Consider the following 72,089-nt stretch of genomic DNA (forward strand, 5'->3'; position numbering starts at 1 on the left):
AGCTTCTAATTCCTCCTACAACATGTGCCATATTTGGGAGTGGGAAAATAAATAAAATAAAAATAATGTCTTTTGAATTATATTCTCCAAGTGTGTGTGTGTGTCCATTTTTATTCTTTTGTAACATTTATTCAATCATTTTTAAAAGCTTAACCCAAAAAAATACAATAGAATTGCATCAAATAAAAAAGTGTTAAAGGAGGGTTGTGACAAGGATCTCATTCAATGGTTCCAAAAGCAGATTATTGATATCTTTTGGATTAATGTTGTTCCAAATCATATGCTTCATCAAAATGCTCTCAATTCTGTCTGACTCGACCGAGGTCAGCCATTTCACACCAATCTTCTAAATTCCATCTGTACTGACAACCAACTTTAACAGATTAGACTCATCATCTGAGTCTCCAACTTCCTGCTCATTCACTTCTGAAACTCCTCTAGCTGCAGGAGATTCCAGATCCTCAATTATCACAACATTTTCTACCTTGCTTCTCTTAGGTTCTAAAACACCAACATGAATAGTTTGTCTCCTTTTCTTCTTTCCGAAAGATGAATCTCCAGAACTGAAAGAGAAAGAAATAGAAACCGGGCCAACTCTCCGCATATCCACAAATGACTAAGGGTAAAAAACACAAAACTGTCACGTTTAAGGCCAAATTATCAGCACAAGTGAATTTAAGTAATTCTAACTAAAAATTAATTTTAGTCAAACATATGGTCTATATAGATTCATTATAGCTAAGTTATCTATGGGCCGCAACTTTTCCAATTGGAAATGTTTACTAAATGTATATTTTATACAATGACCCATATTGGAAAGCATAATTTTTCTTTTTTGTCATCTTGATATTTTCCAACAACAATTCTTTCAGTAATTCATACAAGTCAAATGATTTGTTCTCCATCACAAACATATATGCCACATACACTGCAATTGTCAAGGTGGCTCCTTCCGTATTTCTGAAATAGACTTTGTAAGAGATGCCATAGGCAACATACATCACTGCAGGGTTGATGATCCTATTGATGACTAGAGCTCGCTAATCACCCTTTACACCGGTTAGGGCGTCCACTTCCCTGTTTAAAAATCAATTTCTTTGCTGGAACTTCTCTATTGTCGCACAAGTCAGTGGCCATATAAATGATTTCCTTCGTCATTGGATAAGGTTTATCCAACACGATGCAGTTATCTTGCACACGGCTAAGAATTACTCTGATTACCTCTGCATTGTCGAATTAAGTGAATTCGGTCCACAGATTTAGACCTTTTCCTTCTAATTCTTTGACCTTTTGTAATTTATCATCCTTCAATCTTGCTTCAACAACTCGGGTTTTCTCCTGGCTAAACTCATCCAGGAGCACTTTGTCCACAATCTAAAATTTTTCGCTGCTAGATCCTTCGACGATCATTTTTCCTTCCATGATTCCTCCTATTGCTCACTTTATTGCTGCTCTACTATTCATAATGATCTCAAGCAAATGTAACTGATATGAAAGAAATGAACTCAACAACTCATACTAATCTTACTAAAGATGCTTCATTAGGGTTTTGCTATCAAGAACTGTCTTTTCGCTAATGTCATCATGATTCCTCTGATTACCGGATACCGCTCAAGCACTGTCATACCAGATTAGTGACATGATCTATTCAGATGGGGAGGCTAGAAGATTTTTCTTTTAGATCAAAACTCCCCCTGACTCGAAGCTCTAGACTTATTTTATGGAGGAAGGGGCGCCTACACCGGATTCCAGTACTTCAGGCTCACTTCCTTTGTTCTCATTCTTCTTTGTCCAGACCAAGTTTTCTTTCTTCTTTGATTCCTCATTCTTTATTGCACTCTTCTCAATAGATTTTTCTTCATTTTCTTTCCTTCTTTGGTTAGCATAATGTCTGAGCTGATTGCACTTGAAACAACTAGCAATTTTATTCTCAAATCTTACCAGATGAGATCTGTATCTACATTGACTGGCCTTGTGTCCATACTTATTGCAATTGTAATAGTGTCCTTGAAAGTTATAACTCTTCTTGTTTGCAACAAACAGGTTATTATTTTCATTCACAACATGATTCCTATAAATACTTTCTTTATGTCCAAACATCTTGCAACCATAACATTGAATGCTTCTACAGTTCACTGTCTTGTGTCCAAATTTATTACATTTTAAACAATAGCCATTAAAAGATGGTTACCTTTGTGCATTGGGCTGTCAGATCGGTGGTCTTCTTGCATTTGATTTCTGATTCTAGGACTCTTCTCATCTTTTGACTTCTTCTCTATATCAACTTTGACTTCCTTATTTTCTTCTTTAACATTCTAATCTGGGCACACACCGGTTTGGAAACCAAGTCCGGTTTTGTCTAACCTAACTTGTTGCATGCTGATCAAATCTTCCAGGAGCTTGCTGTTGTCAAGGGTCTTGTTCTTTGCCTTTAGATTCTTCACTTCTTGTTCAAGCTTTTCACATTCTTCAGATTTCAACTTTAATGTCTCTTTCAAGAACTACCATGTCTTATCCTTTTTCTCTATCTTCTGCATCAGGTCTTTGATGGTCTCATTCACTTGTTTTAACTGATTGTTAACATCCTTCTATCTCAACTTGAATTTCCATATTTTCTCTCTCATGTTCTATACACATTCATTTTCTATCTTCACATTCTCCTACAATTTTTCATTCTCTGATTCAACGTTTTCCAATTCTTCAAGGGCTGTCTTCAATTCTTCATCCAAGTATATAGGTGCCATGACTCAACCAACATGGATCCCTCAAGATGTTAAGCTTTCCAAGCAAGGGACCAAAGCTTTGATACCAATTGTTGATCAGGTTGAAAGCACCAAAATACTAAGAGAGGGGGGGGGGGGTGAATCAATATTCCCACTTATTTAAAACAATACAAATTTTACCAAATGAATCTGTCCTTCAAAATATCAAACAGACTTGAACGAAGTAAAACAGATAATGCATAATAAACAAGAACACAACCACAAGATAAACACCACAATTTTGTACATGGAAAACCCAAATGGGAAGAAACATGAAGCTCGTGTTAATTCTTAGGAAAATATAACTAGTTATAGTTGTGTTTACAAACAAGTGGCTCATTGCCAGATTACGAAAATGGCTCATTGCCAAACTGCTCACTATAGATATAAAAGAAATGACTAACTACCAGAATGCTCACTGCAATTGAAAAGGTTGAGCTAAGAAGGTTTGCATCTCCAAATGCATGATATCAGTTTCAAGTTTAAGCTCAAATTACAAATCTCAGACTTTATAGAAAATTCGGTTAGAGATCTTTGCACCACTGTTCCGCAGCAGGTTTGGTAAAGGACTAATGTACTACTGTGACATTGATTACCTTCGCTATCTGCAACTCTCACATACTCTACTTCTTTCACTGCCAACTATCTTCCACACATCTGACACTCTCTCTCTTGATCGATGTATCTAATTCACCACTCATGTACATGTATATATACCAAAGGGTACAATTATAGAATAGTGCACTAACACATTTGGACACATTTTCTGACGAACGATCGTTGAATTTATGACAGTATTGTGTCGATGGTTCGACAAAACGGCGGTGAGATTTTCATCGATGGAATTTCATCGGAGCCTCCGATGCAGAATATTTCATCGAAAAACCGATGAACATTCCGTCGAAAACCTGTTTTACCTCGGACAGAACCATGCAACAATTGTTGTCAGATTTTCGACGGAAACCGTGCTGGATGCGACAGAGTTTTTCGTCACACTTACAACATTCTCGTCGAAACCATGTTGTACGTGCGACGAATTTCGATGACAACAATCGTTGGAATTCCGACGGAAGTGTTTCAACTGCCACTATGCTCCGACGAGAATGTTGTACCTGCGAGGAAAAATTTCATCGCAAGTTCAACATTCTCATCAGAGCCTTTTAGGGACTTTCATTGGAATTTCGACGAACATTTAGTATTTAAAAAAAAAAATGTCAATGTTGTCGAAACGATTGGCATTGGCACATCATGGTGCCTAGGTTCAATGGTGACGATGTTTAAGAAATGCATTGCATGGTTCAATAGTAGATTTAAAATGCTAAATGAAGATTATAATTGGCAACTGTTGATAGTTGTTAGTCAGATTTTAGTATTAGAAGGTGTTCTTTCTATGAGGTTATGGATAAATAAATTAATTATGAGACAATCATATGTTGTCATATGGGCTCTCAAGCATCTAGATCTTACCTTGTCTCATATTTCCATTTTGTATAACAAAACTTACCATTGGCTTAAAATGACCGGATTAAAGTGTGTGTCCATAATTACTAACACTCCGAATAGATAGCATTGCATGATTCAATAGTAGATGTAAAATGCTAAATGAAGATTAGAATTGCCAATCATTGATAGTTGTTAGTCAGATTTTAGTATTAGAAGGTTCTCTTTCTATGAGGTTTTTATTATTAAATAGAGACAAGGGTTTCTGAGTATCAAGAGGTGATAGAAGATAAGGTGAAAGAAATTCCAAGAATATGATAACAAAACCCTTGAGATCAATCACTCACCAAGAAGTGATAGTAATGAGAGGTTTTAGATTAGAGAGACACTGTCAAAGGAAGACTCGAAGCAACCGAGTTACTGTTATGTAATTTTCGGTAATGTTTTAATTACAAAATTATTAGTTCAATGATTGCAAGTTTTGTTTAGAAGATGCTCTAAAATGTTGAAATGTAAAATTTATGACTGTTTATGGGAAGCCTTAGATATGAGGGGATATGTTTTTGTCTTATTTAAGTCCTCAGCTTGACTGAGCTCAAAATATCCATATGTATTTGATAGTGACAAACGCTAATGATTGCATTGATAAGATGCTACTATTCTCAAGAAAAAAGCAATCCATTTGCAAAGCTTCAAGAAAATTAAAGAGAGGAAAGAAAACTTGAAAAATATATAGATTTATACCTTCCCACATAGGTTGTATTGATTCGTCTTAAAGAAAATATGAACATCAATGGATTAAGCCCTTGGTAACAAAATGGAATAGCAATGGTGAGTTATTTCCATGTAAACCATAGTCAAAGACATCCATCAATGAGTCTTTGAAGGGTAAGCATACCTGAACTGTTCCTCGCCTAATCTGCAACCAACATTTATCAACAATTACGTACGTGTTATCTTATGTGGTAGAAAGTGAAAAATTTAACCAAACAAATTACAAGAATATAAACTTAATTTAGTCAAATTACCTAGCTTGAAATATAGCCACACCACTCACAGATACCTTGTTCTCACAATTATGTTGAAGACAAAATACTGAAGTTCTCAACCAATCTGATGATGTCAAGAATTTCTCTTAGTCTAAAAGATCGGGACTTGAAGCATCGGATGCCCCAAAGACATGAAGAAAGAAAATATGAATAGACTAACAAGTCTATACTATGAAGCATTAATTGGGTGCCCCAAAGACATGAACACATCCAATGTTTCATAGTATAGACTCGTTAGTCTACTCATCTTTTCTTTTAAGGTTTAATGTTCATGGGAATCTATAACTCTACGTGTAAGAAGCCTATCTATATTATAAAATGAAATTAAATTAGTATATAGAATTAGTATATCTAACCCTATCTCCAAACAATCATGTTATCCTACCCATGGAAAAGTATCCAACAATATGACATCAAGGGGTTATAATAGCTCTTGAAAATTAAAGAGAGGAAAGAAAACTGAAAAAATATATAGATTTATACCTTTCCGCACAGGTTGTATTGATCCGTCTTAAAGCAAATATGAACATCAATGGATTTAGCCCCTGGTAACAAAATGAAATAGCAATGGTGAGTTATTTCCATGTAAACCATAGTCAAAGTCAGCCATCAATGAGTCTTTGAAGGGTAAGCATACCTGGACTGTTCCTCGCCTAATCTGTAACCAACATTTATCAACAATTACGTACGTGTTAGCTTATGTGGTAAAAAGTGAAAAATTTAACCAAAAAAATTACAAGAATATGAACTTAATTTAGCCAATAATTTAGGTAATTTAGTCAAATTACCTGGCTTGAAATATAGCCACGCCACTCATAGATACCTTGTTCTTGCAATTATGTTGAAGACAAATACAGAAGTTCTCAACCGATCTGATGATGTCAAGTATTCCTCTTAGTTTGAAAGATCGGGACTTGAAGCATCAGATGCCCGAAAGATAGGAAGAAAGAAAATATGAATAGACTAACAAGTTTATACTATGAAGCATTGGATGCCCCAAAGACACGAACACATCCAATGCTTCATATTATAGACTCGTTAGTCTACTCATCTTTTCTTTTAAGGTTTGATGTTCATGGGAATCTATAACTCTACGTGTAAGAAGCCGATCTATAATTATGGTTCATGATTATAAAATGAAAATACATCAGTATATAGAGAGTATATCTAACCCTATCTCAAAACAATCATGTTATCCTACCCATGGACAAGTATCCAACAATATGACATTAGGAGGTTATAATAGCTCTTGAAAATTAAAGAGAGGAAAGAAAACTTGAAAAATATATAGATTTATACCTTCCCACATAGGTTGTATTGATCAGTCTTAAAGCAAATATGAACATCAATGGATTCAACCCTTGGTAACAAAATGAAATAGCAATGGTGAGTTATTTCCATGTAAACCATAGTCAAAGTCAGCCATCAATGAGTCTTTGAAGGGTAAGCATACCTGAATTGTTCCTCGCCTAATCTGTAACCAACATTTATCAACAATTACGTACGTGTTATCTTATGTGGTAGAAACTGAAAAATTTAACCAAACAAATTACAAGAATATAAACTTAATTTAGTCAATAATTTAGGTAATTTAGTCAAATTACCTGGCTTGAAATATAGCCACACCGCTCACAGATACCTTGTTCTCGCAATTATGTTGAAGACAAAATACTGGAGTTCTCAACCAATCTGATGATGCCAAGTATTTCTCTTAGTCTGAAAGATCAAGACTTGAAGCATCAGATGCCCCAAAGACATGAAGATAGAGAGAGAGGTTGATTCCCATGAATGACAAACCTTAAAAGAAAAGATGAATATACTAAAAATTCTATACTATGTAGCATTGGATGCCCCAAAGACATGAACACATCCAATGCTTCATAGTATAGACTCGTTAGTGTACTCATCTTTTCTCTCATCTTTTCCTTTAAGGTTTGATGTTCATGGGAATCTATAACTCCACGTTTAAGAAGTCGATCCAAGCAACTTGTGGTGTTGTTGTTCGTGTTGGCTCCGTTGGACCCTGCAATTAAGATTCAATACATATTATTCAATAAGATTAATAGTGGAGCATAATGAAATATTGAAAAGTGTGTTACCTTATTGAGCTTCTCTTTGCTTCAAGAATAGTTTAATATTCTCTACTTAAAAGGGCCAACCATGTGAAGGTGGAAGCTCATTTGGCCCCTCCCCCCCTAACATCACTCTAAATTCCTCGTTAACATATAACATTCATTCATTCTTTCATCCATTAATAAAATATAACATTCATTCATCATCTCATAAAATTCATTAACACGTAACATTCATTAACACATAACATTCATTAACACATCAAATTCATTCATTAACACATAGTATGATTACAATCATTTCTTTTTTCTTTTCTTTTTTGTAGCTAAGTAAAGACTAAGTGGAGCATCGTTTTCTTTGTCATTTTCCCCCTCTTTAGATGTTGTGCCCTTTTCTCGTGATCTTAATGTATGCCTAGTCCTGTACTCACGACATGGATGCCTATGCAAAGGGGGGTCCACTGCAATAACAAAGAAATGGGTTAAATTGATAGGTTTTTTGTTATTGTTTCAAGTATTTCATTAATTAAAAGAACATTACAGGTGTGCTCTTTATCTGATGGGGCCACACCATCTTCTTGATCATTTCATTTAGCCTCATCCTCAACATGTTGAACACCCTCTAAATCTTCTGGAGTTGAAACACAAAAGGTTACATTAAACAATACACCAATTGCAATTAAATTTGTTTAAAAGAATAACAATGGTTCTCTTTACCTAATGGGGGCACATCACGTTCCTAATGTTGTCTAGCTTGATCATGCTCAACTTGTTCATCACGCTCTACATGCTCTAAAGTAAAATAAAAAAGGTTACATTAATTACTACACCAATTGCAATTAAAGATGTTTAATTGTATTAATAATTATATATAAAAAAATTGTATAGCACATGAATACCTCCAGTAGCGGGATGCACACCATGACCTTCATCATGTGCAAGTTGTGCTCCACCCTTAGTAGGTTGCATTCTAATGTCATGTGCATTGTTATTAATGCTTGCTTATTTAAAACAAATATAGTCACTTTATGGTGGAAATTAATATCGAATATATTATTGCTCAAGTATTCAATTTTAAATAATCTTCATTTAGGTTATTTACTTGCGTGATGGATGCACTAGAAGCTTGTGTTTGCCCACTCAATACTCTTAGGTGTTTAGCCACAACTCCATAGCCTTGCTGGAAGGCAATCTTCATGTCATCTTTGGTGGGCACTGTATTGAATTCAGAACCCTGCATTTTTACATAATATCATGAATTTTTCTTCTATTGTATGATTAAAAAAAAAGTGTTTACAATTTATTATTTCGATGTGATATTTGATTTATTGATACTTACAATTCGTGTGACAAATTTCATGTAACCACCAGAGCCAAGTTTGTGCTACCCGTGTTTTTCTAGTCTTGCCTTTGTTGCCTTCGATGTGTTGGACAACCTATGGAAAGTTTGAAATATGTTAGATTATGTAAAAATAAAGAGTAATGGGTACATAATTACATTGTTTATAGTATCACATACCTTCCTACGCTTGGTGGTGTATGTCATTTTCTCTTTTAAGCTTTCTCCTTTCCATCTGAAACTAGGTCCTTCCACTCCCTCTCTGGAATCATGGGGGGATGCTCGTACTTTCTGTTCTTCTCTAAATGTGTTCTATATTGGTCCCTAACATACTTTAGATATGTGCCAGCTTTCTGAAGGACCTTGGTTTTGTTGAATGTGTCATTTCCGAACAACACAACTAAATGGTTTATGAGTTCATCTTTTAATTGTTGATTTTGGGCATTCCACCGTGTATGTATGGTGGGCCCAAAGAGTTCCAATGTAATTTCATTTATATTTTTTATAAAAAACATCATTGCCTACAAAAAAAATAATGGGATTATTAGTCCAAAAAGAGTGACCAATAAGTAAATTACAATTGGACTATATATAATAATAATTTTAAAGTACCAGGAACCTTCTCTATCTTTATGGGAACGAAATCATCGGTCACCACAAATGTGACCGACAACGTTCCCATAATAATAATATGGAAAGATCTAGGAAATGTTGCTAAAATATCACCACTAGTGGCCTCTGCATCCCCAGGTACAAGTCCTATTGCACCTTCTGCCCTGTGCTCGACGCAGCTAGAGGTCGGTGCACTACTCGATGCCTACATGTTGCGTGTTGCCAACATTGCAGCCAACAATATAGGCACATATGATGGGGTTGGATGGGGTGGTGTATGCACAGGAACATAGACAACACCTGAAGTACCTCAAATAATACATTAATTATATGAGCAATAACATATTAATGGAAGGACAAGAACATGTAAAAATATGAGGTGGTGTATGCACAGGAACATGGACAACACCTGAACTACTTGAAGTACCCTGATCATGGCCAGCAACATCATGAGGATGCAAAAAATCCTATAAAAAGAACATGTACATATTTTAGTTCATGACATAAAAGAGTATAAATTATAAACCATGAATGAACTTATGTTATAATTAAAGATTTCATGACAACTTACTTCCAAGTTTTGTAATCTCTTAGTCAAAATTTTCACCATCTCTTTTACCTCATCAGTTTAAAGGACTATGAATAACAATTTAAGGATTTTATTATTATTATTATTTTGCATCTTTTTTATCATTTCAGCAGGGTTTGTGGAATATGCAACGTCATCATCGCATAACAGTGAGTCCACCTCTATATCGATGTTGTCAGGTACTGCAAATTTCTTTCCCCAAACATCCAATTGTACAAGAATATTAGTAACATTATAAAAAATAATCCAAAACCATAAATAATATAACATAATAATATAACATTTTGCTCGTATCTAATTTTTACAATTACAATGAGGTTTACCTGTTGGGTAGAAGTGCTTGGAGATGCATCCTGATCTGTGCTATGGATCAGATCCTCCTCCCTATGATCAATGTTGTGTTGTGACAAAAATTAAATACAAAAAAACATTAGTGAAATGAAACCAATAGACTTATGAAAAAAACTTAATAATAAAATGGTATATTGGAGTCATTAATTGGAGGTTGGTTTAAATGGTATATAGTATGTACCACCCCAATGGTAGTAACTTTATTTATATCTATGTGATTCAAATTTTAATCGATTAGAAGCTCTTCCCTACACTTATTGATTTTATCGCACATACGATTACATGGTTTTGCTCGCGTGCCTCGAATATGCAATTGGGTTGCCTATTAGTTGACCCAAGTCGTGTACTATTTATATACCCTACAATATTCCCTGTTTCTTTTGGCCCTCTGTCAATGTACATAGCCACTCTTTTACTTTGATCATTATCTTTTAGATGTATATAATTTGTTGACAGTGCGTACCTACCCATACTTTGTGTATATTGAACCAGCTGCATCCAATCTTTGTAAATGTAACGGGGTTCGACATACTCCATCAATTCAACAACTTTGTTGTAACATACCTATATGTCGTCCATGGAAAATAGGCCCAAACCATGTAATGATGATGGTGCTATGCGATATATCCTCTCATTAACACAAAAATTAGTGTTTATTGGAGGAAGTTCCTTCGGTTCCCATTGTTTCTGTAGATGTTTGTACCTCAAGGGCACCTCGATGTCACATATGCTCTCATCATCATAAGAAAATGAACCCCCTTCAACAAGAAAAAATTCTATGCATTGATGGATTTTTCTTCTAATCTTTTGACCTTTAGTTGATCTCCCTTTTTTAGACCTACTACATGTGTTGCTTTCCTCTTCTCTTCCCGAATTTCCCTCGCTTGAGGAAGACACATCTGACAAATACCTATTTGGTGGTACCTACACTCCATCAAATGAGAGAGATAGTTGGTAGAGGGTTGATTGTTAGTGTGAGAGGAAATAAATTTTAGGATTCCATGGAGAGAGACTACAAGAAGTTGTAATAGATGGTCCACCATATCTTGTTGATTTTTTGCAAATGTTACAAATAGATTTGAGGGTGGGTTGTCAAACGTCCATTGCATAGATTGATAAGAATGGCTCATTATTTTTCCCCAAATTCATCATTGAGGGTAATGTTGATGAAGAAGTTGCCCCTAAAGTTGAGGTTGAGATTGAAATTTGAATAAGCCCAACTCAGGTCTCAAGTGCTGATAATTGTAATAGAGTTGCTGCTAATGTGGAGGTTTCAAAAACTGAGCAAGTTTGTTTTCCTGGTAATTTTGGAGTTTCAAAAACTCAGAAAAATAGTCTTCCTGGACACTTAAAGTATATAGGAGGGTCGAGAAAGTGGAATGAGCTATACCATGTTGATGTCAAGGTGGTTTAGGTGAGAAAAAAATCAAGGTTTGACAAAATATATTTTCTAAAACCTGGCTTATTATTAACCCACTCCGAGATGGGTGTAAAGAGAAAGCAAGCAAATAATGAAGGGTTTCTATAGGGTGTATTGACTTATACCCGCCGATCAATGAGAAGAATCCTCGCCTTGCCTTTATGTAGACTGTGAAGGATCCTCGCCAAAGGGGTTCTGGGTCCTGCATACGTAATTCATTTATCTTATGTTAGCTTACATCTTATATGAAGGTCAATCATAATCAGATTTACAGAAGTCACATGATACATATGCTAAAGATAACATAGTAGACAACATGAATAGATTTATTTCTTGTTACAATTTGTAGTCATCATAGTTTATACAAATACTGAAATGAATGGTAAAGAGTATTCTTTGGGACTGTAAAAAATCAATCATTTCATCACGGTACACAATACACAATTAAGGTTGGGTAAAAGTAACTTATTTACTTATTAGAAAAAGGTACATACAACTAAATACATGTTTGTACTAAGCATTTTATCAAACGGTTCACTACCTTGCTACTAATGGTAAAAGCCTAAAATAGGTGCTTTTGAACAAGCTATGGATGCTTGGAAAAAATCTATCAAAGCATAGTAACAAGCAATAGCATAGACAAGGCAACAAACTGTTTGAAAAAATGCCTCAAAGAAATGCGGTCTCATGGTGATGGAATGCCATGACAATCCATAGTAATTTGATTGTCATGGCATTCCATCACCATCATGGTATTCCATCACCATCATTGCATTCCATCACCATGAGACCGTATTTCTTTAAGACATTTTTTCTGACAATTCACTGCCTTGTCTATGCTACCACATTTTTCATGCATTGCTTATATTAGTGAAATATTGCAAAAAATATATTCAACATAGCTTGGCAATGTTCATTCGGATCACAAATTCTCTAACATGGCATGAAAGTAATGAAACTTACTAATATACCTTCCAAACACTTGAAATCTATGAAAACATAATGATAATTCATATACATCCATGATTGACTCCTTTAGATGTGTTGGGAGTTCAAATTTTCAAAATTTGAAGCCCCATAAATTAAACCAAAATCAGTATTAAAGCTAAACACCAAGCATTGATTTTCACCTTATAAAAATTAATATAGCCCCTAATTCGAACACGAATAAGCCTTTATTATTCACTCATATGACTTCATATTGTCTGTCCTCGATCAAAGTTAAGATATCTAGCATCCGGGATTGAACATCATCGAGGTCATAGAAATCATAGAGGTCAGCATGTTTCAATGAGATAAGCACCTTCGATAAAAGTATTTAAATCTTCATCGATATAATACATATCATCGAAGAGAAATTCGCTTGCGGGGTGGCCTAACATAAAGCATCGATGAACTCCGATATGTGATGAGCAGGGAATTAACATTATCGAGGGGCAAAACATCATCGAAGAGTATTAAGTATCTTCTATTTTCAACTTTGATAAAAGACTAAGCCGCAATAAAACTCAAAGGAATGTTATCAAAGGGGAAAGGTTCATTGACAAAGAACCTTGCAAGATGTGGTCCCACTACAGTGGCCTCGAAGAGAATATAGTCTTGATGAAACTCAATGATAAGTGATCGCTGGGCTAATAATCATCAAAGAGAGTACTCCATAAAAGGACTTTGATAACATAAAGAGCTTCAATGAAACATAAACAAATTGTCACCGAAGGAACAATATTCATCGAAATAACATCAATGATGGTGAGGAAAACAACAGAGCGATAAAGCGGAAAATTAAATTATCGAAGTCGCAGATATCATCAACGACCTTTCCTTGATAAGAAAGTCGTTGCCGGAGATGATCAAATACACATCATCGAATTGGATGATCTCATCGAAGAGACATTCTGATAATAAAAGTTAAAGCCATAGTTTTGATGAGACTTAGGGTTTCGTTAAAATGTAACGAAGTTTCATAGAAGAAGAAAATCTTATCGAAAACCAGAAATAGAGAACCCTTTTCGATAAGGATTAGGATTTCAATGAAGACATATCAAAGGTCATCGACAGGGTGGAAATCATAGCAAATGTTTATATGATATTTAAAACAATTTCAATAAATATTGAGGATTAATGCTCACACGAGTAGCACTCATCAAAGCTAGTGTATCATTAAAGAACTCAAGTTGGCGAAATTACTACTGCGAGAACATTAGTCATTTCTGCATTGAAATTCAAAACATAGAGAAGAATTCGTTGTAGAGGGATAAAAGCTCACACGAAATTGCAGAGAAATAAAGTTCAACAACTTGGAGAAAGATAAAGCACAAGGAGAATTTAAAGCCGAATCCAGAATTGTTTTGTAAGCCTGAATCAAGTGAGTTGCTAACACTTCTTTGACTCCATATTTGTACATTATGGAATCATCTTCAACTACTAGGCCTTCCAAGGGTAGAAAACCAGAAACTCCTCCACCTGTAGACTCCAATGAGACTAGTAAGAGAAAAAGGCGAAAGAAATAGGGCGGGGCATTAAATCAAGACTTGTGAGACCAATGCCCTGCATCTAGTTTAAAATCTTGAAAAGTAAAATCTGAGGAAGAGGGGTTTGAAGATAGTCATGAGCATCTAGGGGATGTCTAGACGAAATTGAGGGGATATGACTTGTTCATGTTCCATTTGAAGAGGAAAGACAATCCTGAGCTTGTATGCAATCAATGGAATCTGAATATAGGAAGGCTAGTGGTACCAAACATCTTTACTAGCCCTAAATTGATGAGAGCTTTAGCTGAGAAGTATGATGTTAACACAAAAAAATAATATGATAGGTTTGTTGAACCCCTGTTGCAAATTAGAAAAGATGCAATTGAGAGGGTGTTTGGTTTGGAGTGGGGATATGAGACAACCATTGACCTTAGGAAGCTAAAATAGGAGTACACATCTCTTGAGAGCGTATACAAGGAGTGGAGATTGCCTTTCCATAGAAAGAGGGAAAAGGAAAAAAAACCATTGACCTTAGGAAGCTAAAATAGGAGTACACATCTCTTGAGAGTGTATACAAGGAGTGGAGATTGCCTTTCCATAGAAAGAGGGAAAGAAACCTGAGACATTTAAGGATACTGATCATGCTCCCTTTGATGTGAACCAGTTTAGACCACACATTAAATATACCCATTACTCCATAGGACAGGTCCTTGGAGTTGAGGCACCCCCACTCATGGAAATTGCACTAATGGTCCTTGTTGTTGATGCACAGTCCAAGGACCCCAGGGGATTTGATTATGCTTCCTTCATTGCTGATCAGATGAATCACGACCTTGAAAAGATAAAAGGGGATTCTAATCAAATTACATTCACACATTATTCACTATTGTTGCATATGTTGGTGTTTGTTGGAGAGGAAAATAGCTTATGGGGAGATGATTTACCTGGACATATGTATAATAAGCAAGGAATGAAGAACCCGATGCAATTATGGCTTTCAGTATGGGATCAATGTTATGCCAATTGTCAATATTATTGATTTGAAGATCAATTTGTGAAACAACTAATGGGTTTGTTAGGCTTTGATGAATATTTTTCACTTTCTCTTGAAATCAAGAAGTTTTTGAGACCTAAAGACTTCAATCCAAAGTTGAAAATTGATCACAATTGGGGAGATTGGCATTCATTTGAGACCCATACTCAATTAGGGTCTATGGATTTGAAGGAGCCCCCAATGTACTGCCTAAAACAATCCCAGACAACATTGCTTACTTGGAGATTATTAGGCAAATGCATGAGTCCAACCATTTGCATTTGAGATCAAGAGGCAAGCAATCCTTTCTACCAGGTTATTTATCTTTTGGAGATTTTGTTGTACAGAATACAAAAAGTTATGAACTTATTGGTAAGAAGATGAAATACTTTTCATTGTCACCTGTTGATGCAAGGGTCCAATTTGACCCTGAAGACTATATTCAAAAGGCCAAAAATCTACAAGGGCTCAAGGGTTATGAGCATGTCTCTTTGTTTAAAGAAGATTTCATTAGAAATTTGGAAAGGAAGGAGAAATCACAGAAGATGGAGCTATATAATAAAGTGATTATTGCATACAATTGGAAGCTTGTTAGGGATATGATCAAACATGATCTTGAAGATATCATAGAACCACTGGCTAAAGCAGAGAAACTTATGTATCTAAGACAAAAAAATCCTTGAAGGAATCTCTGAAAAGGCTCTTCTGCATAGGCCATCTGAACCAAGGATAGAGGTTCCTCTTGATCATTTGTCACCAGATTCCAGGGCCCATGAGAGGCACAATGAGGTTCCAACAGAGGCTACTAAGGGAGAGGGAGAAAATGAAATTCTTGTTGAGCCCCCAAAACATGCAATTTTAGATGAGAGAATTGATGATTGTGACAACTTTGTTTCGGATGAGCAATTCATCCAAACCCCTAAAGTTTAGACATTTATATATCAACATAAAGAAAAGAAGTTGAGGATTAAAGGAAGAGACGATGTCAGTGAAGAAGCTTTAAATAAGCTTCAAGAGTCCATTGATGAGGAAATGAAGACAATAACTCCAGCCAAAGGGAGACAAATGCTAAAAGATGTTGGCATGATCATATATCTTGGTTGGAATATGAAGGGTGCATTAATGTTTGACACATATGCCAAATCAGTTGGTAAAGAGAACTTTAAATTGCTTGAAAAATATTGATATGGTGTATACTAGATCTGGTTATGGTCCAGGACAAAAGGCATTACAACAATGGGTTGTGTACCCTCGAGACAAAAGGCCCCTTCTGATTGATCTAGATGAGCTATTTGCCACATTGACTATTCAACAGGTGGGGAAGACCAATCCCATGGAGACTGCAATGTTAAATTTAAATGTGGCTAGACCAAATGTAGATTAGGTGGATTTTGTCACAAGAGAAATGCTTCAATACAAGGATGCATATCGTGTAGAGGTTGAAGAAAGACAAAAGTTTCAAGAGATAGCCACTCAATTGCAAAAGGATCAAGGGACTGCAATACCAGAATGGTCTATTGATTATGAGGAAGAGCAGAGGATCGTGCTTGCATCTTAGGATGCCATATATTGGAAATACAAAGCATAAAAGTTTGAGAAGAAAATGAACGAGGCAGATGAGATGACAAATTATGTTGTACATGCATTGATAACAGGGATAATCAAGTACAAGATTGATGCAATGAATGCTCAGGCTACTCCATTCTGGTTCACATACAAAGGCACTTTCACAAGCTTGGATAACCATATGACATTGAAGGAGAGGTTATGTGATAAAACAGGGCCAGAGGCTGAGGAGATGATTGCTACTCATGACCATTACTATAAAATGTTGAAAAGCAATGTGGATAAGTTTGAGAATGCAGAAGATCTTGCGAATCTAATGAATGATGGCGAGCTCTTGACAATGGAGCAATTCAAGGTTGAATTGGATGGAAATTTAGAGTGCAGAGTATCGAAGATCAAAGAGGATGAAGAATTGGCGCCGCAGGTTTCCAAAATCACTGATGAACTATATGCCCAAGAATACATGATGAAGAAACTACTCACTGGATGTGTCACACACAAAGGACAAGCATTCGTTGAACATATCGGCAAAATTAATCTAATGTTAAGAGATTGATTAGTCTTAGTTAGATTTGTTACTAGCTTTATAAACAGTTACGATGAAAGATTTGTTACTAGTTAGATTTGTTACTAGCTTTATAAACAGATATGATAAAAATTTAATAGACAAATGGTTAAATGGATCTCATTCTGATAAATTTTGATCTTAGCTACTTCATAGACTTAGCTAATGTTTGATCTCAGACTTAGACAACTATTTGGTGTATTTGGTGAAGACCATTCACCTAATGGGCATTATATTTCATTAGTGTCATTAACCCAAACTCTTCAGTAGGTCACAAATTTTTATTGATGACAACTAAATACTACACACATTGGATAGAAGCTATAACTTGTAAAATTTGTATCACAAACACTCTCTTGCATTTATCTCCTGAGAGTTAAAAACGAGGAGCTAAATAAAGAACTAGAAATTTCTAATCTTACTTTCTCTATTATATATATATATATATATATTTAACCACTCATATATATATTATCATTATATATTTATATTTATATTTATATTTATATTTAGATATCTTTATAATACTTTATATTCATAATTTTGTAGAGAGCTTGTTCCCCTCTCCGGTCACGTGGACAAATGATGTAGGCAGAAGTAATCACTATCCTTTAAACATGCTTTAGGATATCATTATATATAGTGGCATGTTCACATTATCCCTACCCTGCTAGCTGATCGATTGTGTGTGTGTGAATTAGGTTTGTTAATGCTTCCAACACCATTTCTTGCTTTGTACGACAGATCAACGCTCTTTTCAACCACTAACTGTTCGGAATTATTCAGATTAATACTTTCTTTCCTTTGGCTTGTGGGATAGGTGTATGTAGTGAGTAAAATGGAGTCTAATTTGACCTTGATCTCTGCCAGTGATAGTAGGATGATGGATTTTAGAGGAGTGATTACGTCAAAGAGATGGGGAGTTGTCCTGAAAGTCATGGATGATTTCTCCCGAAGAGTGGTTCAAATTATCATAGGGGGTGACTAGGTGAACAATGAATTTAGGTATAGGGTTAGTTGTGATATTCCGGCCACATTTACTGCTATCCTTCTTTCAATAGGAGTAGGCAAGAGTGAGGTGATTTTGCTAACCAAGGTCGTTTTCAAAGATGAATTTTTGGGTAATTTGGAGTTGGCAGTAAATAGTGTGGATGACAAGTTGAGGATTCCCTTCCTAGAGGACTATGAAATCAATGCTAGGTCGGGAGGGCTCCAGAATGAAGGAAGGATTATTATCAAATGGAATTTGCTTGTCAGTGGGGATAGGCGAGCTTTCAATCTGCGTCGAGAAAGCATAGAAAGGAACTTGGACTTTCTCTTCAAATGGCTTCATATGAAGGAGGCCCCTAATAACAATTAGTGGGCCGAGTACCTAGTGAAGGAGGGCTATAATGTCTTGGAGGACCTTCCTCATATCCTAATAGAAAGGATTCAGGTCCTTCTGCCTGTTATTATCAAAGCGGCTAAAAGTAGGAGCAGCCCCGTAGGTGGAGGTGTGGCTTCAGGAAGCTCTCAGCTACAGAATTATGAAGGGAATGGTCCATCCGTGGGAAAGAAGAAGGCTATGGAAGAGGATTAGGTGGACCGCTGCTTACTACAAAATTAACCCCGACATGTTAGCTAGTTAGTAGGCATTTTGTTTGTTTAAGGTGGTCTACATTTTTTATAGCTTTGTTGGTGTAAATAATTATTCATCATGGATATTATTACATTTACTTAAGTTTACTTAGGATAATGCATTTCATAGTAGTTTGGATATGAGACACTTGGGTGTTTGTGTCACATTGGGATAGTGTGTGTAGGAGAAATTCCACCTCTTATGGTGTTGATCTTGTTATTACACTATCATATCCACTTATTGTGGAGTGATAATTCCACCTTCGGTGGGTGATCCACCTCATGTGGAATATTATATTATTTCTCCTACCTACCCACACCTATTTCCTACCTACCCTTGTTTCTTATTGAGCCACATGTCATGTTTGTGTGCTCATACATATCCCTAGCCTTGCCTATTTAAGCAGGCTCATCTACATTGTATGTAAGTTGTTGATCATTTTCTATTGATGAGAATACAATTTATTCTTGTCCCATATTATGTCTCTTTCATGTACATTTCATTGATCTCTTGATCTTGGCAAAATCCAACATGGTATCAGAGCTATTGGAGTTTCATTGATTCGTCTTGAAGAGGCATTATTGTGATGTCAAGAGGCAGATCTGAGGAGCAGCATCATTTGGAGGCGTCCTAGACCAGATCCGACCTCTCCATTGCATCCGGAAGGCCATTTCCATGAATTTTGGTTATAAAGTTGGCCTATTTTGGTGAGAAATTTTTTTTCTCCATTTTTGCCTATATCGTACGGATTTCGAAATTTTTTTATATATTTTTCGAAAAATTTCATTTATTTTCCTGAAATTTTTTTCAAAAAATCAAAAATCAAAAAAATTGAAAAAATTCGAAAAAAAATAAAAAAAAATTGAAAAGGCAAAAAAAAGAAATCAAAAAAAGAAAAATATTTTTTGGGGGGTCCGCAGACCCCCCCCCGTGCTCCGTACGTACCTGTTTCACAGGTTGCAGGTACCATAGAACGTACCTGTCTCCCGGCAAGTCCATCGCCAGCTGCACAGTACCTGTACGCCGTCTGCCGCGCCGCGTACTTTCCGGCCGACTGTCCCGCACCTACGCCGCCCGCTTCCCGGCGCCTCCTGCGAGCGGCCCCCACCGCGCCTGTTCACGCTTCAGCACCACCCGGGTTCTACGCAGCCCGAGCGCAGCTCCTCCGCCCGTTTGCACTGTCTCCCGCGCCGCCCGAGCCCGGACTCCGGTGTCTCCCCCTGCTCCGGTCCATGCCGCAGCTTCTCTGCACGCAGCTCCCTGCAGCTTCACGGTGCCACCCCCCGGCCTCTCGCCGCTCCGCCTTGGCCGCAGCTTCCGACACCTGCCGCCAGCGCTTCCGCTCCCGGCTCGGCCAGCTCACCCGCCACGCAGCAACCAGTCCGAAGACCGGTGGACCACGCCCGCCACGTGGCAGGCGGCCACTGGCCCGTGGATAAACACATCCGTACGACACGTAGAAACCGTACATACAGTCAGCAGTACGGACACACACATCAGCTTGCACAATCATCAATTCCGTACAGTACGGAACGTACAGTCAGCTTGCCACGCAGTCTGTCCATACGGTACGGACGCCCAGTCAGCCAGAGAGGCGAAGTTTTGGCGACGGTCATACGACCGTCAAATTTAACATAGTGTTTTGATGACATCAGCGCCACATCAGCAGGGTTTGGAAATTTTTTGACCCCCTCTCATTTGCTTTTTTGATTTTGCAGTTCAACTTCAAATGGCCATAACTTGCTCATTTTTGCTCCTTTTTGGGTGCAATTTTTTTTGAAATGGGCTAGAATTTTGTGCTCTCCGCAGTGGTGAAAGAATTTTTTGATTTTGATGCACGGATTTTTCAGAAAATGCAGTTTTTGGTGACTGTCCCTGAGTAATCCTAGTTTTTGCAACTTCTGAGGCTTCGTTTGGGGTCATCCGACCTCCTTTTTAGGTGCCGTTTTTTTTGAAAGTGCGTATTTTTTCATCTACTTTCACATGATGCTATCAGATTGATGTCATTGTAAGTAGAAATTGTACTTTCAGATCTTGGCCATTTTTGGCTCTCTTGGTACTTGTATATTTGCTTGAATCTCAGTTAGATTCATTGCACTATTGATTGAAGTCTCTTGTATTTCATTTTAGAAGTTGTAAAATTTGCATCATAAGTCCACTTTGCCTTGTTTTGCAAGTGGCTCATTGTAATCGCACTAAGTATAAAGTGCCAAAATCATCACTTTTGGGGGGGTACTTTGATTGATTGAATTTGGGGGGTGTCTCTTGTGCTTTTGTGCTCTTGTGTTCTTTCCTTTTTGCTGCTATGGGTTCTTCTAAGTTTCCTCTCTTAACTCCACATAATTATGCTACTTGGAAAATTGATGCATGGAGTAAACTTATGGAAAAAGGACTCACTCATTACATTGATGGAACTATTGTTGCTCCAGTTGATCCTAAGGCTGATCCAGTTGGTCACTTAGATTGGCTCACTAAAAATATCATGGCAATTGGTACCTTAAGAAAGTATGTATCAAAGGATCTCATTTTTCATATTGAGAAATGTACTCTAATCAAGGATGCTTGGCAAAAGTTTCAAGACTTGTATGGTCAAGTTGATGAGATTAGGGGATATCAAATTGATAGTGATCTCACCATGTTAGATCCCAAGAACTTTGATACTATACAAGATTATGTCACTAAGGCAAATGAGTTGAGGGCACAACTCAAAGATTGTGGCATTGATAAAAAGGATACTCAATTGATATTCAACTTGATAGGGAAACTTCCACAAGAATATGCAGCATTTGTTTCTAGTTTCCAAACTCATAGGATGACAATGGGTTCAAGCTACAAAATGCCTACATTTGATGCTTTCAATGAAATGTTGATGATGGAACAAACTAAGTTGATAAGCATGGGCATTCTTAAGACTTCTTCTAAGTCTCAAGCATTAGTGGCAAATCAAGGGAACAAAGGAAATCAAGGAAAGGACAACTCAAACAAGAAGAAATGGCAATTAAAGCCTAAGGAAAAAGCACAATCTTCTCCACAACAAGGAGATTCATCTTCTTCCAAGAGAGATAATTCACCAAAGAGAGAGAGACCTACTTGTGCTTATTGTAAAAAGATTGGTCATGAGGAACATCGTTGCCATACTAAGAAGATTGATGAGCTCACACATATCATCCAAAAGCATAACATTGATTTGCCTAAAGTCTACAAGAAGGATGATTCATCAACTTCCACTTCCTCACATTCAAAAGGAAAAGGGCAAACATTCATGGCTTCTACAAGTGGAAAAACTCACTCTTTTGGAACAAGAAAAGGAAAAGCTCTATGTGCTACAACAAATCATACTTCAGAGAGATGGCTTCTAGATTCAGGGGCTTCTCATCATATGGCATCTTCGCTGTCTATGTTCTCTACATTTGAGCCTTGCACCATGCCACAGATTTTGATGGGCAATCATACATACATGGATGTGATTGGGAAAGGATCTATTGACATTGGGGATAACTCCTTCAATGATGTGTTGTGTGTACCCCACTTGACAAACAATCTCCTTTCTATCTATCAAATCACACATGGCGCAACTAAGAGAGTTGTGGAGTTCACACCTGACTCAGTTTTTATTAGAGACATGGAGACTAGAGCTATCATTGCGACTGGGGTGGTTGATCATGCATCTCGGTTATACTCCTTTTCAGATTTTGTTGATGATGATGATTTCACATTTGATGATTCTACACATGATGATCACACTTATTGTGATGATTCAGATTTTGAGGAGAACTTTGGACACTTGAACATGGGGATTCTCACATGTGAACCCGTTCTTGAGTCTTGTATTTCATCTTCTCATATTGATATCACATCACCTATTGCACCTGATGATGCAGATAGTGCGACAGTTTTGCCTTCATGTGATTCAGTGCAGCAGGATATACATTGTCTTCCAGCTTCAGATTCATGGGATGATTACATGACAGATATTGCAGGTTTGTTTGTGGAATCCTACATTGCAGATTTGGGAGACATCATTGATGACATACATCTTCTCTTTGATGAAGATGATCCTTCTTCGATTGTTGCGAGGGCACACTCTGACCCTCTTGTTCATTCTCTACATGATCATTCTTTCGAGGTTGACATGATTGTGGATACTTATGTACAGCAGTTGGAGGAGTCTCTTTATTCTTTGAGGAGACACATGAGTCTTTGGATATTGTTCTACATCCATCTCCACTAGATGTTGGAGTTCCTTTTTCAGTAGTGTGGAGCAGTTTACCACCTTTGGAAGGGGTATCTTTCAGCATCGACATGGGGACACTTGAGCAGTTTTCAGAGATTCCTTTCATCATGAGTTTTCTTCATACATCTTCCCTTCATGATTGGGGAGACTTCATGGATACACCTTTGGTTTTGTTTCTTCCTAAGGGGAGGAATGTTGTTCGACGTTCGTGGAGCAGTTTCTTCATACATCGAGCTTCTATCATTGGTGTAGATTCTTCATTGAGAGAGGATCACAGTTTGACTTCTCTTCTTCTCTCATATGGGGGGGACTTTTTCCTCACATGGGGTTTGTTCCTCACATACTTCTTTGAGAGTTCTCTTGTATAGCTTTCATCTCTCTTTTGGGGGAGGGTTTTTTCCCATTGGGTTTTTCTCTCTTTCCCCACTTTGTGAGAGATTTCATTGCATTGGTTTGCATGCATTTGCATTTGTGCACGGGTACCTAACATGGCCTCGTAGCCGGGACCCATCTTGCATTGCTTAGTTGCATTGTAGACTTAAGTGCATTCCCCTAAGTTGCACTTAAGGGGGGGTGTTGGTGTAAATAATTATTCATCATGGATATTATTACACTTACTTAAGTTTACTTAGGATAATGCATTTCATAGTAGTTTGGATATGAGACACTTGGGTGTTTGTGTCACATTGGGATAGTGTGTGTAGGAGAAATTCCACCTCTTATGGTGTTGATCTTGTTATTACACTATCATATCCACTTATTGTGGAGTGATAATTCCACCTTCGGTGGGTGATCCACCTCATGTGGAATATTATATTATTTCTCCTACCTACCCACACCTATTTCCTACCTACCCTTGTTTCTTATTGAGCCACATGTCATGTTTGTGTGCTCATACATATCCCTAGCCTTGCCTATTTAAGCAGGCTCATCTACATTGTATGTAAGTTGTTGATCATTTTCTATTGATGAGAATACAGTTTATTCTTGTCCCATATTATGTCTCTTTCATGTACATTTCATTGATCTCTTGATCTTGGCAAAATCCAACAAGCTTCTATCTTTCAGAATACCTGGATATTTTAACTTGTCGATATAGTAGGCTACCATAATCCTTAATGGATTTCATGATGGAAATTTAGTATATAATGTTAATTACTCTTTTGGTTGTAGCCAGTTAGGGGAGGGTTATAGGTTTTGTGCTACTGCTATGAACCCTCTGTTTCTATAAGTTTCTGGATAATGTCTTCGGCAGGTTGATAGCTTGATCTTGGATTAGCTTCATAAATACTTAGTTGGTTAGTTATATAAATTTATGGTTATACATGCTTTTCTTCTAGTACTCTGGCTTGACATAACTACTAAATACTCAGCCTTACTAGAAATATTTTTGCCTACTTGTTTCACCTTGATGAAATCTATTGTTGTCTGTCCATTGCTTTACTAATTATATAATGGGTGTTTATCAAATTTCATTGGAAATGGCATCCCAATATTGATTCATGTTAAATACATAGATTTAAATTTACAAGCAGCTATGCTATATGCCTGAATTATGGTTTGAAAGTGGATATATGTGTGACTACCCTTAGTTGGGAATTGAAGTAGGATTGGTTACTCATCATTGTTCTTACAAGCGTCAGCAAAGCTGGCTTCCACATGCATAGTAATAATTAGATTTGTAAAGAAGGTGCTTTGCTTGCCTAAGTTAGTATGCTTCTTTGAAGGTGTATATCTCTATGATAACTGGTCTTGCTTTATAGCTATTAATATTCTTCAGTGGACTATTTTTTATTCATTGATTTATGGGAGATCATTAACTATTCTAGTGTGGTGGCAACTACATACTGTATCTTAACATAATTTAAGTTTGAAATCTACAGTATTGACGCTATATGGTCGAATATATATATATATATATATATATATATATATATATATATATATATATATATATATATATATATATATATATATATATATATATATATATATATATATATATATGAGCTAACCCTTAACAAAATTCAAGAAGGCTTGGTTGGCTTGTCACTATGTTTTGCAGGTGACAGATAGGTTAGCTCCAACAAGCATAGAACTGAGTAGAATCTAGGAATTTCAATGGCAGGGATGGAGTGCACAACTATACATGGGCTCACGACCACTGTTGATGAGGATCGGGAAGGAGACCTCGCGAGTCTAAATCTAGGACTTATTAGAGCATCATCAATCTCTGAGGATTTTAGCCACTTGTATTGATTGTGGATAGAGCTATACTGATAATGATTGGAGTCCACTTATATGTATTGAATTGCTTCAAATAAGCCATTATTTGGGCTTGAACTGAGGTCTAAGATCTCCTCAATTTTACTATATAACTTATATAGGGCAAGACCAGAGGTTTTCTCCACCTGACTCTTTCCTACCGGTGCCCCTAGTGAGCCGGGTTGTACTAGAATTTAATATCAATAAAAATATATGGCTACAACCTTTTACCGATCAAAAAATAAAAAATAAAATTGTATCACATACATGGTCATTAGATTTGCTGAAGATAACATTGTAACCAAGTTTGCTATGTTGTTCGCCCTCGTATGTGACAATAACCCTACTTTTTCTTCTTCTCAATTGATGTAATGGGGTTATCGATTTAAGGGCAATTTAAATTTATCTTACAATCAAACAGAGACTATGATCATAACCAACCAACAGTGCCAACCCAAACAATAGCCTCCATGTCGTGTGTTTCTCGGTACCCTAAAAACGCATCTATGGGATACCCAGGAAACAATAGCTATGAAAATCTGATTATGTTTGAGATGCACATAATATGAAGCTAAGTGATGGATGGCTAGCAAACTAATTAGCCTATCTTCACCATCTCACCCGCTATCATCAGAATTAGGCCACCCAATCGAAGCTATAGCCACATCGGGGTTCAACGCAACGCATTTTGATCCGAACTATCCCTCGCTCAATGAGTTCTAGCCAAGTTTTTCATTCACCACCATCTCTCATCCTGTGAATCTCCTCTTCCTAATCGAGCTCCTTTTTTCAAAAAGTTTGCTACTTTGGTCGCACTTCCTATGGTTGCTCTTTCTATGAATCTCCTCTTCCTGATCGAGCTGCTGCGCGTGTGAATGAAGTCTCGTGCTTTGCTTTGCAAGAATGAACTATTTTGACTTATTTTGCTTTGCACAATAATTTGAAGTATTTCACTATGAAATTGAAATTGACCTATGGGATTTGCATATAAGTTTAAAAAGTTAACAACGATAATCATCGTCAATTACAACATGATTAAACAAAACACAATATATAAATATAAATTTCAAACATATCATATATGATAGATAAACAATTTGATTGAATGACATTACCTTGATGATTAATTCTATTATATTCCAACTTCCATAGGCGACGTGTCATTCTTCGTGGTTTTGATGTAGTCTCTTCTTTCCCATTGAAAAGATATTTTTCAGTAGTTTGATACTTATGATTTTTGTGGAGGAATTTCCTATACTCATCAAACACCTGCTTTCCTAAACTTGTTGAATGACGAGATTTTATCTTTGGACCACAAACTGGACATGCGAATTTTCCCTTTGTTTAAAGACCTGCAAGATCATGTATAATTGGATTAAATATGTTAATTTTTTATAATTATATATATATTGAATAGATTATTTTAAAAATGCATGATTTATACTTTAAAAAATTAAATATTATTAAAGTGCGCAAGTTGAACTTTATAACATAATACAAAAATGTGTTAGCCCTGGGGCATGATGAATTGTCCATACAAGCATTGCATGTAATTGAAATTGTCTTTGTCCTATTGTTCTAGAGACGTCATACATAGTGATGCTATTCCATAACTCTAGTAACTCGTCTATAAGAGGTTCAATATATACATTCATATCTTTAACGTGGTACTTACCTAGTTGAATGATCTTGCTCTTCAAATGGATTGACATTGTTCGCTACCAATGAAAGCCTGAGATTATGAGGTTCTTCTTTAAAGTGTGGCCATTTTTCCTCTATGTCCCTAAATGAAGAACCATCCATAGGCATTCGAAGAATGTCATCACCACTTCTATTTTGTGCATGGTAATCCATAAATTTCACTAAGCTTTCGCACCTAAATAATCATTGCATATGTGGAATAATGGGAATATAACGAAGAACCTTGCGAGACACTTTTTTTGTTAGTTGATCTGTTTGATATCTACTGATATGACATTCATGGCATTCTGTTGCAAATTCATGTTGTTTATGATATATAATATGATCATTGGGACATGCATCTATTGCTTGATACTTTGTTCCAATATCTTTCATAATGGAAGATAATTCTCGGTATGAGTGAGGTAGAATATTTGATGGTGGTAAAAAAATTCCACCTATCAATCTTCAATGAAAAAAATAATTTGTTAATATAAAGAATATTAATGGTACATATTACACCCTTTATTTACTAGTGATAAAATAACAACAAAAATAGTTGAAAAAAGATGACATATATGGACATACCTTAACATACGTGAAATTGTTATGTTGGATAAACCATTCATAACCTTCAAGTTCACCAACAACAATACAACAGAGGAAGAGTTGTTTGGGAGCCTTCATAAAGGGGCTCATATGCCTTCTCAAGTACAGGTAAATCATGAACAACATCAAAGTCATCTTCATTAGCAACACCAGTACTAAATGGTCATGGATGAATGTATTTGTACCATCATCTTCAACTGTGTTTTTTGGTGCATGATCATCTTCTTCCATAGGATCATTATCTTCATCTTCGATATTCACACCTCCATGTTCATCCACTTGGAAAACCACATTCTTCGGGTCATGGTAGTCAATATCATGTTCCCTAGGGTGCCCCACCTATAGAATAATGATCAACATAAATAAACCATGATCATGATCGCATTATCAAGTGATTTTTTATGTATATAAATTGTTAAAACGATATAAACATTTACAAATGCAGTCAATATAAACACATATAATGAACAACTTACCAATGGACGATAATCATGCCACCCTTCAATGTGACCATGTTGCCTATAATGTTTCTCAGCTGTTGTGATTAAAAGTCTTCTCGTCTTTAAGCCCTTACAATTTTTGCAGGGACAATAACATTTCCCATCACCTTTTCTTTTCAAGCTAGACTACAATCTAGAAAATTGTCTCCTTATTTTGTTCTTGACTAATATTATCTGTCATGATTTTTCTTCACAGGCAACAAAATTGGACTATAAAATTTTCAGTCTATAACCTTCACAAACCTAGCAAAACACTGTCACAAGTACGAAAAACATTGTCTGCATGATTTTTTATATTTTTTACTTGACCAACCCTAAGGTTTTTTTTTTACTTTTTTACTTTTCTGTTTTTCGTCGAAATTCCAACGACCTCCCGTCGTAACTCCGATGAAATTTATAACCGTCTGAATTTTGACGAACGTCGGGTATGTTTTTTTTTTAAAATAATAAATTGACACAGTTAACCTCATAATATTCGACAAAACAAAAAAAATCTCATAGTTTGTCGGAAATTTTCATCGGAAATTGCACCAAAATGAGTTAGTGGTGTGTCGGCCAAGCCCAACACAATATCAATAAGCTCATGTCGGCCTCCACAATACTTCTACACAATTCATTTACATACTTCCGATTACCAATGTATATACTGAGATTACCGAAAAAAAGGGCAAGGGTCATCCAGATCCAAGAGAATGGACCTATCGTCACAAGATCAAGCTAGCCCAATATCTCCAAAATGTAGACTCAACACGTACTAAGAAAACCACAATCACAAAACTTGAAGAGATACTACTGATAACCATGGGTATGTACACAAAGATGGTGGTCAGAAAAGTGGACACCACCTTAAAAAAACATGAAAAAACAAGCAGCGCATACGCGGTATTAAAATTTGAAATCACCACGTACGCGCTTAGGTCTATTGTGTCCGAGCCTAAAGAAAGATATCGCACATGTGTTGTTTTTAGGAAAGTGAGCACGTACACGGTGTTTTTAGGAAAGTGAGCGCGTACGCGCTCATAAGTCCTAAAAAACCGCATACGCGGTACTTGTCAAAAAATATTTTTTTAAAAACAACTAGGTCTTATTTTCCCTGTGACCGCGACGTTTTTTCCTCTATTTTCTCCATGAAACCGCAAACGGGCTGCCACATTTCTCCACCAAATGTTATGGATCAAGGTTAGTTTTTCTTAAATTTTGTCTTTTTTTTTGTTTATTCAATTTGTTTTATGTTTTGAATTTAATTTCGTTTATTTTGATTAGGTTTTTTAATTTTTTGTTTCAAAAACCAGATTCTGATAATCCACAACAACAACAACAACAAAATGCACCTCCTGAAAACCCCGAACAAAAACCACAAGATACACCTCTAGTTCCTCCTTTTGATCGTACACCTGAAACACAAGAGCAATTACCACATACGTGCTATTTGTAGTAAAGAAAATGTGAAGGAAAAGGGAGGGAGGGAGAGGGAGAGGGAGAGGGGGAGAGAAGGAGGGAGAGAGAGCGGGGGGAGAGTGAGAGAGAGGGAGAGGGGGAGAGAGGGGAGGGAGAGAAGAAGAGAGAAAGGGATGGGGTATGGAGAGAGAGAGAGAGAGAGAGAGAGAGAGAGAGAGAGAGAGAGAGAGAGAGAGAGAGAGAGAGAGAGAGAGAGAGAGATGATGCACAATGGGTTTTGTACACTAAGTCAAATGCTAAATCTATCAAGGAAAGCATAGCCTCTCGAGCTCAAACTGTGGACATTGGTATTATTAGGTCTATTGTTCATCCAAATGGTGACCACTACATTGCAGACCTAATTGCAATACAACAATATAAAGTAAGGGAGATAAAGGTGGTAGGGAGAGAGAAAGAGTGGGGAGGGAGAGAAGAAGAGAGAGAGGGATGGGGTATGGAGGAAGGGAGAACGAGAGAGAGGGAGAGAGAGGGAGAGATAGAGAGATAGAGAGAGGGAGAGAGAGAGAGGGAGACAATACACATACACACACACATGTGTGTGTGTATATATACTTAACATATTATATATTATATATTATATATTATTATATACATATATACATATATATATTATATTTATATACACATATTATTTATACAATATCATATTATACATACTCCCAAATTTTAAACAAAAGTAGCGCATACGCGCTTCTTATACCATAGGTACCTCGTACGCGCTTTTAACTGTTTAAGTTTGGAAATAGGCCTGGATGACAAAGCTACGGGTTGGAAGTTTGATTTCCCTCCATTTCCCTCTTTTTTGATGTGTTTTATTTTATCAACTTGGTTTCTCAACTTTGTCATCATCAGGTTTACACTTCATCAAGTGGGTATTTCTAAAATTGCCACCATATTTTCACCCATCTTCTGAGCTTTCTAACCATATAATTTTTTTTTAAAATTTGAACAACAATAACATATTATTATTGAATTTCTTTTACTAGTGTCTCCATAGTTCTCACAGACATATGTGTACCATTTTTTTAATAAATTTTGATCTAGTTATCCAAATTTTAAAAACTTTATATAGTATTGTAGTGCACTTGATTCTTTACAATTTAAAAAAAAATTGTATTTTCGTTTTTTTTAGTGCAAGTTATGCTTCGTGCACGAACAGGTACCTAATTTTTCAAGATGTTCTCGATTGGAAAAATCATAAAAAAAAATACTCAACAAAAAATTACAAAAAAATACACAACTTCTAGTGCTCACTCTTAACTATCTTTCTACCAAAGGATTTGTCAAAATACCAAATCTAACTATGACTTTTTTGATGCGCACGTCAGACACTATGTTATGTTTTTTTGGAAAAAATCAGGGTCTTTTTTGCATGCGCGGAGGATTTGACCCCCTTGATCTTATCCAATTTTGAAAAAGTTTAGTAGTTTGGAAACTAGATTCAGAGTACTACAATATTTGTTCTTTGATTATCTTCATATCTTGAGTGGATGACTTTCAAATTTTTCCTCCAAGTTCAGCTTCACCTGATTTTTGAAAAAAAGTGTCCACTTATACCCCCCTTTTTGACCACCATCTTTGTGCACTTACCCCCATAAAAAATGCAAACTCGAGATACATAACTGATACCAAGATCAACAAAAATTCCTAACACTGGGATACCGGGGTCAATGAGAACTCAATAGAGCCTCAAAAAGGTCATCATCCAAAGTTGTCCATGTTGCATAATAACTTCTAACCAAAAACCACAATACCTGAACTGCGCATACACACTAACCACATACAATCCTTGCATAACTATATCCATATAACATCCAAGACATCCAGACTGATATTCGGGCCTTCATACACTGTCCAGTAAATAACCGGATGATTGGTTTGACATCAATGACAACATTATTCACACTAACAAAGTATGTATGGCCTCATCCACAAACTATAACACAACGTTTAGAATAAGAATAAGATAATTTTAACGTCTTCTAGGCTAAGGATAGCCTATGGGACAACCCGTCCAATCAAAATCGACTTTCGTGGATTAGTTCTTTGCCTATGCAAGTTGATGATGAGTGCTCCCAACTTCTCAATATACTCATCGTTGAGTAAATTATACCCTGAGCTAGCGATTAAGATATTAATAAACTTATCCCTACTGTCTAATATTAAGATGTATTCGAGCCACATTAATTCAATTTTTTTGAAAACTTACTTAGGAAATCCATTTTATGTGCACATTCTGCAATCATTTTATTTCATTCCCATGATGACATCTTTATAAGGCACCCTGACAAACAATTTAGTTGCGTTGTTAATTATTCCACATTTTGTATGTGCTTACAGGTCATCGGGGTGCTAGCAAGGTTGTTGAATTTGGTTTTATGTGTGGCAATTGCATTTGCTTTGAAGTTTTTAAGCTTTAACAAATTTATTTTCTATATATCTCAGGATCATGACATGTTATGAGACCACATTTATACAAGCCTTTTATCAAACATTCTCATGCCTGGTCAATGCTTCGACATTTTGCATGCATATCTACCAAACTCTGTTGCAACTACATTGTGTAATTGGAATCCATTTGCCACTATTATTTGGTGGCATCTTCATAACCTTTTGAAAATCTCCCATTCTTCCAAAGATCTTGGCAAAGATTGTACATCGGGCTTTGCGCCTGCCAATTGCATTTGCTTGAAAGTTAATACAACCTTTTCAGATAGCCTGATATGCAACGGAGTACCTTACGATGATATGGTACAAAAGCATGCATCAATTAGAACATAGATGTGTGGATGCATGTTCAACTTTGGAAAATATACATTAACTGGCACTGTGATTTTCCAATCTTGCAGTTAATAGGGTAGAGGACTCAGTAGTTGAGCAACCTAACTTTGTGCTTCTCAAAATTCTACATGGAAATTTCAAATCACTACCAATTTTTTATAACAGCTTATTTGGGAAGTCCCTTGCTTATAATTAAGGCTTCAGGGCCACATCATTAAATATTATGCTAAATCAACATGTTTTTTGTCAAGGTGTCCAAAACTACCCCCAAAAAAGGTGAGACCAATAGTAGTTCATAAGGGGCCCTCATACTTGTGCAACTGATGTGGCATCACATGATTGGTTTATTTTTACAACTAAGGGTACATTTCATTCAATTATAGGTATTTAAGTCACAACTATTGGTGCAATGTTGTAAAAAAAAATTGGATGTTAAATTAACAAGTATGGGTATTAAATCAACAACTGCTATCACAACAATTGGAACATGCTCAACTACAGGGTCCTCTCCCCTATAATAGGAGAATGTCTGCATAATCTAGGTAGGACCAAGTGCAATATGTTATATGTTGTTCTTTTACATCATTAGTAATCCCCATAAGAACAAAGGTTATCATTGAAACGATGGAAGCGGTTGGTGTCTCTCACAACTATTTCTCTTCCAACAATACCAGAGCTAAATTTGGTGAAATTATGGCAATAATCGCATATATGAAGGTTTTTATTGACTCAATGGGTAACCCATATGGTATGGAAATAAGCCTAAATGTAGGAGCTAGCTTCTCACTATGGTAAGAAAGAAATTGTTCCTTTTATTGGTTGTCCACATCAAGGAGTTCACAAAATTTATATTTGGCACATATTGTGATTCCTTCATTTGGCCAATCAATTTCTCCAACAATGATATTTCTTCTAATAAAAAAATCTTTAGATTTAGTGTAGCTATCCTTTGCTCGATATCTTTAGATTAATATACACTTTGTTTGATGCAACACAATTTGTTTTATTTTTTTTTTATTGGTGATTTATGGATAATTGTTGTTGTTGCACTATTTTATTGTAAGCTAACAAAGGATTCTACTTTTTACTAAAAAGTATCTATTTTTCCTCTTTTTGCTTTAAAAGAGGATTTATGTTTTAAAAGAGGTTTTATATATTAAAAATTCATTCATTTGTAATTAATGAAATAGTTTATCATTCTTGCTCGAATTTATTCCTCTTTCATCAGCGAGTTTTGTTCTTTTATTTTCAACTAGATCTTGTTTTGCAAATTTTTTTAAAATTTTACATGGTATTAGAGCACATGGGAGCCAAAATAGGAGAATGCATCATTTAACAGTGATGACATGGTCCATTGACTAATATGTATTACTATTTATGAGGATACTCTACATCACATAGAGTATGAGTGCCCTTTCATTACTTGGACCATAATCTAGCAATTGTATGAAGACATAGGATCTTCATTTGAAACTGATATTTCCTTGGATGACCGAGAACCTGTGGATGATACTGAGACTTTTATTGCCCCATCTTGTGTAGACACATCCTTCTGGGATGATCACTTTATTGATAACCCATCTACACCTATTGCTTCTATAGACTTTAGAGTCGCTTCATTGAAAGCTTCCAATAATTATTTGTAGCATAATCATTTATGTCTTATGAATTCAGTTCATTGGGATGAATTCCTACCTGACATCTCTTGTTTGTTTGTAGAGTCTCACATTGTTGACTTGAAGGACATCATTGATGACCTTCATATCCTCTTTTTTGATAGCTCCTATGGAGTTGATTCATCTTCTTCTGATGTTATGGACCCATCTTCAGACCTTCTTGTTCTCTCTTTGCTTGTATTTGCTTCTATCATGGCAATACCAGATTCACATTCGTCCAGCTATCACCATACATCCATGGTCATTGTACTTGAATATCTATGGTACCTGATTTATCTTATCAACATTTTTCACACTTTGGCATTGGCTTAGAGACATTTGAGCAGCATTTGGAGGAGTCATATTTGTCTTTGGACTATGATCTACATTGGTCTTTATCACATTCTAGATTGTCATCCTCAGTAGTGTGGCTTATAATGCCTAATTTGATTATGACAACTTTCAGCATCGACATGGAGATTACTAAGTAGTTTTCAGAGACGTCATCATACATTTGGATTCCACTTATAACCAATTCCTATCTTTGAATGATTTCGGTCGAACGATTTCCACACCGGAGTCGAACTATTTTTAATATAAACCTAGTTTGGTCGAACTATCCTAAGTGTCAAGTGATGTGGCAACAAAATGACTATTTTGTTTGCATTTCTAAAACTTTTTACTTCTGCTCTATTTTTGTCAGACAATTTTTTTTGTTTTCAAAATCGAAAAATACCCTTTTGTAGAGCTCGAAGTCGGAAATTTGGATATTTTTTTATATATTTTGATTAATTTTAATTTTTTAGTTTTTTTAACATTGCAAGTAGATTTTTTAAGTTCAAAAAAAGGCTAATTTGAAATTAAAATATATATTAAATGATATTTAAAAAAAAAAAAAATTCACTAGGAGAGAATCTTCTCCAAAAAGGTATAAGTTTTTTTTATAATGATAAATTTAGTACACAAAAGGTGATGCCGAATGAAAATTACCAAATTCAGCTATGTTGGACTCAAAAATATTATTACAAAAAAATAATACATCAAAATTTAATTGTTTTTTTAGCATTGCATATATATGTCTTCTATTTGGAAAATTAAAAAAAAAAAAAGTTCGTTTTCATTTTTTTTGGTGACGCCGACTAGAACTGTTGATTTTCATTATTTTTCAAGAATAAAAAATCTGTCTTTGAATATATTAAAATATGTCAAAAATTTTAATTTTTTTTAATAAAATAACAGACATAAATTTCATGAATATTTCTACATTTCATCAGTTTACATGATTTTGAAATTCAATTTAGAAATGTCACTTTTATGCGATTGAAGTTAAACACTTTTAGTTATGTTGGCCACTTACTTTATAAAAGGGTGACACAACATTGTGCTTTTACCCGTTAGCACAATCTGTTTGTTTGATCTGTATAGGTTTTATGCTTCAAAAGAGGTTTTATATATTGTAAATTCATTCATTCGTAATTAATGAAACAATTTATCATTTTTGCTCTAAAGAGGTTTTATACATTGTAAATTCATTTCCTCTTTCATTTGCAAGTTTTGTTCTTTTCTTTTCACCTAAACCCTATTTTGGATTTAATTAAAATTTTACAATATTTACAAAAATATTTTCAGTATTATTTTATTTTTTTCAACTAGATCCTGTTTTGCAGATTTAATTAAAATATTACAATATTTACAAAAAGAGTTCCAATAAAGATGCGGCCAAGACAGAATTCATATGCCAAGAACTCACAGTAGTATGCTTTACTTCAATCACCCAAAAGATGGCCCTAAATATATAATAACAACATTGCACAAATTTGGGTATTCTGAATAAAATAAATAATAAATATCGTCTGGTTCTTTGCTTCTTTCACTTTTTGCATATGGGTTGAGTAGGTTAACAACCATAATAAGCTTCCTGCGCAGACAGGGTGAATTTTTGGCATTTTATTGTAAGTTTCATATATCCATTTCCAATATATCCATTTCGTAGATACCCTGTTGGAGAGCTTTGAACACCGTCCGTTACGAGTCATATGCCTTTTTCTATGCTTCCGCATTTTGCATGGAGGGTTACAAGCCGTTTCCAACTATTATATTTGGAAAAACAAAATTCAATCCTTTGCACTTTGATAGATGTCCAAACGCTGTTTTAAAGCTTTCATTCATGCTGGTGAAGATTATGAAGACTGGCTTTCAATTGCATTTGCTTCGAAGTTTTTAAAGTCTCGTCAACAAATCCAATTTGCGCATAGCCTGCAAATCTACGAGCAGCCCTCAAACATTACATTTGATGAAATAAGATGTATTTGAGGCATTCTATCGAGTTAATCAGAGTCTGTTTGTATGCATGTCTGTCGAGTCTAGCAGGGTATTTGCTGCAACAACAACAACAACAAAAACTTTATTTGCATCTTACTAAAATGTAGTAACTTGTCGATTATGTCGATTATGCTTGTTACTTTAATGTATCGACTTGTTTATTTACTTGCCCAACTCAGCGATCACCTTTTTTTTCCTGAAAGCTTCCACATTTGGTTTGTGCATAAACTGAAATCACGACACAACTCTTCTTTTAATACTTTGCCCTTTGTAAACCATACAAAACAACTTAATAACTTTTACAAAAGTGCAAAAAATGCACTGACTTTCCCTAGTTCGATGCTTCAAGTAGTTTTGTGACGGAAGATGAAAGTCCTGAAACTACCGAGTTTTACTCATTATAGGCATTTAGATCTCGATTCGCAACTCGCACATAGTTGTGATAAGATTTATTTTCACATTGCCATCCACTTATCCTCAGACTCTTTACAGTTCAATATGGAGCCATTGTTTTACATATACTAAAAATACTCATATTTTGGATACCGGGGAATGTCTTAACTCGACCACCGACTTGGAAAGATACACTTGGATTTGTTGTCTTCTCAGTTGTTTGGTGTTTGACTACCGATTCTTGTTTTGCAACATCTCATACCAATTTTCAAAATTTATTGTTTTTGTGATTTTCGGTAAATTGCATCATTGTTATTTGAGAATTCAACTAAATCGGAGGATGGTTCTTCTTCAAACCGCTATCTCTTTCTACATGAATTCAATCATAAATGATGCTCCAAATATGGACGAGGACAAGGATTGACATATAAAATATGTGACATCATCAGTTCATAGGTGGAGTTATTAAAAATTCAAATTTGGTGGTGTCAAAACAAGGCCAACAACTAGTTCTGATTGGAGACAAGGATTACAAAGGACATAGGATGAATCCAAAATCTTAACCAAAGACAGTGCATTATTCATTGGACAACAAACTCAAACGGAAAACCAACATAGGGATTAACTGGAGAAATTAGTCACAAACCAAAAATGGAGCAAGCACAACAAAAAATTCTACCTTAAACATGTACATAGTGGGCACCCTTACCTTAGGCTACTCTAGAATGATTATACAACGCCATTAACATGCTGAGATAAATAGATGCGTGCGCGAAAAAAGATGTGCACATGTATAACACCCGTGAACTTAGTACTTAAGTTGACCAAACTCACATATATGAGATGAGAATTTTTTTTGAGCAATGGACTGGACAACCATATCTCATCACATATCTTTAAGCTTTCTTGAATAACATTGGTACCATTTTGCATATTGTTGGTCATAACTTTTGGCATCTAGTCAAGCATACCAAATTTTTCTATCTGAAGATTCTTTTGATGGTTTGGATTGAAAGACATTAACCCACAAATTGGATAACCTTTATACAATTTTTGATGTGAAGAAAATTGTAACAATGCAAGGGTTAAGACTGGTTTCTAAATACAAGCTTCCAATAGCATACGATCAACTTGATCAATGTCACGACATGACTTAGACCTCAGTTAGATTTACTTTACTATGCCAGATACTTATACTGTTTACATTTTGCACGTAATTATTTGATTAGCTTTTTAATGATGTTAGATGGTATTTTGTGGTTTAATGACATTAATGATGGTCAGTTATTTTATAATATCGTTATTTAATGATGATGAATTATTATTTTCAATTATGATCATTAATGATATTAATGCTTTAGCTAGATTTTAAACCTGATAATATGAATAATGCATTTTATTATTGTGATCTGACGACCTTTTGTTGAGTTGGAGTAAGTTGCAGGTTAATCGTCGAAAACAGACATATGACCGAGGAGGGGTTTTTCTAGCTCGCCAGTAGCAACCTAAGTATTGGAACCTTGTGCAAAGTACCCAATTAGATAAGCAATTAGTAAATTAAATTAGGGAGTTTAATATAAAATGATAAAATAAAATTATTAAAATAAAAATAAAATAATAATAAGGAAAAATTATTAAATATACAAGTATTTAATATTACAATCAAGCTAGAAATTAATTATAATATAATTATTTAAAAGTGAGTAATTAAAAAATATAAGTTATTTGATAATTAAATTATAAAATAAATAAAAGCTATTTAAAGAGATAACATCTTGTAAATAATTAGAGGACTAATTTAAGAAAAAAGGGGATTAATTCAAGGAATTTATTAAAATATTAATTAATAAAATAATTTAAATATATATGTATAATCAAGATTATAAATTATATTTTCGACATGCAAGATACAATGCATGAGTAAATAGTAAGATACTAAATTTAGGGAAAATTATGACGACATGCAAGGCATGATGAAAACTAAATAATTAAATCAGTAGATTATTTTCTTTTAAAACTAAATCTTTAAAATCATGCTAACAAATTTGTGATTTAATTTAAGAATTATTTTGTGAGTTCTAATCATGCATTTTATAATTAAAAATTTAGTTTTATTTTTAGAACTTAATCATGCAATCAGTTAAATTTTATTTTTAGAAATTTAATATTTATAAATATAAGGATAAATCTCTTATTTGATCATTCCAATTCTTTTTGAGCTTCTTGATTTGTGTGATTGCTATGAAGTCGACAAGGTAGATTGAAGAGATTGTCTGAAATTTGGGAAACGTCTGGGATTCTTCTTTCTCACAGCCAGGTTCATTTATTTTACATATTTTATTTGAGTCTTAATTTGATCTTTTCCTTTAAAAATTGTCCCTTTTGTCATAATTTCTGATTAAAAATTTAAGTACAGGGAATAAATTTGTTAGAGGTAGGTTTTTAATCTCTTATTTACCACAAGACTTCTATCTATGAAATCGAATGACTGGTATTGTTTTTTTCGCTGAGAGTAATTGGATATTGTCTGGATTTAATGCTAGTTTGTTTGATGTGTCAATTGTGTTATCAACGCCTTCTTCTTGATGTATCTTAAAAAGTAGAAACTGGGTTTTAAGGAAATTTACTGGGTTTTTGTGTTTCAAATATTTCTAAGTGCTGTGAAAATTTCAGAAAAATTGGGATTTGGGTTTTTGAGAAACAACTGAAACATTATGACTGTATCATGACTGTGAATCTTGATTTCTTTTTTATTATTATTTGTTGTTATTTTTTTTATTTTTTTTTATCATAGAATATGCATTATGTTAATTTCTTATGAGAGTAATAACAAAATAAAAGCAAATAAAAATATTTAATAAATATATATTAGGAATTGATTTTAAATATTATATTAACTTAAATAGAGACTCTTAATTTAGAATTATTGAAAATATTAAAATTTAATTTTGATTTGAGGAAATTATATTATAAAGGGAAAATTTATAAAAGTTTATAAAGAAAACATATAATAATATTATTCTGACATTAATCCGCGGAGGGTTAATTATTTTCTGTCTATGAGGGATGATTATGGAACGAGAGTGCTTGTTTATGGGCTAACCAGGGAAGGGTGATTTTCTTCACCTCCCCAATAGGGTAATGATGGCCATCATATTTATTTATTTTTCTCCCTGCCATAACACATGTAGTTAGTTCAACCAAGATGGGTTGTTAGTTCTACATGATTGCACAGGATTCCTTTACTACTAGTTGGTACCGGCTTGCTAGGATACTCCGTCGTGAGGGACGAGAGCTTATCAAGAGCACCGGGAAGCTTATGTTTCATTTGGTTGGGCGGATAAAACGCCTGGGTCATATTTCTGTCATCCGGTTTGCGAGAGGAGGTTATCCAAGTCAAATGGAGGCGACACATCCGGAGATAGAGAAAGTCAGAGATTTCAGATAAAATTTTATGTAATAATCATATGATGTATATTTTTATCTTAGTGAAAAGACCAAGATGGTCACATGAAAAGTTATGTAAAGACCTATAAGGTCACATCATGTAAAGCAACAAGAAGTCGCCATGCAATGTAACTTAACAAAGAAAAGAAGAGAAAAAGCTACTAACATACTAAACCACTAACATGCACGATTTACTTTCTTAGATTAGTTTTCATTTACGCATGCATGCATGGTCATATTTAATTATCTGATAGATTATTTAATTATAAGTTTTTGCATGTTTGAATAGGGAGGGAATATGGTCCCCTCCTCCCTTGGGAGTCCTAAAAATCAACTCGGATGGCTCTTCTCGTGGTAATCCTGGTCATGCTGGCATTGGAGGTGTGGGCCGTGATAGCTCAGGGGATGTTCAGTTTATTTTCTCTGAGTATAAGGGTCTTCATACGAATAATCTTATGGAGGCTCAGGCTATTTTAGTGGCTATGGAGCGGGCCAATCAGTTGGGTTGGCGAAGGATCATATGTGAGTCTGACTCCCAGGTTGTGGTGAACTTACTGAAAAGGCAGTATATGGATAATGTGAGCTGGCAGCTGGCCTTGATTGTTGAACAAATTCTCACTCTCTGTGCATCTCTGGAGCATGTTACTTTCAACCATATTCCCCGTGAATGGAATGGTGTGGCTGATTGCTTGGCTAAATGGGCTTCCGATCATATGCATGATTGGAATTTGGTGGATCGGGGCCATCTGCCTCCGGATTTGTCTCATCAATTGGATCACTTGGTTGATCTTGATAGGGCCATTTAATGGCCTTGCTTTGTAATGTCTCCTTGGTTTAATAATATTTTTACCCCTTTATGTTATAAGTTTTTGCATGTTAATTTAATTTGTAATAATTTCATGCATACGATTTACGCTACACATGCGCATACATAACTCGACATCTTAACTAATTATGGTTTGCATTCTATTCGGTCCTCATGCGTAATTTTAGTTTGTTATTTTCGCATGCACATTTAATTTCTACATGTTATTTATGAGTTGCATGGTTGTTCAGTTACCTATCTATTACTTGCATGTTGATAATCATTTCTTTTGCATGCGCAATAATGGTTAATTTAATTTTTAATTAAAACAGTGAGTTTAAGTTTGGTTTAACTAGGGTTAGGACAAGTGGGTCCTTACATTTTGGTATCAGAGCTCTAGGTTCCACACTAGGGCCTTTAGTTTATTATTCTGAGATATGATAGTTGATCGCAAGATATTCCAGTCTCGGTGCATTTACACGTATGTACTTATCAATTGAGTTAATAGTTAGACCAACTAGACTATTTCACAATCTTATACATAAATATTAAATTTTATCAAAACAGTAAGATATTATTATTATTATGAATATATAGTTACATATATAATTACTTTATTAAGTTTCTAGTATATATATAACCAAAAGCTTATAGAGAATTAGAAACGAAAATATACATAAAGCGTACTTCTAAAAAATTAAGAAAGAAAAAAAAAAAAAAAAACTTATCTTTTTTATAAGTGTAGTTAAGCATAAATAGATGCTTTTTAGGTATAGAAAAAGGTAAATTAGTACTTTATATATGTGATTGATGATCACCCTTGATGATCAAGTGTAACACCTGAATGCATAGCATAATCATGGATAATGTTTGTATTAAGTGATGCATTAGATAACACCTTGTATGAAATAAGATGATTAGATTATTTTTGTATAAATGCAAGGGAGAGCATGACCCCTTTTAGTTCTACATTAGTGCTTGATTAAACACTTTTGTAATCAGTAAATAAATCACCTAGATTATTATTAATGCTTTGTGATTATCTCATAGCATTCCTAAATAAACATCTTCTTTAGAAAGAAATTGTATAGTCATTGAGTAACAACACATTCTCTACTTAGCCTTACTATAATCTTTTATAGTAATAATATGAAATACCCTACTAAATTTAATTAGTGATTAAGAGACATGGGTCTTTGCTTAAATTTTGAAATGAAGTATTGGTACCTCAGTATTGATTCTTAAAAAAAAGCCAAAAAAAAAGGCATAGAAGCCTTAGGTTCTCAATTTTTGGTCTCATCCAGAAGCATGATATTGCTAATCTCGTTATGAAAATCAATATATATTGTGCATGTCATCTTTAAAGAGTAGAGGGAATTATTTTTGAAACTACTAGAAATCATATCAGAGTAATGGAATTACTAAGTATAAGAAATGCTAGATATTATTTTCTTTCACATACATTCCTTGACTATTTGATATGGAAATAAATTTGTATTGATTAGTAGATATGTGTGACTTTAAGTAATCATGCATATTTTGCATGAAATTGTAAAGGATAGTAAATAAAAATTGACAGGTGTATCAAGGTTAAGTGTGCATGATTGAATGATTCTTATATAGAAAGCACTAAGGCTATTCAAATCATGTGATTACCTCTAAATCCTAGAATGATTAATAGACGTATGAACAATACGACTTAATTGTTGGTCATGTTCTCTAACACACCTTGGACGCAAGGTGTTGTGTAGCTTTTACTCCCTCGATGTGACTAGAATTAGCAACACAGTTTATGTGAAATTGGTTATTATGCTTGAAGCTTATTTTATTATTGATTGATAATTTTGAATTATTGTAAGGACTAGCAGTAAATTTTTAGAAATTAGTCACCAAAGATTTATTCCTTATTCTTCTCATGATTCTTTAACACGCTTTTTGATTTTGCTTTTTATGATTTAATGAAGGAATTTTGTTACTTTCCATTTGAGATTTGTTTTACTTTCTTGTGGTGACTAGATTTGTGTTTATTTTACTAGTCCTCTGATGTGATTTCAATATCATGTTCAAATGTTTATAGATATGTTGTTTAAGGGAGTAAATAGTGGAGAATGTGCCAAATTTTAATGAGTATTGAACCTTGGTTAGTATAAGGGATGCTACCCTTGGATGGACTTGAATGTCCTTCCATACTTCATGTTTAATGGTTGTTTATCAATATCTTATATGGAGTAATATAAACTTTAAAGCATAAGAGTTGGACTAAAGGGTGAAATAAATCCAAGATGGACCTTGTGCACTAGAAGACTGAATTATTAAATATTGCTCTATTCGCTAGGTACGTGAGGTATCTCATTGAAATATTTTCAAAATTAGAAAAAAATAGTAAGTATTTAAAAAGATACATAAGGTATCTTTCTAAGATTAAATGGTTAACAAAATTCATTGCTAAATTATTTTTCTCCTTGGGATATTTATTACCTTAGGACAATATGGAGAGTCAATTTCTCATATTCGTGAATTATGGTTGTGATGTTCCTACTTTACATAAGTAATAAATATAAAATTCTTTCTCATAAGATATTTTGGCCTGGTGTATTCAATTACGATATGTTGATCATGTATTGAAACATTAGCTAAAGGAAAACATTCTCTTTGAGTCAAAGTAATTAAGGTCATGTATCATGACCTATTTGTTGAATTTGTTATGAGAAACATTATAACTAATATCATGTACTATACCTTATACTTTTTGCAATTAAGAGAGATTATATGTAGACATGGTAGAGTTTTCCCTCATATGACTTCTTGTGTAATGAAGTGAGTACATAGTTTCACTTGAATTATCATATTGAATTTATTTAAATTCTATAATTTTAGAATTAAGAGGATTGAAATTAAGCCTTGTAAGGAATCCTTATATAGCTTGGCTTGTTGGATATGACCACCTACATAAATGACATAGAACAAAGTAAGTGGACATCCTTGTTTTGTGTAAATGATAAACTTTGAGATATATTGGAAATTTAATATGGAATGTGATGGGATAGGTCACATGATAATAAAATGTGATGGGATGGGCGTAATGCCTAGGTCACCTAAGGTAGTCATGAAGATGAAATCATTAAAAAAAATAAAATGAAGGCATAGTTTGATTGAAACTTGTTAATAATTAGCTCTTAACTAATGTTTTTTATGTGTAGGCAATCATAGCCTTAGACTATCATTTTGTGATCACTATGTGAAAGGCTTGTGATCATCTTCTAACCTATAAAGTTAACATAATATTTTCAATCAGTTTGGGCATAACCTCCTATAGATAGAAAATATGAAGTTGCTTAAATTATAAATAAGTATAAATTGATTCATGAAATCTAATTGGATGAAGGATGATATAGTTATGAGTTTAAGAGTGATATATGATACTCATTCTATTATTATTATACATATCTATCTTAAAACATTAGTGTATAGACGATTATTGGTTGCACATTGTGACCTTACTAGAGAAATGCATTTTTTAGATGTGTATTATGACATCGGGACGATGTCTCTTCCTGGTGGGGAAGGATGTCACGACCTGACTTAGACCCCAGTTAGATTTACTTTACTATGCCAGATACTTATACTGTTTACATTTTGCACGTAATTATTTGATTAGCTTTTTAATGATGTTAGATGGTATTTTGTGGTTTAATGACATTAATGATGGTCAGTTATTTTATAATATCGTTATTTAATGATGATGAATTATTATTTTCAATTATGATCATTAATGATATTAATGCTTTAGCTAGATTTTAAACCTGATAATATGAATAATGCATTTTATTATTGTGATCTGACGACCTTTTGTTGAGTTGGAGTAAGTTGCAGGTTAATCGTCGAAGACAGACATATGACCGAGGAGGGGTTTTTCTAGCTCGCCAGTAGCAACCTAAGTATTGGAACCTTGTGCAAAGTACCCAATTAGATAAGCAATTAGTAAATTAAATTAGGGAGTTTAATATAAAATGATAAAATAAAATTATTAAAATAAAAATAAAATAATAATAAGGAAAAATTATTAAATATACAAGTATTTAATATTACAATCAAGCTAGAAATTAATTATAATATAATTATTTAAAAGTGAGTAATTAAAAAATATAAGTTATTTGATAATTAAATTATAAAATAAATAAAAGCTATTTAAAGAGATAACATCTTGTAAATAATTAGAGGACTAATTTAAGAAAAAAGGGGATTAATTCAAGGAATTTATTAAAATATTAATTAATAAAATAATTTAAATATATATGTATAATCAAGATTATAAATTATATTTTCGACATGCAAGATACAATGCATGAGTAAATAGTAAGATACTAAATTTAGGGAAAATTATGACGACATGCAAGGCATGATGAAAACTAAATAATTAAATCAGTAGATTATTTTCTTTTAAAACTAAATCTTTAAAATCATGCTAACAAATTTGTGATTTAATTTAAGAATTATTTTGTGAGTTCTAATCATGCATTTTATAATTAAAAATTTAGTTTTATTTTTAGAACTTAATCATGCAATCAGTTAAATTTTATTTTTAGAAATTTAATATTTATAAATATAAGGATAAATCTCTTATTTGATCATTCCAATTCTTTTTGAGCTTCTTGATTTGTGTGATTGCTATGAAGTCGACAAGGTAGATTGAAGAGATTGTCTGAAATTTGGGAAACGTCTGGGATTCTTCTTTCTCACAGCCAGGTTCATTTATTTTACATATTTTATTTGAGTCTTAATTTGATCTTTTCCTTTAAAAATTGTCCCTTTTGTCATAATTTCTGATTAAAAATTTAAGTACAGGGAATAAATTTGTTAGAGGTAGGTTTTTAATCTCTTATTTACCACAAGACTTCTATCTATGAAATCGAATGACTGGTATTGTTTTTTTCGCTGAGAGTAATTGGATATTGTCTGGATTTAATGCTAGTTTGTTTGATGTGTCAATTGTGTTATCAACGCCTTCTTCTTGATGTATCTTAAAAAGTAGAAACTGGGTTTTAAGGAAATTTACTGGGTTTTTGTGTTTCAAATATTTCTAAGTGCTGTGAAAATTTCAGAAAAATTGGGATTTGGGTTTTTGAGAAACAACTGAAACATTATGACTGTATCATGACTGTGAATCTTGATTTCTTTTTTATTATTATTTGTTGTTATTTTTTTTATTTTTTTTTATCATAGAATATGCATTATGTTAATTTCTTATGAGAGTAATAACAAAATAAAAGCAAATAAAAATATTTAATAAATATATATTAGGAATTGATTTTAAATATTATATTAACTTAAATAGAGACTCTTAATTTAGAATTATTGAAAATATTAAAATTTAATTTTGATTTGAGGAAATTATATTATAAAGGGAAAATTTATAAAAGTTTATAAAGAAAACATATAATAATATTATTTTGACATTAATCCGCGGAGGGTTAATTATTTTCTGTCTATGAGGGATGATTATGGAAGGAGAGTGCTTGTTTATGGGCTAACCAGGGAAGGGTGATTTTCTTCACCTCCCCAATAGGGTAATGATGACCATCATATTTATTTATTTTTCTCCCTGCCATAACACATGTAGTTAGTTCAACCAGGATGGGTTGTTAGTTCTATATGATTGCATAGGATTCCTTTACTACTAGTTGGTACCGGCTTGCTAGGATACTCCGTCGTGAGGGACGAGAGCTTATCAAGAGCACCGAGAAGCTTATGCTTCATTTGGTTGGGTGGATAAAACGCCTGGGTCATATGTTTGTCATCCGGTTTGCGAGAGGAGGTTATCCAGGTCAAACGGAGGCGACACATCCGGAGATAGAGAAAGTCAGAGATTTCAGATAAAATTTTATGTAATAATCATATGATGTATATTTTTATCTTAGTGAAAAGACCAAGATGGTCACATGAAAAGTTATGTAAAGACCTATAAGGTCACATCATGTAAAGCAACAAGAAGTCGCCATGCAATGTAACTTAACAAAGAAAAGAAGAGAAAAAGCTACTAACATACTAAACCACTAACATGCACGATTTACTTTCTTAGATTAGTTTTCATTTACGCATGCATGCATGGTCATATTTAATTATCTGATAGATTATTTAATTATAAGTTTTTGCATGTTAATTTAATTTGTAATAATTTCATGCATACGATTTACGCTACACATGCGCATACATAACTCGACATCTTAACTAATTATGGTTTGCATTCTATTCGGTCCTCATGCGTAATTTTAGTTTGTTATTTTCGCATGCACATTTAATTTCTACATGTTATTTATGAATTGCATGGTTGTTCAGTTACTTATCTATTACTTGCATGTTGATAATCATTGCTTTTGCATGCGCAATAATGGTTAATTTAATTTTTAATTAAAATAGTGAGTTTAAGTTTGGTTTAACTAGGGTTAGGACAAGTGGGTCCTTACAATCAAAAGATTGAAAAAGAGGATTGCTTCAAACTTTGAATGCTGCATAGAACCCAAATTGCACGTGGGTCAAGATGAGGGAACTTGTTGATATATCTTCATGACTTTTACTTTTATATTTTTCAATCATATTTGTATGATTTTTTGTGTTCTCTTTTCCCAATGATCCTTCTTAATCATACCCTTCCAAAAATTTGAACTTCATACCGAAGTTGCATGTATGATAAAGATTGGATTCTTGACGATTCATCCTTTTTCTCTTGGAGTTGATCTTTAACTTGCATGTCAACTATATCAATAACTAAGAGTTCATCAATATCCTCAAAAGTAAAGGTTGCCATTTCAAAAGGAGAAGAAGATATCTGGAAGGGTTCATCTTTTTATCATTTCTCTATTAGTCATAGCAGTACAAAATTGTCCAATAGTTGTCATAACTCTGGCTTCCTTAATAGGGCTTTCCTCTTTAGTGACTAGTGATGGATGAATAGGAATATCTTTTCCACAAATAAAGTCATCGTCTGAGGCATTAAAACAGTAAAACACCAACCAGGAATAAGAGCTAGATATGAAATTCATCTTCTAACATCAACAATCTTGGGATGCATACATGTCTTGAAAACACTTGATACTTTCCATCAATCTCTTCAAGCATGGGCTGCATGCATGTCTAGAAAGCATTCAATGTTTCTTCTCCAAGCTTGTTATTATCAAGTTTATTAAATATTTCTTCTTTGTTATGGAAATCATCATAATGCTCATGACATGCTCTAATGCAAACTTATTTTCCTATATCTCTCTCACTTCCTTTTGATCTTTTTCTTGACATGTGTACTTATGAGCAAGTATAATTTCATCTTCATTGACATATGCATATTGTGATGGATCTTTTTCAAAATGTGGATTGCAAGACATCTCATTAGGAATGTGTTCATCATCAAGAAAGTAATTCTCTCTCCCATATTTTTGTTCAAACTTATGCATCTTTTGAAGCAACAAAGGGTGTACTTTGTCAGGAGAAAGATGTGTGTCACCATAGAAGGTTTTCAAAAATTGAATTTGTTCAAGATCATTAGGTGTCTGATTTATTTGAGTAACCGGTGTAGGAAAGGATCACTTTTCTCTTCATTGTTATCATCTAGCACTGATTCAAGTGAATTATCACTAGCAAGAAATTGGTTGTCTTTTTTCCTTCTCTTCAATCTTTTGTAGTGTCTAAAGAAAGGAAGGATGAATCTTGCCTAAGGATAGTTGTATGCCACTATTGAAACTTTTTAAAAAACTAGACTTATATGGGATCACCAAGAATCTGTTTCCGTTGAGAAGCAAATATAAGGGAAGGATCATTTTGCTCATCACTTTTGTTGTGCATTTTTTTATTTAGGTGAATAATTCATCTTAGTAAAATCTTCTTCATCTTCACATGTCAGCTCTCTTTCTACTAAAGGTTCTTGATCACGAGCAAGAAAATTGATCTTTTTTCCATCATTTTCATTAATCTTTTGAAAATTCTAAAGTAAAGAAGGATGTACTTTATTAGGAAATAATTGCATGCCACCATAGTTCAGTTCCTGAAGAATTCAACTTGCTTTGGATCATCAAGAATTTGATTTCTCTAAGTGGGTTAGTGCAGGATCATTGGGGGCCAAAAAGTGGCGATGTGAAAAAAATAGCCTTCTCCACTCGCCTAAAAACGCAAAAATTCGTGTTGACTTTTTGCTTGGCTTGGTTGTCAGTACACCTTGGCATGACAATTACCTATGCAAATCGGATATCTGATTTTCATTTGTAATTTTAAATTAAAAAATATATTATATAATATATAATGTAATATTATATATTACATATTATATAATATATATTATATAATATAATAATATAATAATATATTATATAATTATATAATATAATAATATATTATATAATTATATAATTTAATAATATATTATATCATATATATTATATTATATTATAATATAATAATATATTATATAATACGTATTATATAATATATTATTATATTATATAATATAATGTTATTTTAAAATAATTTAAGTATAAAAATCGGATATCCGATAAAATCGGATATTCGGATATCTGATTTTCTGAGACAAATATATTTCAACTGTGACAGCCCGTGAGTCATTTTTAACCCACAGGCTGTGCGATTTTATAAAAATCCAATATCCGATTGTAGCCGATATCCGGTGTTTTGGCCAAAAATTGCTAAAAAATAGATTGAAAGGTATGATTTTTATTGTTTTCAATCATTTTCATTCAATTTTTGTATTTTTTGTTAATGTTTATTTGATTTTTCATTGAAAATATGATTTTTTTCATGAAAACTAGGTTTTTTAAAATCAAATACAAAATTGTTTAAATTTGTTAACTAAATTCAATTGTTTACATTCAATTAGGTTAAAAATGGGGGATAACAATGAAAACATTGATGAACCACAACTGCAACAACCAAACCCTCCTTTGCCAAACCCTCCCTCAATTCAGGATTTGATTGCACAAAATTTGAATGAATTGAGGGGGATTGCAGATGTATATCGTAGGATCCCTCATCTAAACCCAATGTTTGATCCTCTCACATCGATCATAAAGAGTATTGAAAGCATGAGTGAGGAGCACAATGTCGCGCTTTTGTGGCGAGATTCTATGAGGGAAAAATATGTGGATGGCTTGTCGTATAAGGATATCAAGGATCTCGAGATATCGAAAGCCGACATCGCCTCATTGTTTGTGAATCCCCACACTGGTCAACCCGTAGACCCCCAAAAAACAAAACTTTCTATTAAATGGTGCACAAATGATGGTATTGTGAAAAACTTTTGGGATCTTTTGTGGATGGTTTTCAACAAACCACCCAACAACAATCTTGATGTCCCCTTCTATTTCATAAAAAAATTGTATGCTGAGTTTGTTTTACGCAAACATGTGAGCTAGACATCCAACCTTTCCAGGGTGTAGGTTTAGGTATGCCGCAAAATAGACCTGGGGCAGTTAGAGTATTCCAGGGCCCATATGTCCCCCCTCCTCCTGTTGATCCCCCACCTCCAGTGCAACATCCAGATATCATTTGTGAGGTGGCTTCACGGACCATATCAGCTATTCACTCTTTGACTAGCCTTTTGGTTTCTCAGGCTGGGTCAGTAGCTCAACCTACTTTTGATGGTAGCGGTGCATTCAATGGAGCTGACACGTCATCCTTGGCTCCACACATATGTGTACCCCATAGTTGTGTCATATGTGGGCACCTATGCTTGGGTCCAGTTGGACAGCTCGTTGATCCTCCTGCGGACAGTGCAGATTATGAGGTGCATGAGATGCATGATGCACCAGATGTTATGACACAAACTGGAGGATATCTTGGGGAGTCCTCGCATGCTAGAGGCGAGGAGGCACTGTCATCATACATTGATGATGTAGTGGTAAGATTTGTATTTTCACAGTTCATGTTATATTTTAAATGAATATTCATAATCTAGATAATATTAAGTACTAATTTTTATTTAAATGGTCTATATAACAGTTGATGACCGAGGAGGAGTTGAGACAGATTCAGGAGGGCACCTTGTTAGCCATTTCATTTGGTCTTGATAGCTTGATGGTATATATATTATTGCGCCTAGTCGTTTGTATTTTATTATACATACATGCTCATAATTTATATTGGTATTAATTAGATTATGTAGTAACTTGCATGTATATCTTATTTTACTCTTGTAGGGCACAAGCAGCACGAGTACAGGGCAGTGTGATTTAGGATCTGGTAGTGCACTTGGAGACAAGGGAAAGGTAATTGAATGCAAATATGATTGAATGAATAGTTTAAATAACTTATAATGATTATACACGTCGAGACATAGATTGATAGTTTCATATACTTGTTGTGTATATGTACAGAGAATTCTTGGCTTCACATCCTTGATGACTACACCCAGTATACTCCTCTACCAAAGACATACATCAAGATTCCTGCAAAGCCGAAGTGAAAACGTGGAGATGAGGTAAACATGAATAGTTCAATTATAGTTCATTTTTATGTTCTTTTCGAATGCGAATTATATAATATAACTAATATTAATCATGGTTTGTTTTTCTTGTGCAGGATCCTTCAGAGCTGAGCAGTGCGGCGAAGAGGATCGATTTTGATGATCCATCAACAACTTAGGATGTTATAGATAGTTTTGGGATGCTTACATGTCTAGTTGGCATGTATATTTTGTATATGGACATACATTCACGTATTTAGATATACATTTTGTTTCAGTTGGCGTTTATGCCATATTTGTGTATGGACATACATTTGTAATCATTTGACATTTTTATATATACAGAAGTTAATATTCGATCATATAAATTGTTGCTCATCTGTGCGTGGTATTGTCATGGAAATATTTAATCTTCATTCCAATAATTAACAATTGTTAATAATGGTTATTTAATGAACAATACAATTTATTTCATTTCATCGTAAGTGTTGTTTGTATAATGAACAATATAATTCATTTAATGAACAATACAATACAATTCATTTTATGAACAATACAATTCATTCAATGAACAATACAATTCATGAACAATACAATTCATTTAATGAACAATACAATACAATTCATTTAATGAACAATACTTGATACAATTCATTATTACCCTATGCATGGTCCTATTTTCCCCCCCACCTCGGTCGAACGCTCGGGGTTTTATTAGGGCAGCAATTTTTCGATTGGCAAAAAAATCGTCGGTCTCATTCAATCGAATGTTGTCGCATGGCCAATTTCTCATTCAGCTCGTCGCGATGACGAACCGTCAGCTCCGACGTGTCTAGTTAGGCATTATTTCCCTATGCATGGTCCTATTTTTCCCCCCAACTCGGTCGAACGCTCGAGGTCATACCCTACCGACGTCGTCCCTTGAGCGCCCTAAGTGCTAAAAATTGTCAAACTTTGACAGGCCCTAACTCGGAATCCATGGCACCTACGAATGATATGTTTGAACCTATGGGGCCACGAGAGGGGTCCCTACAAAAGCCTATCTTGGTTTTTCAATTTTACCTACAGTTTTATTAGGGCAGCAATTTTTCGGTTGGCGAAAAAATCGTTAGTCTCATTCAATCGAATGTTGTCGCGTGGCCAATTTCTCGTTCAGCTCATCGCGATGATGAACCGTCAGCTCTGACTTGTCCAGTTAGGCATTATTACCCTATGCATATTCCTATTCCCCCCCCCCACTCGATCGAATGCTCGGGGTCATATCCTACCGACGTCGTCCCTTCAGTACCCTAAGTGCTAAAAATTGTCAAACTTTGACGGGCCCTAACACGGAATCTGTGGCACCTGTGAATAATGTGTTTGAACCTATAGGGCCACAAGAGGGGTCCCTACAAAATCCTATCTCGGTTTTTCAATTTACCCTACGATTTTATTAGGGCAGCAATTTTTTTTGTTGGCGAAAAAATCGTCCGTCTCATTCAATCGAATGTTGTCACATGGCCAATTTCTCATTCTGCTCATCGCAATGACGAACCATCAGCTCCAACGTGTCCAGTTAGGTATTATTACCCTATGCATGGTCCTATTTCCCCCCCCCCCCCCCCCACTCGGTCGAACACTCAGGGTCATACCCTATCGGCGTCGTCCCTTGAGCGCCCTAAGTGCTAAAAATTGTCAAACTTTGACGGGCCCTAACTTGGAATCTATGGCACCTGCGAATGATCCATTTGAACCTATGGGGCTATAAGAGGGGTCCCTACAAAATCCTATCTCAGTTTTTCAAGTTTCCCTACAGTTTTATTAGGACAACAATTTTTTGGTTAGCAAAAAAATCATTAGTCTCATTCAATCGAATGTTGTCGCGTGGCCAATTTCTCGTTCAGCTCGTCGCGATGATGAACCGTCAGCTCTGAAATGTCCAGTTAGGCATTATTAACCTATGCATGGTCCTATTTTGCCCCCCCACTCGGTTGAACACTCGGGGTCATACCCTACCGACGTCGTCCCTTGAGCGTCCTAAGTGCTAAAAATTGTCAAACTTTGATGGGCCCTAACTCAGAATTTGTGGCACCTGCAAATGATCTGTTTGAACCTACGAGGCCATGAGAGGGGTCCCTATAAAAGCCTATCTTGGTTTTTTAATTTTCCCTACGGTTTTATTAGGGCAACAATTTTTTGATTGGCAAAAAAATCGTCACTCATTCAATCGAATGTTGTCGTGTGGTCAATTTCTCGTTTAGCTCATCGCGATGACGAACCGTTAGCTCCGACATGTCCAGCTAGGCATTATTACCCTATGCATGGTCCTATTTTCCCCCCCCACTCGATCGAACGCTCGGGGTCATACCCTACCGACGTCGTCCCTTGAGCGCCCTAAGTGCTAAAAATTGTCAAACTTTGACGGGCCCTAACTCAGAATACGTGGCACCTGCGAATGATCCATTTGAACCTACAGGACCACGAGAGGGGTCCCTACAAAAGCCTATCTCGGTTTTTCAATTTTCCCTACGGTTTTATTAGGGCAGCAATTTTTCGATTGGCAAAAAAATTGTCAGTCTCATTCAATCGAATGTTGTCGTGTGGCCAATTTCTCATTCAGCTCATCGCGATGACGAACCGTCAGCTCCGACATGTCCAGTTAGACATTATTACCCTATGCAGGGTCCTATTTTGCCCCCCCACTCAGTCGAACGCTCAGGGTCATTCCCTACTGACGTCATCCCTTGAGGGCCCTATGTGCTAAAAATATAGATAAACAAGCATTACATTGTAGACACATAATGATCATCAATATTTCCATGTATTGTATACACATAATTACCATTACACTTGCATGTGACATCCATGAAGGGATATGCAAACATGATTTTTTTTTCATTATCAATACAACTACACCAATGTACTCATGTACATATACATTGTATATCATCAATATAACTAAACCAATTTGCTCATGAACATTGTATGTCATCATAACAATGTTACATCAATTCACATCCATATACAAATACAACATCCCACTTCATCTGCATCAAACATCATGTCCTAAGAGAAAAGCTTACGTACAACAATGCCTGCATATAAATGAAGACCAAAATAAGTAACCCTTTTATGCGGAATGAATGTGCTACAAGAAACAAATTATAACACTTAATACAAATTAGTTTGGCAAATTATAAATAGATCATTTGAAACATTTTTAAGACGTACAAGATTGTATAATTATGAAACTTACCATTTTCTCTGCAAAGTATACAAGTATAACTTTGAAGAAAGACGCATGTTGATTAAAGCCCTTCTCACTGCATTTCTCTGCATGGTTGAAGACAATGGTAGATATGGTCATTTCTAAATAGAAATACATTCACTTGACTTAATGTTTATGCACAAAATTTTATCTCATTAATGCACAAAGGAATATGTACCATCGCCAAGAGAGGGTCTTGTCAATGGTGAATGATCTAGCATGAACCTGTATTTTTAAGAATTGTTAGTCTACACATAAAATGCATGGATGAACATAAAGGCTTTATGATAATCACTTCAACTAAAATGCATGATAACAAATGAAAAGGTGAGATTATATACCACAAAAATACGTCCCTTCGAATTATATCAACAGAACCCACTATGTTGATGCAAAAATCATAATGTGATACTGTTGTTTATCATAAAAAAAGACCTACATGAGCATAAAGGTTTTGCGATAATTATATCATCAAAAAATTTCAAATAGTGTTCTCTAAAAACAAAAAATGTAAAGCTCATCAAATGCATGATAATAAGTCGTGTTGCAAAAATACGTCCCTTCCGATTATATCGAGTGTACCCTCTATGTGCATGCAAAAACCGTGTTGCCAAAAAAAAACGTTCATCAATAGACCTGCATTTTCAACACATCCTTAATATACATGTAACAAACTTGAACATTAAGGTTTAATGATCATTGTTTGAAATGAAATGCATGATTAAAAAAAAAAAGGCACCATTAAAGACCTACTACTCAAGTGTGCCTGAAGGGTCATCTCTTTGCTTGATTCCAAGAAATGTTTGGGATACGGTGTGCGGTCTTGGTTGCCGATTCTTAATTTCAAAACGTCCTTTACATTGGGTGACACTCTAGAATTAAAGTGCCAAAATTGTTGAATCTCCTCCTTCATATTGTCAGTCAACTTTCTATCAACATGTGGAAGCCTCCCACCAAAAGCCCATGTATCTTGTTGAAGTGGATCGTCAAGTCTTTGTCTTCGTGCAAGTGCTCTATCCAAAGATTTACGGTTTATAGTAAAATCAACACAAGTTTGTCTCATTTGACGAGCCTTCCTCAATTAATGGCTTACTAAGGAGGTTGTAATCACTCTTCGAGCGGCTCTCTTATCTCTTTCTTTGGTATTCTTTCCAATAGAATTGAGAGCGTCAAATAGATTTTTTGCAATAATAGAACTTCTCTCCATCTTCTTGTTCATACGAATCTTCAATTTGTTTAGCAATGGTCTCATATTTATCATCTTTAACAATTGAACAAAGAGTTGGCATTGCTCGGTCAATGTCTTATTGCTAAAATTTTGGTTGAAAAGTTGTGTAGCCCACAACCGAACGGTTCTTGTTGACCTCTTGCCTTCAAGATTCGCAATAATGTTCTCATCGATTTCAAATAACCATTTTGGGGTTCTTGAAGGTCTTGAATTTGGAATTTATCTTTCATCCATGAGAGGGTCTTCATTTCTAAAGTAATTAGGTGTTACATATTGTTCACTTGGTTGAGCAATTCCACCTTCAATGTCAAAGTTTTCCACATTTTCACCTCCTATGTCAAAATTTTCCACATGTTGAGCATTTTCATTATCACTTTCAACATTTTCAACATTTTCACTTTCAAAATCTACATTTTCATTTTCAATAACTTGTGAGACATTTTCAAATTCAATTTCCTCTTCACTTGAAGTAACATTAGCAATATTTAACATACCTTGTCTTCTCCTCCTATGACATTCTCTATCTCTTTCTCTATACACTTCAATTTGGTCATTTGAAAGTTTTCTTTTGCGTTTAGACTTCCGATGACTACTACTCCCCATTTACCTCCACACAGATGCTTCTAAATGATTTACAATGTAAGATTTGACTTTAAGAATCTCCCAAAAGCACAAATTTGTTTCAACCTATCTAAAAACCCATGATTGTCGACAGAAAAAAAAATATGTAGACTGTGGGCCGTTGGAATCCACAAAATGGCCCACAAGGCTCTTTTTTATTTACAAAAATCGAATATCCGATTTTAATGTACAAATTTTGGGACCACAAATTTGTTCCCATTGCCACCTTTTTTTTTACTGTTGCCACATTAATGGCAATGGCAGAAATCGGATATCCGATTTTATTAGTCATATTTTAGAGAGAGAGAGAGAGAGAGAGAGAGAGAGAGAGAGAGAGAGAGAGAGAAATTAGGGGAGAGGGAGAGGGAGAGGGAGAGAGGGAGAGAGAGATTAGGGGAGAGAGAGAGAGATTAGGGGTCATATGACAATATGACCCCTTAGGACACCATATGACCCACAACGACACAATTTGGTGTCTTAAGGGGTCATATGGTGTCCTACGACCCCTTAGGACACCATATGACCCCTTAAGACACCATATTTGGTCGTTATGGATCATATTGTGTCCTAATGGGTCATATTATGTCATATGACCCCTTAGGACATAATATGACCCCTTATGACACCATATTGGGTCGCTTTTGGTCATATGGTGTCCTAAGGGGTCATATTGTGTCCTAAAACCCCTTAAGACACCATATGACCCATAACGACACAATTTGGTGTCTTAAGGGGTCATATGGTGTCCTAGGACACCATATGACCCCTATGGACACCATATGACCCCTAACGACACCATATGGTGTCATAAGGGGTCGTATATTGTCCTTAGGGGTCATATGGTGTCCCATGAACCCTTATGACCCCTTAGGACACCATACGACCCGTTATGACACCATATTGGGTCACTTTGGGTCCTATGGTGTCCTAAAGGGTCATATTATGTCCTATGACCCCTTAGGACACCATATGACCCCTAACGACACCATATGGTGTCATAAGGGGTCCTATGATGTCCATAATTGTCATATGGTGTCCTACGACCCCTTAGGACACCATATGACCCCTTAAGACACCATATTTGGTCGTTATGGGTTATATTATGTCTTAATAGGTCATATGACCCCTTTAAGACATCATATGACCCCTTAGGACACAATATGACCCCTTATGACACCATATTGGGTCTCTTTGGGTCATATGGTTTCCTAAGGAGTCATATTATGTCCTACGACCCCTTAGGACACCATATGACCCATAACGACATGATTTGGTGTCTTAAGGGGTCATATGGACACCATATGACCCTTGATGACACCATCTGGTGTCATAAGGGGTCATATGTTGTCCTTAGGGGTCATATGGTGTCCCATGAACCCTTATGACCCCTAAGGACACCATATGACCCGTTATGACACCATATTGGGTCGCTTTGGGTACTATGGTGTCCTAAGGGGTCATATTATTTCTGAGGACCCCTTAGGACACCATATGACCCCTAACGACACCATATGGTGTCATAAGGGGTCCTATGGTGTCCATAGCGGTCATATGGTGTCCTACAACCCCTTAGGACACCATATGATCCCTTAAGGCACCATATTTGGTCGTTATGGGTCATATTGTGTCCTAATGGGTCATATTGTGTCATATGACCCCTTTAAGACATCATATGACCCCTTAGGACACAATACAACCCCTTATGACACCATATTGAGTCGCTTTAGGTCATATGGTGTCCTAAGGGGTCATATTGTGTCCTACGACCCCTTAGGACACCATATGACCCATAACGACACAATTTGGTGTCTTAAGGGGTCATATGGTGTCCTAGGACACCATATGACCCCTAATGACACCATAAGGGGTCGTATGTTGTCCTTAGGGGTCATATGGTGTCCCATGAACCCTTATGACCTTTTAGGACACCATATGACCCGTTATGACACCATATTGGGTCGCTTTGGGTCCTATGGTGTCCTAAGGGGTCATATTATGTCCTATGACCCCTTAGGACACCATATGACTCCTAACGACACCATATGGTGTCATAAGGGGTCCTATGGTGTCCATAATGGTCATATGGTGTCCTACGACCCCTTAGGACACCATATGATCCCTTAAGACACCATATTTGGTCGTTATGGGTCATATTGTGTCCTAATGGGTCATATTGTGTCATATGACCCCTTTAAGACATCATATGACCCCTTAGGACACAATATGACCCCTTATGACACCATATTAGGTCACTTTGGGTCATATGGTGTCCTAAGGGGTCATATTGTGTCCTATGACCCATAACGACACAATTTGGTGTCTTAAGGGATCATATGGTGTCCTAGGATACCATATGACCCCTAACGACACCATATGGTGTCATAAGGGATCATATGTTGTCCTTAGGGGTCAAATGGTGTCCCATGAACCCTTATGACCCCTTAGGACACCATACGACCCGCTATGACACCATATTGGGTCGTTATGGGTCCTATGGTGTCCTAAGGGGTCATATTATGTCCTAAGACCCCTATGGACACCATATGACCTATGGTGTCCATAAGGGTCATATGGTGTCCTACAACCCCTTAGGACACCATATGACCCCTTGAGACACCATATTGGGTCATTATGGGTCATATTGTGTCTGAATGGATCATATTATTTCATATGACCCCTTTAAGACATCATATGACCCCTTAGGAGATAATATAACCCCTATGGACACCATATGACCCCTAACGACACCATATGGTGTCATAAGGGATCGTATGTTGTCCTTAGGGGTCATATGGTGTCCCATGAACCCTTATGATCCTTTAGGACACCATATGGCCCATTATGACACCATATTGGGTCGTTATGGGTTCTATGATGTCCTAAGGGGTCATATTATGTCCTACGACCCCTTAGGATACCATATGACCCCTAACGACACCATATGGTGTCATAAGGGGTCCTATGGTGTCCATAGGGGTCATATGGTGTCCTACAACCCCTCAGGACACCATATGACCCCTTAAGACACCATATTTGATCGTTATGGGTCATATTTGTGTCCTAATCGATCACAAGACACCATATGACCCATAACGACATAATTTGGTGTCTTAATCTCTCTCTCTCTCTCTCTCCCTCTCTCCCCTAACCTCTCTCTCTATCCCTCTCCCCTAATCTCTCTCTCTCTCTCTCTCTCTCTCTCTCTCTCTCCGCTAATCTCTTTATCTCTCCCCTCCCTCCCTCTCTCTCTCTCCCCTAAGCTCTCTCTATCCCTTCCCCCCCCCCCTCTCTCTCTCTCTCTCTCTCTCTCCCCCCACTCCCCCTCTCCCTCTCCCTCTCCCTAATATCATATACTAATTTATTTAAAAATTAATATATTAAAATATTATATATTAATATATTAATAAACATTAGATTAATTATGTGAAAATTTAGTTAGAGAATTTACTTATTAAAATCGGATATCCGATCTGTGTTGTAAAATTTTCTAATTTCAAATTTCGGCTCGGGAATGCTTTGGTATTTGGCTTGGAAGTGACAAGCCTGGAAAGTCAACTGAAAAAATGTGTTTTTCAGTATTCCTTGATTTTCCAGACTTTACACTGGTGGTTGACGACTTTTTTTGTCGCCAAAATTGATAAAACGAAAAGGGTTTTTTAAGGACGTTTTCATCTTTCCAACAATATAAGGCTTGTCTTATTTCGACTTTAATAAATTATTATTATTTATTTTCTAATTGAATTCTGACAATAGTCCTGATTGATAGACTGGTTGAAAAACACTCATAACTTTCAAACGGTATAATATTTTTTGAATCCGAAACATGCATCACATCCTATGCTTCGTCTACTATAGGGAAAAAAAAAATTAAAAAGTTTATAAGGTTTTGACCAAGTTAAGGTGGTCAGACGTAGGAGTTTCTAAATTTCTGAAAAGTTGTAGTAAAAAATTCATAAATAATTATTTATTTTATAAAAAATTTTAAAAAAAAAGGTGTCACATCCGGTCATGAGTCTAATACTTATATTATAAATATTATAAAAAAATATTATGATTTGATTGTGATTAGAGTGGTCAGACATACGTCTACTTCTTATTTTTTTCTTGAAATTTTAGTACCACTGCATTGAAATTTGAAATTTTCATCAAATAGGATTTTTATTTTTTTTTCCAAAAAACAACTAGTAGCTTAGAAACTACATTCAATTTTCTATATATTCTCTTCTTACATATTTTAAAAATAATGTTCACAACTTATTCAAATTTTCATGTCAATTTGTATAACTCTCATTTTCTGAAATTTCATTGCCATTTAAGGGCCTGTTTTGGCACACCATGATCCTACACATACCCAAGTAGAGTAACTTGAATTTTCATCATCACTATCACTTTCACTTTTTAATTCGGTTCCTTTATACCAAACCATTGTTCTAAATTTGATCTTTCGGACATAGTCATTAACCTTCATTTAGAATGTAATGCACCAATATTTCATATCCCCAATAGAATCACCAAAAATATGTTAGTAAACAGATTTGTCATTGTGATCGTTTCTCCAAAATTGACCCTATTTGTTCGAAGATCAATGACAATCGTGTCAACAGTTGGAGAGATTGTGGTGAAGCCACAATCTTCCTCGGCGTTTGATAGGGGTAGCTCCCTCATATCATGGGGTTATTTGGGATTTTTGTGTACTCTTAACCCGAAAGTACATAAAGAAGAGAAAACTAAAATAAATAAAGGTAAATGATAAAAACTTCAACGCTAGACCTACAATCTCCAAACTAAAGATGTTAATCAAAGTCTTAGTGATATATTGGGATACCTTGTTAGAAACAAACTTGCAAATTGGGATATGGCCTTAGCGTAAGTTGAGTTTGCTTATAATGATTTTCCCAACATGAGTACAGGTTTTAACCCATTCTACATTGTTTATGGCATGCATCCCAGGGATGCATTTGAACTTAGAAATCTTGGTGATATGGGAAAACAAAGTGCGGATGGATAAAAAATTTCCAAAGTCATTCATGACCTTCATGAGGAGGTTAAGTTGAACATTGACGGAAGCAATCAACAATACAAATAGCATGCTGATAAGAAGCGGAGAGAAGATCATTTTCAAGTGGGTGATATTGTTTTGGCTCATCTTAGGAAAGAAAGTTATCCTACAAGTGTATATACTAAACTGAGAATGAAGAAAATAGGTCCTTGTAAGATTCTCTAGAAGCTTTCAGCTAATGCCTATGAGATTGGCTTTCCTCCGGGAATGGGTATTTTCCCCTATCTTTAATGTAGCTGATGTATATCCATACAAAGGTGATGCAGATGAAGAAATAACAGAGTTTGAGTTGAAAACCCTTGAAGAATAGAGCAAGTGACCCAATCAGCTCCGCTAGAAATTAAATGCATTTTGGATAAGCAGATGTTGAGAAAGATCCATGTGGTAAGGAGTATTTCAGGTACTTGGTGAAATGGCAGAATCATCCTTTGGAGGATGCTTCTTGGTTAATTGCACCTGAGATTTCCAAATATGGCCATTTTATGGATGATCTCCTAAATCGGAATTCATTATATTTTTGTCTCCAGGGGATCCTAATGTAGGGGAATCGCATCCTATCATATTTGTTTTCATTTTTGGTTTTGTTTTGTTTGTTCTATTTTTGGGTTTGTTGTCAAATTTTGGGTTGTAGTTGCTAGATTCCTTGCTCTCTGACCTTTTCAACATGTGGCCCTTTGAAATGGTAAAGAGATTCTTGAATCTTGTTTTCTTTATCCTCTTGCCAGCAAGTTTGGCTATGGAAATTAGAGGAGGGGAAAGTAGTTCTTGTCGCTAGTTAATGCAAGTCGATAGTTGAAATGAGAAAAACTGATAAGTCACAAGGGGGATTCAGGAAAAATATTGATTTGTCATTAGGTGGAAGCGAACTCAATCTTGGGAGAGATTAGTGCCAATTGAAAAGAAAACACGAATTAGTTCTTGGGAGGATTATACTGGCAGAGTTGATCAAGGGAAGAGACAGTGGTCTATGCCTGAGACTGTAAAAGTATCGATTAGAAAGGAAGAGTTGATCAAATGTTGTAAACATCCCCTTGCAGAAATAAATAAATATTCCTCATTCTAGTTTCTAATCTGTAAGCAAGGTTGGGTTGATAGGTTGAATGCTCTATTTAGTTTCCAGTCTACTTTGTAAATGCCTATTCTTTTGGTTTCCTACCGCTTTGGCTGAGGAAGTCAACCTTGCATTTGGAGATTTTTGTTGCAATTAAACCCAAATGTTGGTACCGATTTCTTTAACTTCGTTCTGAAAATTCCTGTCATTCTGAGGGTTCTTATCGCTTCTTTTACGTTCTTGTTGCATGTAGCATATAAGACTTGCATTAGTTTGCAGATAGCCATTAATTATACTTATTTTCAAACATGTAGAGTGATCTATAAAGAAATAACTTCTATGAGTTTCATCATTAAAAACAAAGAGAGATATATCCAATTGACTTGATGGTTTTTATTTGTTCCATTTCGTTCATCTTTCTCCTTCACTCTCTCATTTTCCTCTTTCTCCTACAAAACCGAGTCAACTAGAAGAAAAGTGCCCTTTTCTTTCTCTGTATTATTTTTGAATGTCATCCCAAGCCTTCACCCATTATTTTCTTCTTCTATGACACATAAAAATTGGCCTCCTCCTACTCCTCCAGAGTTATGTCCACCCTAATAACCAATTTTCATTTCATCAGTGTCATTCAAGAGACAATTGTTGTGGTGAATTCAAAGTATTTCATAATGAATTTCCCACATTTTCTAGTTATGTGAAGTTTAAAATTTCAATATATTTTTAATTTAGAATAAACAAAACTAAACAAAACTTATTTTCAACTTAAATTAAAATAAAATTAATTTCTCATAAAGAAAAAATATCATTTCTATTACTAGGATGATAACCATGAGGTTGGCACCATTGACGTCCATAGATATGGTCAAAGCAATGGTATACCAACTTGGTGGATTATAAGAAAATCAAAACAAAATGATGACCAATACACCCTAGTACATATGCCTAAATGCCTATTTTTGACAATTAAGACACCAACACATATATAATCATCTTTGCACATTTAGACAAAGAAAGATGAACAAAATATTACATGCAATCGTAGTGGTGTGTTTGTGAATAATTTTTTTTGGAAAACATAATATGATATGCTATCCATCTCAATCTATTTCCCTCTCCTCAATGATGCTCTCCGGATTTAATCGGGAGAGGGAAGGAAACTATCATACATTCACATCATTCAACTATGCAATAGTTATTTTATCACAATTATAAACATATTTATATTAAATTTATAATAACCAAAATTGATAATCAATTCATTAGAATTAATGGCAAGATATAAGATCATATTAATTTCATTAATCATTTAAAAACTAATATTTGTATTTCACATAAACTTGAGTACATATCAAAATAATCATGTCAGGGTCCAAGTGTATCTATTACAAAATTACATAAGAAAACCATAAATTTAATTACATCATCTAATATCCAGAAATAATCAATCAGAATATAACATAACTTAATTCTTAAAAAAGGATGTAATAGTGGGATTCCTTATCTATTTCATAGTTGATCCTAGATTAATACATTGGGATTCATATTGATGAGGGTCTTTAGATATCTATTGAATAGCTTTGACTAATCCATTTATTATCATGGTAATTCTACAAACGATCGATCATCAAGGAGTTTTCATGGATTTGTGGACTCAAACTGGGTTAGAGATATAGATAGCAGGAGATCCACTAGTGTATTTATCTTCACTATATTTGGTTATGCTATAAGTTGGATGAGTACTAGCCTATGGTCACTTTATGCACTATATAAGTATAGTGTGTGAAATCTATTCATGCTTATAAGGAATCTATTTGGCTTTAGTTATTGCATTTAAATGTGGGGATAAATCTAGAAGCTATTATACTTATGTGTGAAAAAGTGACATATGTCTAGCAAAGAGATTGACCTTTCTTACAAGAAAAATTTGTCTTGATGTTTAGTACCACTTTTTAGTACATGATCATTATATCAAAATTTTGAAACAACAAGTGTTTGAATTAAGGAGAATGTATTTCTTGCCCCAAAAACTCCTCAATAGTGTTTATCAATACCCCCCTTTCTCAAATCATCAAGCCAAGAAAAATCTATAACATTAATTTTAATGAAATTCAAATTTGTGGGTGTGTCATGGGCCCTTGGTGTGTTGGTGAAGTTGAATGGTTCTGAATGAGTCCACCAAGGATCAAGTCTTTCTAAGTGCAGGGCCCCTCGACACCTGAAGGTATGAGGTCATGATCATGAGCCACACGACTTTGCTAGAATGGAGACCCCTCAATCCTTAGCTTTTAGTTGAAGAGGTTTAGTCTATGGCTCGTGCACCTATATCAAGTTGCTTAATGAATTTGGGTTTGTATAAAACCCTCAAACAAAAAATATTTGTGTGTGAATTTATTAATTTCACAATCACATAAGTGGACCAAACTAACAAACATCAATTTTATTAGTCTCAAGGAGATCACTTGACATGCTCCAGATTCATGACATATATGTAAATCAATTGAAAACATCTATTATAGTCGAGTATTCATAATATATAGAACTAAATACCCTTAAATTATTATTTAATTTATGAACATTTATTTCTGTAGAATAATTTATCCCAACTCTTTAAATTCTAAGTTTCATTGCTTACTCATTATGATTAATTTACCACTGAAGATATTCATATAGGAAAAAATATTTTCCACCCAACTTGAAATGGTGAAATTAGCATAGTCATGTCATTTCCCATTGAGATTTCCACCCACTTTGGTTTAATGTATTAATACAATATCATATTGACAAGTGGAAAACTCTTGTGTTAAGCTTAGTTTATAGCTTGATTCGTATCCACACCCGTTTCACCTTTATTTGCCCCAATTTTTTACACATGTCATTTACTCATCATTGGTCCACCCTCATTCAGACTTACTTCCATGCATTCACTCTTTGTCTTAAATTATCATTTTATTTAAGGGTTCATTTTGGAGTGGATTGTGCTTGACTTGATTCAATCCCAAGGTGTGCAACAATGATCTTGAAATTTAAATATGTTACATCTCTCCATTATATTAAAATAACATATTATACAATTTATTACTAAAGAATTAAAATTAAAAAAAATTAGCGACAATTATATAGATATATGTGTGTGTGTCTACACACACACACACACACACACATATACATATACATATACATATACATATACATATACATATATATATATATATATATATATATATATATATATATATATATATATATATATATATATATATATATATATATATATATATATATATATATATATACACGTATACATATACATACATACATATACATGCATATGCATACATATACACATATATATACATACACACATCTATACATACATATATGTACGTACATACATACATACATATATATATATACATATATATGTATATATATGTATATACATATATGTATGTATGTATATACATATATATACATATACATATACATATATATATGTATATGTATGTTTGTATGTATGTATATGTATATTGTGGTGGCAAAAAAGCGAGACCGGGTGACTAGGACCTAATCCCACTTTAGCCAACACATTGGGAATACAAAAGAGCCTAGGGAGATAGCTCACTTTGGCTACTTCTTGTGAGAAAGAGAGATCCAAGGATTATCTCTTAGGGTTTCTATTCCTCTTGTTGCATGTGATGAGAAAAATAGGGTTTGATTGATCAACTAGACTATGAGATAAACAATGAAGCACATATGAACTGAAATTGCACAAACTTGCAGATCTGGAACTGAGATACTGAAAGCAGAGAAGGGGGAGGAATTTGGATGTGTACCTAATGCTGGAAAAATGGACCAAACTAACTTGGACCAGGGCGCCACGCCCTTGTCCCTAAGAATCTGACAGAAAGCTGCAACTGAGAGGATGCAATTTTGTGATCCTAAACTTGCACCCTGCCAAAATTCACTAATTTTGAGGGGGACCAGAGAACCACGCCCCTGTCCCTGATGGATTTGGGGAAGTTTGAGATTAAATGGTTTATGATTAAATGATTTATTGGAGGAATAAAATAAAAGGGGCACACTTAGGGTAAAGGACCCAATTTTATGATGTATGAAGTGATGAAATATGAATTTAAATTAAATTAAATTAATTAATTAAATTCTTAAAGGGAAATTACAATGCAAGATGCAAACACACTAAGACGGGTGCTAAACTAAGTGTGAAATTGTACCACCCTAGGAAGGGTGTACAATTTACGACACTACATTTAGCCCCCACTTTAGCAGTCATATGACACTACATGCATATGCAAGCTAAAGTAAAGAAAAATAAACATTCATGAAAAAGGATATATCCACAAGTTGTCAGATGAAGCCCCCAATAGTATCTGCAGTACACAGTTAGGAACTGCACCCTATAAAATCACATGTTAGATAAAATCACAAAATCACCTAAATGCTTACTAATGACGGTGATGAAAATTTGAGGGTAGCTATATGCCCCCTTTTGTTTCACCTTGCTAGTTTTAGTAAGTTGAAACAGGGTATCATGTTTACCACATCGAATTGTGAAAGAAGGTTGATTACAGTTTCTAACAAGAAGATTTGATACAAGATCAAAAACTAATGGGGAATCATTTGGTAAGAAAGAGAACTAAACCTCAATTCCAACACAACAAAGAGTGTGAGGATTTGAGAGATCTCTAACACAAGATGAAAGATTTAAATGGAAACAAATTCCAGAGATATAATCCAAAAATTCAACTCCATAAAGGAAATTGGAAAAGAATGGAGGGTTGAAATGACATCAAAGAGAGATTATTTATAGCAACACTCTTCTAAAATAAAGCAAGAGATCCTCATCAAGGACATGCACGTTCACAAAATAGAAGGGTTTATTATAAAAGATACTACTCAATGAAGAAAATAAATTGATGAATGATCAAAGACTTCCAACACCAAGGAGGAGGTCCCAATTAAGGATATGTACTTAAGATCCTCATTAGGGATGCTTGTTCCAATATGAGAGAAGTAATTCAAATATGAATACACCTCTACAGTCAATAAGAAATCCTTATAGAAGACACTACTTCACAAAGGGGAAATTTTAATCTTAAGGAGAGATGTTTGAAATCACTCTTGCCCGCCATATATATGTGGAGAAGAGATGAGATAGAAATAGGCTATTATGTTGCTTCCAAAAGTATGATTGGGTACCATCATGAATGACAATGAGCCCCCAGTAAGTGAGTTACCAATGTCACATAATGATGAGCAACATAATAGCCATTAATGTTATTTAAAGGCACGATAGATTGAATGAGGTATTTGAATATGGCATGTTAAATGCTCTGCTATAACTGAGATTAAAAACATGTATAAGATGATGAATGTTAAAAAGTCTTTAGAAAGAGAGAAGTTTATAGGAGAAGAATAGGCCACTAAGTCATACTTTTCTTGCACACAAGAAATCTTAGGAGAGGGATAAGTGTAATTTATTAGAGCCTTATTCCTAGAAGAAAGGATTTTAGAATGAGTAGAAGATAAAGTCTCATAAGTGGGATTAGAAATCTCTTGAGGAGATTCATAAAGAGATGTGTTCATCAACAAGATTTCCTTATGAGGGGGATGAGTGTTGAAAGAAGTAGAAGATGATTTAATTGAGATGAGGTCATCATCATTACTAAATATAGCATTCACATTGAGAGATGGTCTTTTAGATGCTTTGGTGGGCTTATAAGGATTATATCCAAGTCGAAATGAAGCTTCATATGTGTTATGTTCTAAAGGAACTTTAATTCCTTGTTCATTTGCGCCACAACTATTGCCATCATAGCCACTCTTAGCTAAAATGTGAAAATCAGGACCATAAAGGGATGCCAAATCAGAAGGAGATGATGATGCCTCATAGGTCTCAGTTCTATATGAATTAGAGGAAGGATTTGAAGAATTGTTTGAATTAGAAGCAGCCACAAAGTGGTTACTTAGTTGTTTAGACAAAGTGGGTTTCTCTTTAGGTTCCTCCTTAGATTTCTCCTTCTCAGTCTTAAATTCTTTATGAGATACTTTATGCTCTCCTACAAAAGTAGGGTTAAAGTATAGAGATCCCCAATCATCATCTGAGAGCACGCCTTCGGGAGAAAAGATATCCTTGGGAGGAGATTCTGATTGGGTAGAAGAATCATGAGCACTAGAAGGAACAAGATCATTAAAGGAAATAGATGTATTTGAAGAAGTAGGAGGATTAGAAGAAGAATGAGAAGTAGTTGAACAAGAAGCAGATTTTAATGGTTCTTGAGGTTTGTCAGCTAACAAGGTATATATCTTATTGTTATAAATGAACTTGACTTGCCTATGCAAAGTTGAGGGGACAACTTGCATGCTATGAATCCACAGTCTCCCTAATAGAAAGTTATATGTCAAATTACTAGGCATAACATGAATAGGTGTAGGTAACATAATGGGACCTACCTTAACAGGCATGGTTATGACACCTAAACATTGTTTAGTAACATTATCAAATCCTCGAATTGATGAGAGAATGATCCACATTAATCTTATCCAATAAGTCCACGCCACAAACATTAAGGCCAGACCCATTGTCCACAATGGTTTGTCTTATAGCACTATCATTGATAATAACCATACTCATAAGAGGGTCATATTGATGTTGGATTTCATGAGAAGGTAACTCATCTTGTGTGAATACAATTTGAGCTTTGGGTTTGTTTGTAGGATCAATCAAAGAAGCCATGTTATTAGTTGTCACTGCAGGTGGGACATCTAATTTTTTCAAAGCATCTTGTAACATCCCATGATAAACAGGTGAAGTTTGAACCAAATCCCAAATAGAAATCTTAGCAGGAGTAGCTTTAAGTTGTTCAATGGGTAAGTGCACAAAGATGGTGGTCAAAAAGGGGGGTATAAGTGGACACTTTTTTTCTGAAATTAGGTGAACCTGAACTTGGAGGCAAAATTTGAAAGTCGTCCACTCAAGATATGAAGATAATCAAAGAACAAATATTGTAGTACTCTGAATCTAGTTTCCAAACTACTAAACTTTTTCAAAATTGGATAAGATAAAGGGGGTCAAATCCTTCGCGCATGAAAAACTGACCCTAATTTTTTCTGAAAAACATAACATAGTGTCTGACGTGCGCATCAAAAAAGTCATAGTTAGATTTAGTATTTTGACAAATCCTTTGGCGGAAAGATAGTTAAGAGTGTGCACTAGAACATGCGTATTTTTTTGTTGAGTATTTTTTTTTATGATTTTTCCGATCGAACACATCCTGAAAATTAGGTACATGTTCGTGCGTGAAGCATAAGTTGCACTAAACAAATCGAAAATACAATTTTTTTTTTAAATTGTAAAGAATCAAGTGCACTGCAATAATATATAAAGTTTTTTAAATTTGGATAAGTATATCAAAAATTATTCAAAAAATGGTGCACCTATGTCTGTGAGAACTATGTAGACACTGATAAAAGAAATTCAATAATAATATGTTATTGTTGTTCAAATTGAAAAAAAATTGTATGGTTAGAAAGCTCAGAAGATGGGTGAAAATATGGTGGCAATTTTAGAAATACCCACTTTATGAAGTGTAAACCTGATGATGAAAAAGTCGATAAACCAAGTTGATAAAATAAAACACGTCAAAAATGAGAGAAATGGAGGGAAATCAAACTTCCAATCGGTAGCTTTGTCATCTAGGCCTATTTCCAAGCCTAAATAGTCAAAAGCGCATACAGGGTACTTATGGTTTAAAAAGCGTGTATGGGGGTACTTATAGTGTAAGCAGCGCGTACACGCTTGTTTCCCTATAAATAGCACGTACGCGCTACCTTTACTATAAACAACACGTACGTGCTATTGTATAATATGATATTCTATATATAATATGTGTATATACATATAATATATGTAATATATAATATGTGTATAATATGATATTGTATATATAATATGTTTATATACATATAATATATTAAACATATCTATGCACATGTAAGTGTATTGTCTCCCCCTCTCAAACGCATACAAGGTGCCTCTTTCTCTCTCTCTCTCTCTCCCCTTCTCCCTTCCTCCATACCCCATCCCTCTTTCTCTTCTTCTCTCCCTCCCTCCCTCCATACCCCACTGCAACTGTGTCTGCACTCCTATAGAAGTAAGTGAATTTATTTCTTGTTTGCAACTTCCTCTTTGATTTTTATCATGTATCCTCTCCTAAAAAAATTGACTGATGGATTTGTGTGTGTATATTGAATAGGACGAATAGGGTTTGAAATTGAACTGCGGGTGTATTACCGTGACAAACAAGGAAACCTGTAGCAATATTCTTCTCGAATGTGTTTTTAATGAGCAGAGCAGATGTGGAAAATAGTGTCAACAAAGTAACATGATGAGTCAGGGTACCTGCAATATGTTTTTCAGAAGAAAACAATGGGTAGGAAGAGAAAGAGGGAGACTAACATAGATGATGTCTTGTAGAATGATAGTGGTGGGTATGCGAGAGTTCCCATGTTGTTACACAACGCTTGTCACCTAAAGAAAATAAAGTTTGTTGTATGCATGGAAGTGGTAGTATATGATGATCATCACTTGTCAAACAGCTTGGAACGGTACATACCCATGAAAGAAATCAAGTGTGTAATTCCTATAGTCACAATCGAGATTAGTCTTATAACCTTGCAAATTTAATAGCATCATATGTTTTAGAACTTAGGCAGTACTCTTAGGGTTAGGTCAAGCTCTTACACTTGCTTTTTAGTGAAGCCTCATTGTTTGTTCGCTTGGAGTCTCGTTGTATGATGTTCTATTCATAATTTTAAATTTAATATATCATTTTATTAGCCCACCATATGACCCCTTAGGTGTCATTAGAGGTTGTATTGTTCCCTAAAAGGTCATATGGTATCCTGTGACCCCTTAAGACCCTTCCTCTTTCCCTCCCCCTACTCTCCTCTCTCTCTCTCTCTCTCTCTCTCTCTCTCTCTCTCTCTCTCTCTCTCTCTCTCTCTCTCTCTCTCATTCCCTCTCTCCCTCTCCCTTCCTCCATACCCCTTCTTCTCTCCCACCCCCTCTTCTCTCTCTCTCTCTCTCTCTCCCTCCCTCTACCTCTCTACCTCTCTCCCTCTCTCTACCTTCCCTCCCCCCTCTTCTCTCCCTCTCTCCCTCCCTCTACCTCTCCCTTCCCCCCCTCTTCTCTCCCTCTCTCCCTCTCTCTCCCTCTCCACTCTCTCTCTCTCTCTCTCTCTCTCTCTCTCTCTCTCTCTCTCTCTCTCTCCCTCCCTCCCTCCCTCCCTCTCCCTCTCCCTCCCTCCCTCCCTCCCTCTCCCTCTCCCTCCTTCCCTCTCTCCCTCTCCCTTCATCCATACCCCT

General features: G+C 35.1%; 1 protein-coding gene across 1 annotated transcript; it reads left to right on the top strand.

The window, feature by feature from the left end:
- The first annotated feature begins 25,242 nt into the window (after positions 1-25,242).
- LOC131859015 (uncharacterized) lies at positions 25,243-41,037 on the top strand. The gene is made up of 2 exons (XM_059212526.1): positions 25,243-25,373; positions 40,521-41,037. The coding sequence occupies exons 1-2, from the start codon at positions 25,243-25,245 to the stop codon at positions 41,035-41,037; spliced, it is 648 nt and encodes a 215-aa protein (XP_059068509.1).
- The last annotated feature ends 31,052 nt before the right edge of the window (positions 41,038-72,089 follow it).

The sequence above is a fragment of the Cryptomeria japonica genome, chromosome 10, assembly GCF_030272615.1.
Source record: "Cryptomeria japonica chromosome 10, Sugi_1.0, whole genome shotgun sequence".
In the NCBI taxonomy this organism is placed as follows: Eukaryota; Viridiplantae; Streptophyta; class Pinopsida; order Cupressales; family Cupressaceae; genus Cryptomeria; species Cryptomeria japonica.

Coding starts and splice junctions, on each gene's coding strand:
- LOC131859015 (XM_059212526.1), top strand. CDS start 25,243: ATGGCAGGGATGGAGTGCACAACTATACATGGGCTCACGACCACTGTT. Junction 25,374..40,520: donor TCTGAGGATTTTAGCCACTT/GTATTGATTGTG, acceptor ATGTTTGAATAG/GGAGGGAATATGGTCCCCTC.